Source organism: Aotus nancymaae, unplaced genomic scaffold, assembly GCF_030222135.1.
Source record: "Aotus nancymaae isolate 86718 unplaced genomic scaffold, 86718_ANA_hifiasm-v0.15.2.pri h1tg000057l, whole genome shotgun sequence".
Taxonomy (NCBI): domain Eukaryota; kingdom Metazoa; phylum Chordata; class Mammalia; order Primates; family Aotidae; genus Aotus; species Aotus nancymaae.
The window spans coordinates 18,865,177-18,937,265 of record NW_026988471.1 but is presented as its reverse complement, the minus strand read 5'-3'; positions in this window follow the sequence as shown (position 1 = coordinate 18,937,265).

Sequence of the window (72,089 nt, the reverse complement as noted above, 5' to 3'; positions counted from 1 at the left end):
ATTTTCTCGACCGCTGTCTAAAATAGGGCAACGACCTTGTCTTGGGTGGTGATTTAAAAACAGGTTCACAGTCGTGTTCATGTATCCTTTAACACTCTTCCCATGAAGAGATGGAATCTAATTGTCCTTCCTTGAATATGGGCCAGGTTTGATGAGACTCTTCTAATTAACAGGCAGAAATGGTGCTGCGTGACTTCAGAGTCTTGGTTAGAAAAGGGGATGCGGCTTTGGCCTGGCTTGCTCTTGCTCAGGACGCACGCCCCTCAAACCCTGAGCCCACATAAGAAGTCCAGCTACCCTGAAGCCACCATGCCCGAGGGTCCAGGAAGCGTGGCTTCAAGGAGGTAGCGAGAGGTGTGTGAGGCACCTCAGCTGCGCCTGCCCCTGCCATCGGCTCTTCCCACCCCAGGCGTGGGCATGCGAGCGAATGAGCGGCTTTGGATGATTATAGCCTCCAGCCTCCAAGCTGCCCCAGCTGAAGCCAAGTGGAGCAGAAACAGCTGCCCCGCCCAGCCCTGCCCACTTTGCATATTCATGAGCAAAATCAATATTGCTGTTTTTATTTGAAACCCCTAAGTGTTGGGGTGGTTTGTCATGCAGTGTTGGGTAATATCTGGGCACCCTGCCTACCTCCAAGGGATGTGGTAAGCATCACTTGGTATGTCACCTTTCACATGCCAGGTACTCGGCAACACTGCATGTATGGGACCTGCAAATTGGCCAGGTGAGGGGGTAACTGGGACCTAATGGCACTTCTGCTTAGCCCTCTAAGTGACAAGGAGCTTTCTGGAGAAGAGGGTTATTTGCCCCAGCCCCGTGGGTCCACAGGTTTCCTGGAGAGGGCGGGTATCCCCAGACCAGAAGCAGTCCCTGTCGGGGGAAGAAGAGAAGGGGAGATTTTGTTTTCCCTGTTGGCTGTTGGCCATAACCAGCATCCCAGGAAGAGGTGGGGGGTGTGAGGAGGATCTGGGAGCAGCGGACCCTGCAGCCTGACCTCCTTTCAGTCCACAGCCTCGCTCTGTGCTTCGTTATCCTTGCGCAGTCACCCCGACTATTGCCTGCTCTTGCTCCCACACAGTCCAGGCACTCCTCCAGGGAAGGGGCTGTACTGGAAGATTTTGAAGCCCCAGAACTGAACCTCACAGTCTTGGGGAGTCAGGTGTCCAATACATGTTTGTTGAAAGTCAAACTCTGTGCATCTCGCTGAGTCGCCGATGCCCAGGACCCAGGGTGGGGGTGGCCGGGAGGTGAAGTGGCCCCATCAAAAGTGGCTCTGTGGGCGTCACATCAGAGGGACCCGTGTGGGAGCCCTTCTCCCTGTGGGGAGCGGAGGCCTACAGGGCAGTACTGTCACCTCAGGCTGAGTTTGGGGGGTCCCTGTTTTGGCCCCGTATTCTATGGCCAGATCCCTGTGGCGATAACCTCCCCAGTGCTGTGGGTCCTGTGGGATGAGGGTCCCATTCCTGGGCCCTGCTCCTCAGCGCCAGATCCCTGCCCACCACCAGGGCCAGGCCCTATCCCCTGACCATCACAGCTGACTGGCTGAGGCCCCCCGCTCCTCCCTGGCTGGTCAGACGTCTCTGACTGCACATTCTACCCGCTCAGGACTTCTCACACAAGGAAGTTTGCCCGTGCCCAGAACTCAGAGCCACATGAAGAGGCTGCAGAAGAAAAGGATGAGTCGTCTGAGGCTCTTAGACCCTCAGGAAGCAGCCCGAGCTGCCCTGCGCCCACACCGCAGCCTGGATTTCCTATCAGACACAGAGCTTTACAGCAGGAAGGCCTGCCCGCCAGAGCCTCGGGGCCCGGCCGCTCCATCCGCCTGCCCTTGGCCTGGATGTCTGCCCGAGCAGATGCAATTTAACTTGCTGCAGGAGGAATATCTATAAAAAGTTAACTATCATCATAAAAGCAGCCTGTCCACCCAGGGCAGGGCTGCTGGAGGGAGGCCCAGCAGCTGGGTCAGTCCCCACTTTGGAGATCATGACTCTAATGTCCAAATGTCTCTCCCCTCGCCCCCAACTCATCTCAAAAAGATGTCTCAGCCCCTGATGTCAGTGCTCCCCTGAAGGGACACAAGTTGGCTTCGTGCTGCGTGCTACAGCCATCCCTCAGAACCGTCCACACCATGCAGGGGGGCCCTGCAGCCCTGGCCCTGGAGACAGGACCACATCATGGGAAGGCAGGTGTAGCCCAGCGCCCTGCAGCAGAGGTGCAGGCTGAGCTGCCTGAATGTGACCTCTCTCTGGGGCTTTTGAGTCTGAGATAAAGCATGAGAGCCAAGAGGGTGGTGTTCCACAGGTGTGTGGACCAGCAGACAGCTTTCCCAGGCCTTTGTTCAAGGGGGTATTGGGGGAAACAGATCCCTAGGAGGAGGCTCCATTGGCTCGCCCCAGTCCAGCACTGCCTGGCCCCACTGTTGCTAGAATTGCCACTAAGCTTTCAGGGAGGGGCGGCTCCAGGGGAGGCAGTCTTGGCTGGGAATGGTTTATCTCTCAGCAAATGCTAGTCACAGCCGCAGTGGCCCTTCAGTGCCCCTGTCCTGTGCAGTGCTCAGGGCACCCCCCACCCTACCCACCGAGTTGGAAAAGGTCAAGATGGCAAGGTGAGCTATGACTGGCTCATGGAGCCCGCTGTGCCCATCTTTAGGCATTGGGAGGGCTTTTCTCTTCCCACACTGCCCACATCCCCTTTTCTGGGCCTGGCTAAGTCTTCTATCCTTGGCACATGGCCACAGATGGGCATTGCACTCCAGGTGAAGAGACAGTCTCAGCCTCATTCCAAGCTGGCCTTGTGCTGACAGGGGCCGGCTTGGCACTGTGACGGACAGATTCCTGGGATATCTTCTGTCTGTGAAATCTGAAGCCAGACTCCCTCATTCTCTGGGCACAGTCAGAGAGGGGATGGATAGGACATAACAGCCAAGGCACTGCCTGAAGAAGAGGAGCAGAGGGCCTGAGTGGCCGCGCCTGGATGCAGAGGGAGGCTTGAGTGGGAGGCTTACTCTCCTGTGATCTCAAGAATGGGTCCCTGTGAGGACACCTGGGGACAAGGGGGTGAGAGGAATGGAGTGGAGGAGCCACAGGGGCCCTCCTTCCACTGAGGCTTCCGATGGGCTGGGAGACGTGACCCTGGAATAAAGGACTGTCTGTGGTTGCTTCAGGCCATCTGTATGTGCCTGAAGGACTGAGAGGAAAGTGTGCAGTGGTAGTAACACACTGGCCAGGTGTGGTGGCGCACGCCTGTAGTCCCAGCTGCTTGGGAAGCTGAGGGGGGCATTGCTGGAGCCCAGGAGTATGGGGCTGTAGTGAGTTATGATCCCACCACTGCACTCCAGCCTGGGTGACAGAGAAAGACCCTGTCTCAAAACAAACAAACAAAAAATTAACATCATTAACAGCAGATATGGGAGCTAGACTTCCTTGTACACACACACACACACACACACACACACACACACACACACACACAGACATACATACACACACTGGAATGTTCTGAAGTTCAAAGCAGGGCAGGCAGTAATTATTATGCACTTATTGTATCTCCATGAGGCCACTGAGGAAGGAGAGGTCTCTCTGTTGTAGAGGGATTTCATTCTATCCAGGAAGGACACACACACACACACACACACACACACACCAGACACTCACGCTATAAGGCAGTGCATGAGTAAGCATTAGACAGGGCTGTGTCACCCTGCTCTGTGGCTGTGAGTAACGGGGCTGATCAATACCATGAGGCAGGCGGGGCTCATGAATCTTTCTTCTCGGCGTGGTATGAACCACAGCCGCCCTTTTCCAGACATGAGCATCCACAGATTTTTGAGGCCTTTCTTCCATGAGATTGTGACAGCTTCCTGCTGTCTAATTTAAATGAGAGTGCATCTCATTTAAACCCTGTTTGCCCACGATGTCCCTGGCAGGCAGGGTCAGCCCCCGGAAGATGAGGAGATGTAAGTGGGTTCCAGCGTAGCGCACGGAGACACAGCGGCGATGGGGGGAGGGAAACCGAGCACACAGGCCTGCGCAGTTACGACCACGTCTTCCTGCTTGGCCTGTCAGCTCAGAGACTGGGAGCCCTGCTGGAAGTCTTGGGCTAAAGATCCCCAGCCCCTGAAAAGAGCTGAGTTAGCAAGTGGAAGGGATCAGTCACACTTTGCTGCAGCTGACAGTGTGTGTCTGTGTGTTGTGTGTATATACGTGTGGTGCGTATGTGTGGTGTGTGTGTGTATGTTGTATGTGCATGTGGTGTGTGTATACGGTGTGAGTGTGTGGGTGTAGTATATGTGTGTGGTATGGTGCATGTGTATGCTTGTGTGGTATGTGTGGTGTAAATGTAGCTACATGTGTATGTGTGCTATGTATGTGCATGGTGTGTATGTTGAGTGTGTTGTGTGTAGTGAGTGTGGGTGTGTGTAGTGTCTGTGTTGTAAGTATGTGGTTTGTTGTGAGTGGAGTGTGTGTTGTGAATCTGTGTTGTAAGGGAGGTATGTTGCAAGGGAGGTGTTGTGTGTTGTGATTGTGGTATAAATGTGGTGCGTGTGTTGAGTGTGGTGTGTGTGGCGTGAGTGTGGTATGAGTGTCTTGTGTGTTGTGTGTGAGTGTGGTATGAATGTGTGGTGTGTGTGGTGTGTGAGCTTGTGTGTGCTGAGTGTGGTGACTGTGGTATATGTATGTGGTATGTGGTGTGAGTGTGTGTGGTGTATGGTGTGTGTGGTGTGAGTGTGGATTGTGTGGTATGAGTGTGTGATGTGTGTTGTGTGTGGTGTGAGTGTGGTGTGTGTGGTGTGGTATGTATGTGGTCAGTGTGTGTTGTGAGTACAGTATGAATGTGTTGTGTGTTGTAAGTGTGTGTGGTATGTGTATATGATGCAAGTGTGTGGTGAGTGTGGTGTATATGTCGTGTCAGTGTGTTCATATGGTATGAGTGTATGAGTGTGTGTTGTGTTGTGAATGTGATGCGTATGTGGTGCAAGTGTGGTATGTGTTTGGTGAGTGTGGTGTGTATGTGGTATGTGTGTGGTGTGAGTGTGTTGTGAGTGTGGTGAGCGTGTTGTATGTGTTGTGAGTGTGGTGTGTATGTTGTGAGTGTGGTGTGTGGGTGGTGAGCGTGTTGTATGTGTTGTGAGTGTGGTGTGTATGTTGTGAGTGTGGTGTGTGGGTGGTGAGTGTGGTGTGTGGGTGGTGAGTGTGGTGTGTGTGAGTATGTGGGGACGGATCCTTGAGAAGGACCAGGACATCTGCCCACTGTGGCCTGGCAGAAGATTCCTGCTCAGCATGGCCAGAATGGGTAATGAAAGGAAAAGTGAGAAAGCCTGAGTCCCCTTTGCCAGCCAGGCTCCCGCCCTTCTATGGATTCAAAAGGTTTCCTTGGCTGGCTCAGTGCAGACAGAGAGGGAGGTAGAGAGGAGGGCCAGGTTCAGCCTGATATTTGTAAAACCTCTTCCACCAAGCATTCTCTGGGCTCAGGTCTCTGTGGAAATTCTTCAACATCACGTAGAGGACTCCTGAGTGTTCCTAGCTCCTTTCTGTCTGTAACACTTCCCTCCCGGGCCACGGTGGTCCCCCACCCCCGACCCATCACAGCCAGGTGGAAGACAGGACACAGGAAACCCTGAACCAGGGTTGTGGGGAGGGTAGGGGTTTAGTGTCCCGGCTGGAGGCTGCTCTCGGTATGCTCTGGCATCCTCAGGAACGTCCACAACCCCTGACCATCTTCTGCCCAAGTCTCTGATGCGGCACAGGCAGCCCTGGTGACATCCCAGGGTCTCTAAGCCATGTCCAATTCTCCCACATTCCAGGGAAGGCATGACAAGTAGGGTTGCCTGATAAGCACAGGTCACTCAGTTCCATTTAAATTGTAATTAAATAATAAATACTTTTTTTTTTTAGGATGAGTTTGTTCCCAATATTGCATGGAACATATTTATACTTAAAAAATCCTATTGTTTATCTGAAATTCAAATTAAACTGTGAGTGCACTGATTTTATTTGCTGAATCTGGCAAGCTTAACTTGAAGGGAAAGACAGTTACTGTCATGCATCACTGAGAGGGCCTGTTCTATGTTCCAGGTACTGGGCTGAGCCTTCGAGTGTGTTATTTCCATTGAAACCTCTCCACGAGAAATGCCAGATATAGGTGATGGGGAGGAAGACAGCAAACCACATTGCCACATATGTACCTATGCAACAATCCTGCATGTTCTTCACATGTACCCCAGAACCTAAAATGCAATAAAAATATATGTATATAAAATAAAAATAAACAAAAAAAAACCTCCCCATACCACTACCCTGTACCCCAAACTTGGATCCTTTGCTTACCACATTTAAGATTTCTGCCTTGTCTTTTGCACACCACCTGTACAATTTCTTATTTGATTCTTTTCTTTAAATTAATTTTATTTTAAATCAATTACCTTTAGAAAAGTTTAAATCAGCTTACTTTTTTTTTTTTAGACGGAGTCTTGCTCTGTCACCCAGGCTGGAGTGCAGTGGTGCAATGCTGGCTCACTGCCACCTCCTGGGTTCAAGCAATTCTTGTGCCTCAGCCTCCTGCACAGCTGGGATTACAGGCGTGCACCACCATGCCCGGCTAATTTTTGTATTTTTAGTATAGATGGGGTTTCGCCATGTTGGTCAGGCTGGTCTCCAACTCCTGACCTCAAATGATCTGCCTGCCTTAGCCTCCCAAAGGGCTGGGATTACAGGCGTAAGCCACCAAGCCCAGCCCAAATCCACTTACCTTTAAAGGAAGTTTTATATTCATTATCATTTGTCATGAATAGCTGCAAAATTCAATACAATGTTATCATTGTATTGCCTTTTGGATGCCCTTTTTGAGGCTGCGGCATTCTGAGGAGGAGACTTTCTCCTTATGTCATCAGACAAATTTGGAGGAAAAGAAAAAAGAGATGTATTTCTCACTATGTTATTTATCATTATTAATGGTGGCTCATACCTGTAATCCCAGCACTTCGTGAGGCTGCGGTGGGCAGATCACTGGAGGCCAGGAGTTTGAGACCAGCCTGGCCAACAGAGCAAAACCCTGTCTCTACAAGAAACACAAAAAATTAGTTGGGTGTGGTGGTGTGCGCCTATAATCCCAGCTACTTGGGAAGCTGAGGTACAAGAATCACTTAAACCCAGGAAGTGGAGGTTGCAGTGAGCTGAGATGGAGCCACTGCACTCCAGCCTGGGTGACAGAGCAAGACTCTGTCTCAAAACAACAATAAAACAACCCTATTAAAAAGGTAAACTGAGGCACAACAAAATGTTAATGAGCTTATCTGAACAGACAGGGATTTATGAATTGGGTTCCAAACCAGAAGTGGTTGGGAAGCTTCACTGAGGGAATATAAGAGGGAGAGGCTTTTATAGGATAAACAAACAGGGAAGTAAAGCAAAGAAAATATTTGATTGGTTGTAGTTATACACTTGCCTTATTTGGCTTATCCTGTCGGAAACTGTTCCTAGTTATATCAGTTTGTTGGCTGCTTCTGATTGGTTGAGCTTAAATTCTATTTTTCTTTAACCTAGGCATTTGGGGCCAGGCATAGTGGCTAACAACTGTAATCCCAGCACTTCAGGAGGCTGAGGGAGGATGATTGCTTGAATCCATGAGATCAAGGCTGCAGTGAGCCACGATTGCACTACTGTACTCCAGCCTGGGCAACAGAGCAAGACTCTGTCTCAAAAAAAAAAAAAAAAAAAAAAGCATTTATAAGAAATGGCTTAAATTACACTTCACTCATGTTTACAAATCAAGGAAGGTTAAGGTCACTTATCCTAACTGCATTTGTCTGTGTAGGGATTTTTCAGGTCTGGCCTCCATTTTAATTTACTTTAACAAAACATATTATGAAGTTATAGAATTAAAAACAATATAGGAATAAATAGACAAACCAAAGGAATAGGATAGGGAGTGCACAAATAGACCGTCAAATACGTAGAAATTTAGGGTATGATGCAGTTGATATTTCAGATGAGTGACAAGCCATTCAATGAAAAGTTTAGGAGAAATAACTGCAAAAAATGAAAATCAAGCTTGATTTATACTTCATACCAGTCATAATAATAAACTCCAGGTTACTTAAAGAACTAAACATATTTTTTTAAACTGCAAAAGAATAAAATGTAGGAGATTGTTTTTTGTGGTTTTGTGATAGATAAAGTATATGAAGTAAATAATATGTATATATTTTTGAAAAAGAAGAATTAAGTGTGAATTAGTCTGCCCGATTCCAAGACGTTACAAAGCTATGATAATTAGAACTGTGTGATACTGGTGGAGGGATAGAAGCATAAATCAATGGGTCAGGATGGAAAACCCAGAAATAGACCTACATAGATATGCCCAACTGAGTTTTGGAAAAGATGCAAACGCAATTAAATGGATGAAGGATCACCTTGTAAACAAATGGTGCTGGAACCATTGAACATCCACAGGCAAAAAAGTCAACCGTGACCTAGACTCCAGGCCATATGCAAAAATTAACTCAAAATGAATCACAAACATAAATGTGAAACCTAAAACTACAAAACCTTTAGGAAGAAAATACATGGGAGAAAATCTCTGTGTTTTGGGCTAGACAGAGAATTCTCAGCTTCACACCAAAAGTATGATCCATAAAAGGAAACATTGATAAATTGGGCTTCATCAAAACTAAAAAGGTTTGCGGCCAGGTGCGGTGGCTCAAGCCTGTAATCCCAGCACTTTGGGAGGCCGAGGTGGGTGGATCACGAGGTCAAGAGATCAAGACCATCCTGGTCAACATGGTGAAACCCCGTCTCTACTAAAAATACAAAAATTAGCTGGGCACGGTGGCGCGTGCCTGTAATCCCAGCTACTCAGGAGGCTGAGGCAGGAGAATTGCCTGAACCCAGGAGGCGGAGGTTGTGGTGAGCCGAGATCGCGCCATTGCACTCCAGCCTGGGTAACAAGAGCGAAACTCCGTCTCAAAAAAAAAAAAAAAAAAGTTTGCTTTGTGAAAGACCCTGTACAGAGGATGAAAAGATAATCTAAAGATTGGGAGAAGATATTTTCAAAACACAAAGGACTAGTGCCTAGGACTACATAAATTTCTCTCAAAACTGAACAATAGAAAGCAAAGAATCAAATTCAAAAATGGGCAAAAGACATGAACAGACATTTTGCCAAAGAGAGTGTACTCCTGGTTATAAGCACAGGAAAAGATGGTCAGCATCGTTAGTCATTAGGAAAGTGCCAAGAAAACCACATGAGATACCACCACACATCTATGAAAATGGCTAAAATAAAAAACAGTGACGACATCAAATGCTGACCAGGTTATGACGAAATTGGTTCACTTCTACTTTGCAGATGGGAATGTAAAATGGCATAGCCATTGGAAAATCATTTGGAAGTTTCTTAAGAAATTAAGCATGCAACTATCACAAGTCTTAATAATTGTACTTTTCAATATTTATCCCAGAGAAATGAAAACTTATGTTCACTCAAAAACCTGTACAAAAGCATCTGCAAACTGGAAACAACCAGATATCCTTCAATGAATGAACGGTTAAGCAAATGGAGTGCAACCACACCACGGATTACTTTTCACCAATAAAAGGAAACAACTGAGCGCTACACAAAACCACCTGAATGAATCTTCAGGGCATCAGGTTGGCTGAAAAAAGCCAGTCTCAAAAAGTCACATACAGTTGATTCTATTTATACAACATTCTTGAAATGACAAAATTATAGAAATGTTGCCAGAGTTAAAGAGTGGGTTGGCAGTGGGTGGGGGAGTGGAGGGAAGGGAAAGGCAACACAAGGACTCTTGTGGTGGGGAAATCATTCTGTATCTTGCCTGTATCAATGCCAGTGTTCTAGTTGTGATATTCCAAAATGTTACCATTGGGGGAAACTGAGTTAAGGGAACACAGATCTCTCTGCATTCTTGCAACTGTATATGAATCTACAATTATCTCAAAATTAAATGTTTAATTTTCAAAACTATGAAAGAATTAGAAGAAAATATGATATTATTTTTGTGAATTAGTAATAGGGAAAGCTTGTGCAATAAGGCATTTAACATAAAAGCATTAAGGAAGATATCAATATTCAACTACATCAAAGGATACTGACAACATGACCCAGCGCAGTGGTTCATACCTGTAATCCCAGCACTTTAGAAGTTGAGTGGGAAGGATTGCTCGAGCCCAGGAGTTGGAGACCATCCTGGTCAATAGAGTGAGACGCTCTCTACAAACAATGATAATTTAAAAAAAATAGCCAAAGTAGTGTGGTTCCAGCTACTTGAGAGGCTGAGGGAGGAGGATCACTTGAGCCCAGGAATTTGAGGCTACAGTGAGCTATGATTGCACCACTGCATTCCAGCCTGGGTGAGTGAGAGTGAGACCCTGTCTCTAAAAAAAAAAAAAAAAAAAAAAAAAAAAAAAAGACACCATCCACAAAATTGAAACCTAGCAACCAACTAAAAAATATTTGTAATGATTACAATATACAAATAATTAATATTCAAAATATGTTAAAAATCTGCTATAAGTCAATATGAAAAAGTAAACAATGCTCAAGAAAACAGGAAAAAAATATGAAAGGAAAAACCACAAGAGGAGAAATTCAAATGGCTAAAAACCTATGAGAAGCTGCAATATCCCTGATAATAAAGGAAATGTAAATTAAAACAATGAGAGACCATTTTTTATTATGTGCTAACATCAATTTTCCCTCACCCTGCCAACCTCCCAACCTTCCTCCTGCTCCTTTCAAAGGACAATCCCTTCATCTGCTATCACCTTGCTGAGGACTTTGCTCCTGCAATTATCCTCTCTCCTGCATCATTAGATTCCCCCTCCCTACTCCATCATTCTCATCAGTACACAAACACGCTCCAGTATTTCTCATATTCAAAAACAAATCTCCTTTTATACATACCTTTCTTACCATGTCTTTGCTCACTGGGGCAGACAGAGACAACTGTCCACCAAAAATCCATGGCCTCATTGCACAGTGTAGCAGTGCAGCTGGCAGTGGCTGCCCAGCCAGGGACCACGCTTCCTGGCTCCTTTTGAATATTCCTGGAAACTGTGACTGAAGTCTGGATAACAGAATGTGGGCAGAAGTGGTGTAAGCCACTTCCAGGTGTGGCCCATACAATTCTTCTGCGTGATCCTCCACATTCTCTTTCTTCTTCTGCCAGGTTGATGTTGACATCTAGGGCAACTAAAGGTGCCATGTGTTGAAGAAGATGTCAAGTGCTTGGATCCCTGAATGACTGTATGGAGCAGAGCTCTATCCTCACTTCTCCTACTCCTATCACTGATTGGAATTTAAAAGAGAAAGAAATAAACTTCTATTTAATTAAGCTACCTAGATTTTGGTGGTTTATTTGTTATAGCATCTGGTCTTATCTTAATGAATGCACTTTTTATTTATAACAAGACTTCTCAAAAGAGTCGTCTCGATTCCCTGGAGCCAGACCACCCAGTTTTGTCATTTCCTAATGTGTGTGATCTGGGGCAAGTTAGTTAAAGATCTATTCCTTATCTGTAAAATAGGATAATAATTGTACCTACCTCAAAGGGCTGTTGCACAGGTTAATATACGTAAAGCACTTAGATCAGTGGTAAGTTTTATAGAAATTCAGCTATTATTATCATTTTAAGCCATTCACGCCATTCCAACTCTGTTCTGTCTCCACCACTCTACCAAAACTACTCTTGTCAAGGTGGCCTCTATGCTGCAAAATGCAAATGTACATTTCTCTTGCCTCACTTAATTCAACTCTTAGCAGCAACTGACACGGGTGTCTGCTGCCTCGTTTAAAAAAGTATCATGGAAGATTGCAAACATACACATATGTATTTTGGTTTTAAAATAAATTTCTTCCTTTTCTGTTGCAGCGCTGTGCAGCAAGGAGCTCTAATGTTTGCCTGTAACCAAACATTCTTTGACTGCAAAAAAAGGGCCACAGATGTGGCACATTGCAAACGCAGTAATGGCCTCATCACAGTGAATAGGTGGCCCCTGGAGATGATCCAGGAGCAATACAAGCTGCTAGAACCAGTTCTGCTTCTGGGCAAAGAGCGATTTGCTGGTGTGAACATCTGTGTCCATGTGAAGGCTGGTAGTCACGTGGCCTAGATTTGTGCTGTCCATTAGTCCATCTTCAAAGCCCTGGTGGCCTATTACCAGAAATATATGGACGAGGCTTCCAAGAAGGATATCAAAGATGTCCTCATCCAGAATGACCAGAACCTGCTGGCAGCTGATCCCCTTCACTGTGAGTCCAAAAGTTTGGAAGCTCTGGTTCCTGTGCTCACTGCTAGAAATCCTACCAGTAGGCTGGGCATGGTGGCTCATGCCTGTAATCCCAGTACTTTGGGAGGCCAAGGTGGGCGGATCACCTGAGGTCAGGAGTTTGAGACCAGCCTGGCCAAAGTGGTGAAACCCCATCTCTACAAAAGTACAAAAATTAGCCAGGCATGATGGTGGGTGCCTGTAATCCCAGCTACTCAGGAGGCCGAGGCGGAAGAATCCCTTGAACCTGGCAGGCAGAGGTTGCAGTGAGTTGAGATTGTGCCATTGCACTCCAGCCTGGGCGAAAGAGAGAGACTGTCTAAAAATAAAAATAAAAATCCTACCAATAAGCTCATCACAAGAATCAGGAATTCACTGTATAATAAACAATGCTTAAGTTTAAAAAACATTCTTCCTGAATGTTAGGATTCTTCACTCTCTTCCCCCCACCTCACTGGCCATCTCTTCTCAAGGTCCTCTGCTGGCTCTTCCTCCTCTTCTCAACCTGTAAGTGTTGGTGTGTCCTGGGCCGTATTGAATGTCCTTCTGCCGCCGTATTTCCTTCCTGGATGATCATGAAATATCATCTATAGCATGAGGACTCCTACCGTTCATATCACATCCCACCTCTCTCTGAGACTCCAAACTTGTGTATCTCAACTCTCTGACATCATAAACCTAACAGGTCCAAGACAGAACCCTTCATTTCAGAGCTGCCCTTTCCCACTCCTCCCTTCTTTGTCATCTCTAAATTGGGCAGTGGTACCACCCCACGCAGTTGCTCTGGTCAAAAACCCAAGAATTATTATTGGTTTCTTTATTTCCTTTACCCTTTCATCACAACCATCAAAAGACCCCAAAGTTCAATTTGAAGCCGTTCACTTCCCCTCTCTTCACTCTTGTTGCCCTAATTCAAGCCGTCACCACCCTACTTTGACTATCTTCAACATTCTCCAAACTCATCTCTACATGGAAATCCTAGGAATATTCTAAAAATACAAGTCATTCACATTCACTCTCTTGCTAAAAATCCTCTAATATCTTTTTTTTTTTTTCAGAGATGGGGTCTCATTCTGTCACTCATGCTGGAGTGCAGTGGTGGGATCACGGCTCACTGCAGCCTCAACCTTCCAGGCTTCTTGCTCTGTTGCCCAGGCTGGAGTGTAGTGACGTAATCACAGCTCACTGTAACCTCAAACTTCTGGGCTCAAGTGATCCTTCTGTCTCAGTCTTCTGAGTATCTGGGGTTACAGGTTGTAGCACCATGCCTGGCTAATTTTTTAATCTTTTTGTAGAGATGGGGTCTGGCTATGTTGCCCAGGCTGTTCACAAACTCCCAGCCTCTAGCAATCCACCCACCTTGGCCTCCCAAAGTGTTGGAATTATAAGCATGAGCCACCGCATCTGGCTCTAACATCTTCTGATTGCTCTTAAAATAAAAGCCAAACACCTGTATTCATTCATTCTTGCACTGCTATAAAGAAATGTCTGAGACTGTGTAATTTACAAAGTAAAGAGGTTTAATTGTCTCCCAGGTCCACAGGGTGTACTGGAAGCATAGTGGCTTCTGCTTCTGGGGAGGCCGCAGGAACCTTACAATCACGGCAGAAGGTGAAGGGGGAGCCAGCACTTCTCCTAGCCAGAGCAGGAGGAAGAGAGATGGGGGAAGGTGCCACACACTTTTAAACAATTCAATCTCATGAGAACTCATTCACTATCTGTTTGTTGTTGTGACATAGTTCCACGGGAGGGATCCGTCCCCATGATCCAGTCACTTTCCACCAGGCCCCACCTCCAACATTGGGGATTTCAATTGAACATGAGATCTGGGTGGAGTACAGATCCAAACCATATCACTTTCCCTGGTCTCCAGCACTCTGATCTCACTCTACTTTCCTCTTGTGATCACTGCTGGCCAGGCATTCCAGGATTCTTTTTGCCCTCAAACAGGACAAGTATGTTCCCACCCCACTGTTACCTCTGTCTGGACGCTCTCCCTCCAGGTCTTCAGCGGGATGGATGGCTTCGGATCTCAGCTCAAAAATGTCTCCTCCTCGGCATGGCCTTCTCTCCCTTCCCCCACAGATCATTCTATCGTATCATCCTGTTTATTTCCTTCACAATGCTTTTTAAAATCTAGATTTTCTTATTTACTGTTGCATGCCTCCTCCCCTCCCCAACTAGAATGTAAATTCCATCAAGGTAAGGACCTTGTCTGTGTTGCTACCTCTGTGTCCCCAGGGCCTATGGCAATGGCTGGCATAGAGTAGACATTCAGTAAGTATTTGCTGAATGAATGAAATTTATGCAAATGTATGGGGAAAGATCTGGATGAATAAATACCAAACTGATAAGGCTTTATCTTATGGGATCATGCTGGGATTTGGGGATGGAGCTTAAAGTTGATTTTAGCTTAACTGTATTGCTTGAAAAAAAATTTAATTTAGCTGGGGCCTATATTCATATATTGCTTGTGACATTAAAAATAAAGCAAATACTTGTAAGCATTTTGTAAACTGGGAAGTATTATATACAAGAGCAAGGAAATTGCATCAAAGGAAACTATGAGGAGAGTGATAAAACAACCTACAGAATGAAAGAAGACATTTGCAAATCATGTATCTGATAGAAATTAATATTCAGAACATACAAAGGACTCCTACAACTCAACAACAAAAACAAACACCTTGCTGGGCGTGGTGGCTCACACCTGGAATCCCAGCACTTTGGGAGGCTGAGGTGGGTGGATTGCTAGAGGCCAGGAAATTTGAGATCAGCCTGGCCAACATGGCGAAATCCTATCTCTACTAAAAATACAAAAATTAGCCGGACATCTGCAATCTCAGCTACTCGGGAGGCTGAGGCACGAGAATCGCTTGAACCCAGGAGGCAGAGTTTGCAGTGAGCCAAGATCATGCCACTGCACTCCAGCTTGGGCAATAGAGCGAGACTATCTCAAAAACAAAAACAAAAGCAAACACCTCAATTCAAAAATGCTCAAAGGACTTAGCTAGACATTTATCCAAAGAAGATATACAGATGGAATCAGCACATGAAAAGATGCTCAACATCCTAAGTCATTAGGGAAATGCAAATCAAAACTGCAATGAGCTGTCACTTCACTTCATTAGAATAACTATTATTCTAAAATAAAGGGAAATAACTAGGGTTGATGAGCATGTATAGAAATTAGAATCCTCGTGCATTGCTGGTGGAAATTTAAAATGGTGCTGCCACTGTGGAAAACAATTGGGGAATTCCTCAGTAATTGACACATGGGATTGCCATGTGATCCAGCAATTCAGCTCCTAGTTATACACCCCAAGGAAGTGAAAGCTGTGATTCAAACAGGTGCTTGTGCATTAATGTTCGTTGCAGCATTATTCATAATAGCTAAAAGGTAGAATAACCCAAATGTTACAGATGAATAGAAAAACAAAATGTGGGGTGTGTGTGTGTGTGTGTGTGTGTGTGTGTGTGTGTGTATACACACAATAGAATACTATTCAGCCTTAGTATTGGATAAAATAAAATTCTTTCTTAAAACACAAGCTACAACTTTTAAAAAAGACGCTGAATGAAATAAACTGAACATGAAAGGACAAAGATGGTATGATTTCACTTATATGAGGTCCCGGGAATAGTCAAATTCATAGAGATGGAAAAGTAGAATAAGGTTACCAGGGGCTGGGAGGAGTTATTGTTTAATGGGCATAGAGTTTCAGTTTGGTATGATGAAAACATTCTGGAAATGGATAGGCTGATGATTGCACAACTTGTAAGTGTACTTAATGACACTGAATTGTACATTTAAAAATAATTAAAATGATACATTTTATGTAATGCATATTTTACCTCCTCCCCCTGTCACCCCAACACACACACACACACACACACACACACACACACACACACAGAGTGAGGGGATTTATTGTTACTCTTTCTCCCTGCTGTGCATCAGGACCCACTCAGCTTACTAGGGTAGATTACATAAAAAAAAAAAACCTACCTTGTTTTCAAAGACATCCCCTCTCCCAGTTAGCACCAAAATAGAGGTGAAAATGACATCTGGCTCTAAGAGTGCATGGGAGTTGGACCACTGGCTGTCTCGGTTCTCAGCAGGCATCAGCTGCCAGTCCCTGTACTCTGCCTTCTGCGTGCTCTGGGCTCCTGTGGACTTTGCCCATTTTCAGGAATTCTGGAGCATTTGGAGCCTCAGAGGACTCAGGCTACCTCTTATGCCCATCAGCCTGCCCATGCCCAAGACAGTCCATGTGTAGGCACAGATGACAAAACTTTTGCCAGCAAATAGGATGTGGCAGGGTGGTCTGTGGGGAATTCATTTGTCAGTTGGCAGCTTGTTCCAGCCCTGTCTCTGGCCTCCACATGTCCAGGTTTTAAACTTGCCCCATGCAGCTGAGGTTTGCATTGGGATCTCCCAGGCAGTCCCTGCAAACCAAGCCATGAAAACGAAACAGCCTTTGGCTCCCAAGAAGATTTTACACATCCCTCCAGACTTTCATAGCCCACATCTTCTGCCTGCCACCATATGCTTTAGGAAATGCATGAGCAGTAAATCAAATTAACCTCATGGAGTGTCCCTTCACTTAACAGAGCATGTGTATTCCATCAAAAATGGCTACAAGGCAATGGACTTTTAAGTGAATCTCATTTCCCCACTGATTTTCATTTTAAAACCAGGAATGTGTTTTTTTGGAGAAAAAGTAATTGGCCATCTAGACATGACTTTAAAAAATCATACTTGAGGATATAGAAGATCTTAACATGTTATACATGCAGAAAAGGTTAAATGTTGAATGAAATCTCAATAAGATTTGCATATTAACAATGCTACACTATCAAATAGAAGATGAATCACGAGATACCATATTTAAGTGAGTCCCACTCGTGACAAAAAGAATGGAAGTGAGACTGCAGCACAGTGGTAGGAGCCGAGGCCCAACACCAATGGTCCCTCTTTATCCCCACTGTAAACTCCGGTAGCCCTAAAGCACCAGGAATGTGGCTAAACTACCTACTAACTGTAAATGCCTTCCTGATCTGTGGATTCCTGACCCATTTTTTTTCTCATTTCCTCTAAGTACTTTATTATGAAAATAGCTCCAAAGAAATTGACCTCTCTAAGACTTGCTTGGCCATTTCTTCATTTAACTCACATTAATTGCACAACATAATAAGGCCATTCCTGCGAGCATCAAGGTGAGCACAGGTATATAGTCCTGGCCCTCATGGAGCTTATAGTCTTGGGTCTGTAGACATCAGACAAATAATCACACATACATACATGTATGTACATTTAAAATAAAGAAATAAGTAGATAAATAGTAGGAGCATTTCACAAGGAGGATGTGGCCCAGAGAAGGCTGAACTGAGGAAGCAAGGTATGAACTGAAGTCTGAAATATTCATTCATTCATTCATTCATTCATCTTCTCAACAGATGTTTATTGAGTGTTAACTCTGTTCCAGGTGATGGGGATACTATGTTGGACCAGCCAGACAAAATCCCTGTCCCCATGGAACCTCCTTCTAATGAAAGTTACTGAGTGGTGCCGGGAAGAGACGCCATGGGAAGGACGATTAAAGGGAGAGCAGTAGCCAAGGGTCTGAGACAGGGAGGAACATGGTGCCCCCGAGAGACAGTCAGGTGGTATTTGGCTGGAGCCCAGAGAGGAAGGGAAAGGCAACTACAAATTAAGCTGGGTAAACAGGGGCCCGGACCAGAGCCTTGTGACTTAGGGTGCCAATAATGCAACCACTAGAATGTGTCTGTATTAACAGTTCTATTCCCAAACATAACGCTTTGGTTTTATGCCCATTGGTGAATTGTGGCTTGCTGGGCTTCACAAAGCACTGATTACTCTCAGACGTTATCTGATGGACTGCGTTTTGCTTTCTCATGCGCTTGCCTGACAGATGGCAGCAGCCTGGGCAAGCCAGCCACCACAAGATGGACTCATAGGACACCCGAATTCTTCAATATTTTTTTTTCTGTGATGTTCCTTTGAGGAGATCTTTTACTTGGTTTGCTACTTCCTAACCTTGTGACCATGTGCAAGTTACATAACCACTCTGAGCCTCAGATTCTTTGGTATAATATGGGGGATAATAATACCTCCATTTTGGGGTGGTTGTGATGACTCGTTGAATGAAATGCAAAAATCTATGTGAAATTGCCCAGCACACTACCCAGAACTCAGTAGACATGCCTCACAAACGTTATTTCCTTTCACTGACCTCTTCTTTAATTTGAGGTTTTGTTAAGTGAATTTCTGTTAAGCAAGGGATCCCTGTTCTCAAATTACAGTAACTGCTACTTTCCGGGGCAAGAGGTTATATTAGCAAGACTTCCTCTTGTAACAGGGAACGGACAGCCAGGGGAGATAGTGGAGAGGGTCCTTTGAGCTGTTGGCGTGAGACTCCATCCTGAAACAAAGAAACAACAATAAGAAAACCCAGGCCTTTGTCTTCCTTCTTTTGTGGGGACCAAAGTCATGTGTGTGTATGTGTGTGAGAGCCCACCATGTGACCAAGCCAGCACTTTAAAGTCGGTGCCTCTGAACACTGGTCTCGAAACAAAATAATTGCATACAGACATTCCTTTTGATCACATTCTAATACCGATTTACAACTCTGCTTCCTTGTAACCCCAAAGAAAGCCCTAATCATGGAGCACATACCAAAGCTTAGAATTTTGAGTGTGTAGGAGTGGGTGTCTGTAAGTACGTATTTGTATCGGGGGGCAGCGAGTAGTGGTTAACTAATGTCTAGTTCCCCTGCCCCAAATTAAGCTCTCGATGTGGCTAGTGGGATATTTTCATCTGAATGGCTCAGTTGAACACTGGAGGCAGAAGACAACTTTTTTTTTTGTGGTTTTCTCCAGGCCAGGCAGTTTTTCCATTCTGTTCTTTTATTATGATCATGATTACTTCATTACCTACCCCTGATGGGGTTTCTCTGGGTTTCAGTCTGTTTTTAATAAGGAGCAGACTAAAAACAAAGTTTCAGTTGTGTTTGAAATCTTCAGCTTTTTTTTCTGAAATAATAGGTTAAAGAATTTTATTTGTCTTCTGAGGTTCTGAGGTTGGCTCAAATTCTCTGACCCAAGCCTTTGGGAAACAGAGAAATGGCACTTAGAATACAACAATCAAATGCAGATTCCTGGGCTCTGCCCCAATCTGCGGTAGCTGCAGCTAAAAGGTGAAGTCCAGAAACCAATGTTTTTAGCAGTGATACCAGTTGATTTCTGTGAATAAGAATAAAAGTTTAAAGTTTGAGAACAGAGTATAGAAAGATAAATCCATCAATCAATATTTCTTTTTAATTATAATTCAAATACCATAGAATTCACCACTTAAGTGTACAATCAGTGGTTTTTAGTATAGTCACAAGGTTGTACAACCATCACTACTATCGAATTTCATAACATTTCTATCCTCCCCGAAAGAAATCCTGTGTCTATTAACAGTCCTGGCAGGAAGCTGGAGTGTAATCCAGCGCTTTGGGAGACTGAGGTGGGCGGATCACTTGAGATCAGGAGTTTGAGACCAGCCTGACCAACATGGTGAAACCCTGTCTCTATTAAAAATACAAAAAAAATTAGTGAGGCATGGTGGCACACACCTGTAATCCCAGCTACTCGGCGGGGCTGAGGCAGGAGAATTGCTTGAACCTGGGAGGCAGAGGTTGCAGTGATCCGAGATCATGCCACTGAACTCCAGCTTGGGCAAGAGAGCAAGACTCCATCTCAAAAAAAAAAAAAAAGCAGGTAGTCTTAATTTCCCCCTTCTAGCTCTTGGCAATCACTAATCTACTTTTTGTCTCTATGGATTTGCCTATTCTGTACGTTGCATATAAATGATAGCATACAATTCATGGCCTTTTGTTCCTGGCTTCTTTCACTTAGCATAATGTTTTTAGGTTTATCCATATTATAGCATGTATCACTACTTCATTTCCTTTTCATGGCTGAATGATATTTCCTGTAGGGACATACCACTTTTGTTTATCCATTCATTAGTTGATTATAAATCAATACTGAGTACCATTTATATGCAAGACAGTCTGCAGAGCTGCCCGGGGTATAGGCATGAGTCAGACAAGGACAGTTCTTCAATAGTGCAGGAAATCAAGAAGAGGTGATGGAGAACACGGCATCTGGCACAAAGCAGAATGAGTGAATGAATGAATGAGTGAATGAATGAATGAAAGCCCACACACAGGAAAAGAAACTTAACTTGTAGAGGCAGCATGTGCTGGTGCCCATTGTAGGGTGGATGGCTCTTTCCAAGTTCAGGACTAGTAGTAGCAGTCACTCAGGTGTGAGAGGCTTTACTGTAAGTTGGGTCTGGGCCCTGAGGTCTCCAGAGATGAATCAGACACAACCCACCCCATGGAGCTCATAGACTATGAAGGAGGCAAAACATGGTGTGGGTTATAGATGACATACGATAGTGAAGGGAGAGGGGCAGTGGTGGGTAGAGAGGAAGACCCCTTCTGGCTCAGAGGTCAGGAAAGATGTAGGAGGAGGCAGCATTGGAGCTGGGCTTAGCAGCTTGAGTAGGACTTAAAGAATGAATGAGGCTGCGTGTGGTGGCTCACACCTGTAATCCCAGTATTTGGGGAGGCTGAGGTGGGCAGATCATGAGGTCAAGAGATCAAGACAATTCTGGCCAACCTAGTGAAACCCTGTCTCTAGTAAAACTACAAAAATTAGCCGGGCACGCTGGCACGAGCCTGTAATCCCAGTTACTCAGGAGGCTGAGACAGGAGAATTGCTTGAACCCAGGAGGTGGAGATTGCAGTGAGCTGAGATCATGCCAGTGCACTCCAGCCTGGGCGACAGCGAGACGCTGTCTCAAAAAAAAAAAAAAATGAATGAATGAAAGACCACACACATAGGAAAAGAAAACGTTAAATATCGGAGAGGCAAGTTACCAAAACCAGGGACAGAACAGTGTGAGATGGGCTCAGGGACAGAGTTCCAGGACACCTGTTTTACTGAGGTCAGTGGCTCTCCACCCTGGCTGCACATCAGAGTCACCTGGGTGCTTTAAAAAATACCAAAGCCTGGGTCCTGGCCCTAGAGATTCTGTTTTATTTGACCTGTTTTGGGGGTGAGTATAAGTGGTGATAGTGAGTAAAACCTCCCCAGGTGATTCTAATGAGCAACCAGAGTTCAGAACCACTGACTCAGAGGATTCAAAGAGACAGCTGGCCATTAGCCTGGAGCGTGTGGTTGGGAGTGGACGGTACACAGGTTTACCACATCATTTATTCTCTAAACTAGGATACATTTTTGCATGAAACAGGGTGCTATGAATCATTATGCCAGGACAGCAGGTATAAACTAGATCATCCCAGACAACGTGGGTTGTATGTCCACCCTAACTATGCAAGCACGTGAATGCAGGCTATGGGATTTGGACTTCATATCATCACACATGGGACCTACTGAAGGTTTGGAGCAGACCACTGACACCTAATAAAATGGGAGGCAGGAAGGCAGAGGAATGTGGGGAGGACTGAGCTGGGGAAATGAGGAGACAGAAAAAGTGTGTGCAAGAGAACTCCCCCAAGACCACTCCAAAGAGACCTTCAATTTAAATAAACATCATGTGCTTGCTGGGCAGTGGCAGCATTGTCTCCGTCTCCTCCTCCTCCTACGTGAAAATTGAAGCGGGGTGTTTGGGGTTTCCCCTAGCACCCCAGACACCTCCCTGGGAGATCCCCTGAGGGCTGTTCGCATGGACAATTACCTCTGCTCATTGGTGAACTGGGAACACTCCAGGCAGCCTCCCTGGAGAAGCCCAAGGGAAGGACTCCTCCAAGTTCTCTGGGGCCCTCGCCCTGTGCTGTGACCGCCCCAGCTCTGCAATGTCCAGGCCACTTCCCGGCGTTTCTACCTCTCAGAGAGGCCCCGTGTCCTCTTGCTCCTCCTCCAGCTTCCGGATCATTGGGAGGGCGGCTGTCATGGCTTTTTCCCTCCGTTTGTCAGGCTCACAGAGCTTGTCAGGTGAGATATACATCTGTCCCACCCAACCTGAGGCCAGAAAACTGGGTGTGTTTGGCTGTAAGCCCAGTGAGAGTGGGCCCGTCTCTGAGCATGGTTGCTCCTCTTCCCAGAGCCTGGCACCCGCAGGCAGCATTGGCCAGGCCTGCCCACAGTGTTGACTGGCATTTGGACTGGCACCCTCAATGTCCCCGACTCCCCAGTGCAGAAAGCACTGGCCTCTGGACTGGAGCGGAGGAAGGGAAGATGTAGCCATCCATCCTCCCGCTCCACACGCTGGGCTGTGCTCCTAGCAGAATCCAGCAAAGCACAGAGGAGCGCCCTCACGCCAAACACAGGCCCACAGTTGGGGTGGGATGGCGGGAAAGGGGAGAAGCTGGAAAGGACAGTGAACAGCTCCCACACTCAGCCCCTTCCTTTTCCTTTTCTTTCCATCTGAGAAAATATATATTTAATTCTCTCAAATGATCTCACAACATCAACACATAAGCATGGACCAGACTACCCCCCCCTTGCATTCCTGGTGTCAGTGGTCCAGGAGGGAACTGACTGCAGAGACTATTCCAGCCCAGCTCCTGCCATGCCCCTGAGTTGACAGGGACAGGTCTCCCCAGCGGCAGCAGAAGACAAAATGTGGCAGTCTCTGGCCTGAACCCAGTAAGTAGTGATCAATCCAGCCACCTCTAGGCTGCATGGCCTCAGGGCTGGGGACTGGGGACAGGGAGTCTCAGTTCCTCTTAGCAAGAAAAGAATGCCCAGTTCAGGGAGGAAATGCTTTGTGATAAAGCTTCAGTGCTAGAGGCTGGGCTCTTTCAAGAAGTGAGTAATCTCAAGGTTGTCATCTGGCCAATGGGTGTATGGCAAGTTTCCTGGTTCAGAACTTTTCTTTCTTTTTACTAAAAGTTGCCATCAGCTCCTTTATCCAGCTGGTTAAGAATAGACCTTCTTTGTTCCGGGAGGTGTCCTTTGAGTGGTCCCTCTTGGCTATTCACACATTAGGCTGGTCGGGGAAGGGGAAGCAGGTTCCTGAGTGGCCTGAGGAGTGCAGGATCCTCCAGTCCCCGCATGGAAGAGCAGGGAGATAATTTGCTTGGGGCCAAGGAACATCTGGGAAGACAGGGATGAAGACAAAGACCCTTTCCATGTTACAGCTGGAATTTTCCTGATGAAGTTTGAGATGAAGTGCCCCAGCAACAGAATCCCCACAGCCCCCAAGGGAATGGCACCAGGAAGGAAGGGGGGTCACAATTGGTGACCAGGCTCCACTCAGGGCCTCCATATGGGATACATTTTTGCATTACATTTTGGAGTGTGGCTGAGGACAGAAACCCTCCTGGACTCAGCTCTGCCGGGCTGTGAGCTGTTTGGGAGCCTGGCTAACCTTGGCAGTGTGAGCTTACCGGAGCAGTAGCCATGGAGCCTAAGGTTGGCACACCTCTGTGGACCACATAAGGGTCAGGACCAGTGAGGCAGGATCTCATCAGATTTTGCAAGACCATTTTCCATAGAGACACACAGAGCTGTGCAAGAAGAAATGGGAATCAGGACCTCCTCATTCTCCAGTTTCTCTCTGATTGCCGCTTGCAATCAGAATTACTGGTAGGACCAAATTTGCCCCCAATTTCCTTAGGGGAGTGGGTGAGGAATAAGGGGTAAGAAGGAGTAAAGAAGCATGACTTCCTGTTAATATGGGCCTATGGGAGCTCAAACAATTATTGAATAAATAAGAGGGATTTCATTTGCACCCCAAAATGGGGAACTGTGGTTGCTTAGGAAATCATCCAGAAAGTTATACAACGAAAAGTTATTAGTCATTGCCTCCAGCTGGTGAGATATCAAGGGATGCCATTCTTCTTCCTTTCTGTATATCTGTATTTTCTATTTTTTCCCCACAGTGATCATGGAATGATTTGAGTTATTAAAAACACTTTACAGTGGCTCAAAAAACTATTATTACGTAGAGGCCCCAAGAAAGGGCACATTATGTCTGCTTTCATTTATTCCAAGAGGTAGAGAAGAATATATTATGTTTTGGAAAGATTTTTCTTAATTCAAATGGTGAAGAGAGAAAAGTTTGGTGCCTACTGATGTGTGTTCAACTGTCTGGAAAGAAATCAATCACATGGTAGTTTAACCTGTAGTGATGGGAGAGACCAATCCACACATGCACTAACTCAAGTTGCTGGGAAGACAAGAAGCGGGTGGGGCAAGTCCTGGGCAGGCTTTTCAGGTCTCTGTGGGGTTGCCCTAGGGTAGAGGGAGCCCAGGGCCTGTCACGTGACCAAAGCTAGCAGGCCATAAAAGGAAGGCATTTCCAGCAGCCTGGCAGGCACGTCCCTGAATGGAATGTCTTAGGAGATGCTGTAATGAAATGACCTCAAACTTCTATCAACAAAGATGTTTTGTCTGCTGGTTATTATGTCATTATCAACATGATGGGAACATCTTTGAGGGTGAGGAATAAGGAGAGAAAAGGTGGGGCAACTGATCCAGCCAAGGGATCCCAAAGAGAGATGATGAGGGCACGGCCCACTAGAAAAGGTGGGTGTCCAGATGGCATAGACAGGAGGAGTTAGGGAGGTCTCACTGGTGTGGAAACGGGAAGGCAGGAAGAGGGTCAGCTGCGAAACAGGAACTTTGGGAAAGGGAACGTGACATTTTGAAGCACTAGCCCGTCTAATGCATACGTGCCTATTATGCCACCTGGCACTAGCAGATGTGGGTGAGTGGAAAGCGAGCTGGACTTCACTCTTCCACTTGTTTCCTTGGCCACCTGCCCTTGTTCAGTAGACAATCCACACATATGTACCTGGTGGCCCAGGGCAGTCACGGCACAGTAATAAATGTGTTGTCTGTCTGCCAATCACCTCAGCCAGCAGCTGGGGTACAGGAGCAGGATGAGACCTCGGTGAGGAGACCAGCACCATGCATGGCATGGTAACGGTGCCAGGGAAGCAGGCTGAGGTCCAGCGCAGAGTTCTAAGGCCTATGGGGTGGGTTGGAACACAAAGCAGGGAAACTGAGGCAGAATTCCTTTTGTATGGCGGAGGCAAATGGAGGGGGTGGGTGACTTTGAGGCTCTCCACGTTCCCAGAGCACATCTTGGGCCACAAGACTCATTCCAGGCCCTTTTGGAATAAGCTGCCTGCAGAAGTCCTGCCTGTTTTGGCCGGGAGGGGTCCATAACACGGGTAAGCAGAGCAGGCAGTGGAGCCTTGGTGAGCCCACGGCAGGCCAGGACCAGCGGGGCGACCAGCTGTAAGACCTGCCGACTGCTTTGGCTGTTCTTTATTGCAGTGGTGTTCAAAATTGGAGCGTGCATTAGAATCCTCTGGAGGGCCTGAGGCACCCCAACACCAAGTGTGCGATTCGGTAGGTCTCAGGTGAGGCCTGAGGATTTGCATTTTGTATTTCTCCCAAGTTCTCAGGTGCTGCTTTAGAAACCACGCTCCAGGGACACTCCTATTTCTGAAGCCCAAGGCTGCTATGAGAACCTTGACCGCCTGTTCCTCCTGGATTTTCTTGTCAGCCCCCGGGCCTTGGAGGGTTCCCGGTATCAATACCCCTCTGGGCTTTCTGAGGTTGCAGCTTGATCTCATTTTCCTGGCAGGAATTTACACCTGTCTCTTCCCTTCTACTCTGGACTTTAAAGCAATGGATCTCTTAGAGGAAGAATTAGCCATGCCCTGATTTGGGTAGTGGGAGGGGCTGGGGCCACCCTGGACCTCCTATTGCCCCCAGGGTCTCAGCACCCACAGGACAGCCCTGGATCCCGGGGAAACTGGAGATTGATTTCCAGGACCCTGCTGGGCAGGTGGAAGCGTAAGAGTTTAGTTACTGGCAGAGCAGCGATGATTTGCCCTAAGGTCCTAACTGAGCCCTAAATCCTTCCCTTAAAGTTCTAAATGAATCACAGCCTCTGAACTAGTACAAGCTCTGACAGGGCACCTCTCAGGTCTCAGTTTCCCCAGCTGTAAAGTGAGGCTGCTCCAGATGTTCCCTGAGACAGTTTTCAGCTCTAGCATTCTTGATTCCGAGGAGGACTATGGGTCAGAGGAAGGAGAGGGCTCGCTGGGAAAGGGCTGGAGGTGAAGGTGATGTCAGCTGTGGAGAGCAGGGCCTGGAAAAGCAGCGTGAGTCACTGGGCATGACGAGGGGAGGGATGGAGAGCCAGGGAAAGGCTTTAACAGGGAGTCATGTGGTCAAACCTTCGACTGGGAGGCTGAGGCTGGCAGCAAGCTGGGGTTTGGAGCCAGAGAGGTTCCCCCATGTGCCATTTAGTCTCTGACCCACGGGACTGGGGCCAATGCATCCTGTGTGGCTCCGGCCTGGATCTGTTCAGGCTCTGGGTTCTGGAGAGCCAGAGGCCCTTGTTGGGAGGAGCCACACTAGAGGGATGGCTGCCAGGGCCCTGACCTAGCACCCTCTGGGGATGGGACTTAGGCCTCTGTGTAACCCAGAGAGTGTAACCCAGCCCTGCAGCAAAGTCCTTACCTGCAAGCGCCTACCCAGCCTGGCCCCCTCGGCCTGGCTTTGGTACTGCGGCCGCCTTGCTCATGTCCCTGTACCTCTGCTTGTCTCTCAGCCCCTGCACAGCCCAGCTCAGCACCGTGCTGGACTCCCTGTGGGGATGGGAGGAACTATTCACCTCAATCCAAAAGCTACTTTGGAAAGAGACGGGGTGGAGCTGAGGTCTGACCAGCCCTTCCCACCCCTGTGCCTGCTTCTCTCTTCTCTGTCCTCTCTGGCTTTTGCCAAGACCCTTGGCGCCCTGTGCTGGTGGTCACCATGCCAAGAGGGGCGGTCCAAACCGAGGCTCACGATGCAGGGGAGACGCACCAACGCCAGCAGCCCTTTGCTGACCCCTCTTCCTGGAGGGCACCAGACTCTGGGCTGACACACCTTGGTTATGGTCTGGCTCGGCCACAACCAGCTGTGTGTGCATGAAGTCCCTCTTCTCCAGGGCCGGCTTCGTCGTCTGTAAATTAGGAGCAATTATTCCTGAGCTACCAGGTCACCCGACGCAGAGAAGAGGCTCCACTCATGTTTCCACGATCGTTGTTATTAAAAATCACAGCAGCCATGGAGGTTGGCACCTGGATGCCTGCCATCCCTGGTGTGCTGAGAGCAGCCTCAGCTGGGTCCTGGGAAGATGCTCGTGGGGGCATGGGCATGCAGGCATCTTTGGGTAACAGAGTGGGATATGGGGAGGGGGCCAGAGCCCTGGGGGACTCCCAGCCCAGCTTGGGCATGGTTGCAGGGAGGCAGTGCCCACTCTGCAGGGGCTCTGATCAGGTGGGGGCGGACTTGGAGGTGATTTGAGGGCACAGGAAATATCTGGAATCTATGGGAATGGGAATGCAGGTCAGAGGTCACCTCAAATTAAAATTGAAAAAGCCCTCTGTGTGAAGGGAATCAAAGGAGGTGAAGACGTTTGCTCTTCCGGAGTCTCCTGAACCCAGATGTTAGCGGTTAAAATTCCTGTGGGGCTAAATGGTGGGCACGGGGAGCCGTCTTGGGGCCCGGTAGGGCAGGAGTGCAGGGAACAGTGTGCATTCTCCCGTACCCTCCAGGACATTGCCCCCCGGGATTCTGAGCAGAGCAGGGCTGTCCCTGCAAAGCCGGGTGCTGTAGAGGGGACGGGCACTCTGGGGTCTAGGGCAGCCCTTGGCCCTTCACTCTGGGCTGGCTGCCCCCAGAATGAAACAGGATCTGGCATTCCCACTCTAGTCTGAGCCAGGACAGCTCATTAGCTGGAGGGTTGCGCTCCTTCAGATTTATGGTCAGGAGCCCCTCATCTGAGGGCCCAGGTCTTTTGATCTGAGCCCAGGGTTAGGCGCAGGGGATTCCTGGGTCTTAATTGGCATCAGCCAGACTGATGCTGACCAGGACTCTGTCTCAGGCCTCAGCCCGAAGCCCCAGCCCCCCAGGCTGATGCTTATTGGAGGTGGGCGGCTCTGCGAGACAGGCACATGTGGAGTTTGTTCCCACTCTGCAGGGCCTCATGGACAGAAATACCAGGAGGGAATCAGTGCTCGAAAGGATCCTCCCATCACCTGAGGTCAGGAGTTCGAAACCAGCCTGGCCAACATGGCGAAACCCTGCCTCTACTGAAAATACAAAAATTAGCCGGGTGTGGTGGTGGGCTCCTGTAATCCCAGCTACTTGGGAGGCAGAGGCAGGAGAATCACTTGAACCCAGGAGGCGGAGGTTGCAGTGAGCCTAGATGACGCCATTGCACTCCAGCCTGGGTGACACAGCCAGACTCCATCTCATAAAAGGATCCTCCCCTCAGCCCCTCCCCAGCCTTGACCCATCCCCGACCCTGATTCTTCCCCTCCCCACTCTGACCTCACCCCAATCAAGTGTTACATCCTATCTGGGGTGGGGCTGGGGGCTGTCATGTACCTGGACCTGTGTCGGGCACCTTGAGGACACAGGGCAAGTCTAGCAGAAAAGTCAGCTATATACACTGGAAAGAACAGAAAAAATAATAGGCTGTGCTTGGATGTCTTTGACTTCCTCAGTCAGGGATGTCCATTTGCATGAGGGATTTCTTATGTCTTGTTCTTTTGTTTTCAGGCTAAAGGAAGAGTGAGGAAGTGTACTCAGGGGATACTTAGAGATAGAAAGACATTAGGGAAAAGAAGGGGAAGGGAGGAGAGGGAGGGAAGAAGACATTGAGACAGAGGAGAGACAGAGAGAGAGAGACAGGAAAAGAGATTATCAATCCTGAATCCAGCTGTGTCTCAACCTAGCTGACACGTCCTGGACTTCTCAGGAATGTGGCCCAATAAATTCCCTTTGGGCTCCAGTAGATTGAGCCGTGCCTCTCTCTTGGAACAGTGTGAGTGAGCCACCGAGTGAGTGGCTGCATTCGTGAATGTATGCGTTTATCCTAAAACACCGGAAGAGGATCCCACACTGGGCTTCCAAGAGAGAGGGCAGAGGGAAGGGGAGAAAACGGGACAAGGCTTCTGCCTCCTTTGCATTGAGGAGCCAGCACTCCAAAGCAAAAGCTGCTGGGAGATGCTGTCATTCTGGAGACGGAGGAGGGACAGGGACAGAGAGGGCAGCAGCAGAGAGCAGAAGGACCAGGCCCAGAGGAATGTGAGAAAGCTTTGTCTTGGTAGCCTGCAGAAGGCTCTGGAAGCAAGCAGAGGAGAGAAGCTCCACTGCAGAAGAGCGTGGTGGCTCAAGAGGGGCTGGGCGCCTTCCGAGCTCTGGGCCAGGAAAGAGAAAATGTCATCTCATTAAAGGATAGCCTTTTTATGATTTATGAAAGATGAGTGAGCTTTTTTTCAGGTAGAGCCAGAAACAAAGAGGATATCAGATAAGGGACCAAGGTCAGGTAGTTCAGGCAGCGCACAAATACACCAAGACTTGAGTCCACTCTCTGGTCTATCTCAAGCCGGCTCTTCTATGATGCCCTGGTACCGTATTTCTTCAAATCCTCCCTCATTTTCTCTGGTCACTCAATTTCTTATTTCTTTCAAGAACTGATCATTTCTTAAAAGTTTCCTAGGGAGATAACTCTTCTCTTGTGTACATGGCCAGGCAATATCGTCACTTTCCAGATCATAATTTCCAAACGGGAAGGTCTTTACCCTGCCAGCTTCATTACAGTGTAGTTTGTGTACTGTCGAATTTGCTTATTTTAAGCATACAGTTTGATAAGCTCTGCCAAGTGGAAATAGCTACCTACCTACCTACCAGCAAACGAGACATTGATTTTTTTATCCCCCCATAAAACTCCCTCATTCCCTGTTGCAATCAATCCCTGCTCCCACTTCCCACCGCAGGCAAGCCCTGACCTGCTTTCCAGCTACAGCGTGGCCCTCCCTGGAGTTCAGGCACATGGAGCGGCAGAGTCTGCAGCCTTTTGAGTTAGTCTGCTTTCTCAGCACAGTGCTTTGCGGGTCGTCCATGTAGTTCATTGTATTATTATTTTGTTCTTCTTTATCGCTGAGGTCATTCCATCACACGGGTAACCTGCAGTTTGTCCATCCACCAGTGATCAATGTTTTGGGAGAAAATGAATCAGCCAAGAGTTTCGCTCTTGTTGCCCAGGCTGGAGTGCAATGGCGCAATCTCTGCTGACTGCAACTTCTGCTTCCCGGGTTCAATCAATTCTCCTTCCTCAGCCTCCCAACTTGGGATTACAGGCATGTGCCACCATGCCCGGCTAATTTTCTATTTTTAGTAGAGATAGGGTTTCTTCATGTTTGGTCAGGCTGGTCTCGAACTCCTGACCTCAAGTGATCCACCCACCTTGGCCTCCCAGAGTGCTGGGATTACAGGCGTGCGCCACCCTGCCCGGAAGGGGTTGGCAGGGAGGCAGGCCAGAGCCTGACCCCATACACAGGACTGTTGACAGCTACAAGGCCCAGCACTATGGGAACTGGAGGGGTGAGGGTCAGAAGGGACATCCTGGCCAGCTTTAATGGTAACAGCCACCAAGAATTGACAGCCTCATCTCCAGCCCTCACTAAAACCATACAAGGGAGAAGCTTGGGAACACTCGCTCAGGAAGACCAGGCCACTCACTCAAGGTCACAAAGCTATGAGGTGGCCAGTTAGGAGTCAGGCCCTGGTTTATGGGACTCCACAGCCTCCCCTTCCCCTGCCTTCTTCTGGAGGAGGTGGGTGAATCTTGGGATTCTGAAGGTCAAAGGCCACGAGGCAGCCCAGTTGGGCAGTCCCGGTGAAGCCCTGCGAGGGAGGCGGAGCCCTTCTCAGAGCCCCCAGGTAACCCTGACAGGCAGGCTCGCCACCTCCAGGGCCTGAGGAGGAGGGTGGAAAACTCTCCCATATCCTAGAGAAGGCAGATATCTCTCTAGTTGAATTGAAAGCGCTCTCCTCACTGCCCTGGCGCGTCTAGTGTGAGCTCCCGCTGGGAGACGGGCAGCTGGAGGAACTGAGGCACTCACTGCACCTTGGGGGAGGGCTGGGGAGGGAAGACCCCCCGGCAGCGCAGCCTGGGAGCGTCAGGAGCAGGTGTGCGTGGGCCTGGAGAGCCGCAGCCTGAGGCACTGCACCTAGTGTTCGCTCACAGCGGCCCAGAGCCGCCCGGGAGTCCTCTGCCTGTTTCTGATTCCTTCCATGCTGCTGCATAAAAGGCAGAGGGACGAGGATGGGCGCTGAGAATCCAGAAGCGGGAGTGAAGCCCCAGCTCTGTCACTGGCTGACTCGGCGACTGCTCCCTTCAATTTGGGTCTCGGTTTCCCCATCTGTAAAATGAAGCGGTGTTAGTGATGAGCGGACTCGAAGGGTCCTGCCTGCTCTGAGTCTAGATCTTCGTGGAGTAAACTCAAGGGGGTTGCGAGCAGGAGGCCCCTCGAGGTGGGTGCTGGGTGCTGGCCCCTCTCTAGGCACCTGGGCCTCTCGGCAGAGCCTCTCTCTGGAGAAGGGGCTTTTTCTGGGGCACCTCTGAGAGCACCCCTTTGCACTTTTGCTGAGGCTCTTTCAGGCTTTGGTGAAGGCCTGGCCCTCCAAAAGGGGGTGAGGAGGGGAGGGGAGCATGGAGGCAGCGGAGCCACATCTCGCCCAGAGCGGGAGCTGCTCCATCGAAACCAGGTCAGCCTCTTGCAGTTCCTGACTATTATCCTAGCGAAACTGGGAGAGCACACACCTGGGGCCATTTGCTCAGCGTCCACCGTTTTACGATCAGAGCAGGCTGAGCCTAGGAAGGAATGAGTTCATCCATCCCCACGGCCCCCGCCTCCCTGCAGGGCCAGTTTCACGGGGCCCCGCCAGGCCCTGCGGCCTCTGCAGCCTGGCCCAAGGCACCATGTCCCTGAAATGCAGGGAAGGAGTGTCTCCTCAGCCTCCAGCCTGCCTGCCTCAGCCTGCAGGGTGTGGTTAATGGGGAGAGGCTGCCAGCACCCCGGTCCTAGCCCAGGTGGGCTGGGGAAGTTGGGGCAGACAGGAGAACAGAAGCTGGTTCTCTCCTCCCCTGCTTCCCCCCAGGACCATCTGCACTGGGACCAGGAAGACGCTTTATTTCACAGGTGAGACTTAGAGCTAGAAGCGACCACAGGCAATTCCTGCCTCTCCTTGTTTTCTGGAGGTTCCTTCAAGAGTCCTTGAACATTTCTGCTTCCTGGAAGGTTGCATCTCCTTCCTCCTCCCATCTACCAAGTCTCTTTCTCTGGGCCTGATGCATCGAAGCCCCAGCCCGGTGAGATGGCGATGCCCCAGGTTCAGACAGACTTCAGTGGAGGCAGAGCCCAGTTCCTAAGAGCTGCGTGCGCATCTGGCTCTGCAATGCCTGCAATGCCCTTCAGCTGTCATTGAGAGCTGCCCCCTGCTGGAACCAGCGGCCGATGCTCCTGTGACCAGGAGCCCAACTTATCTGTGGCATAGAAAAAGCCTTTCTGGGGCCAGGTGGGTGGCTCAGGTCTGTAATCGAAGCACTTGGGGAAGCCAAGGTGAGAGAAACACTTGAGGTCAGAAGCTCAAGACCAGCCTGGCCAACGTGGTGAAACCCTGCTTCTACCAAAAAATACAAAAATTAGCCAGGCGTGTTGGCACCCACCTATAGTCCCACCTACCTGAGGGGGCTGAGGCATGAGAATCACTTGAAGCTGGGAGGCGGAGGTTGCAGTGGGCCGAGATCGAGTGACCCTATCTCAAAGAAAAAGAAAGAAAAAGAAAAGGTCTTTCTTCTGAACTGCCCCAGAGCCTCCATCAGCTGCTCCGGGTGTCACTGTCCTCCACCTGTGGTCCCTTGGCTAGGACTTGGGTGAGGCTTTCTGGGCCCTAAGGACTCAGGCAGTGAGGAAAGGGGCAACAGGTGTGACGGGGTATGTGGACCACGTGGTCCTGGTTCCTGGGGATGACGAGTGGATGATTTAGTGAAGGGGGCAGGGCTGCAGGCACATGGACTATTCAGGGTGGTCTTAGAGCTACGGCCCAGGGTGGGAGCTGGCATCCAGGCAGGACGTATGGGTGGGACAGGGGTCCAGCCCCATCCACTGCACCCTAACCCAGCCAGGCCCCCTTCAGTCCTGCTTTTCTGGCAGCCGCCTCAGGCTTGAGAATGAACTCCATCTAGTTCTTCCCCTCGATCCTCCCCATAGCAAATATCTGGCCTCCCTGCATCTTTTGCTCACAATTCCTAAAACGGGAGAATTTTCCACATTTTCAGTCTGTCCCAGTCAAAGTAGAAGCCAGAACTCACTCCCTAGCCTCAGGGGGCAGTCATTGCCACCAAGCTCTGCTGTTCAAATGTCCCTGCGTGAGGCTTGTAGGGGGTCCTCTGCAGGGACTGGGGTGGCAGAGGCCTCTGGCCCTTCAGGACAAGGGTGGCAGAGTTCTGGGGTCACACTGGAGCAGGGCTTTCTGTGGTGAGGGGTGCCACCTTGTCTTCAAGGGCACCTCCGCTGCGCGGCTTGGCTATCATTCTTAGCTCCGTGGCATCCCAGTCTGACTTGGTCTTCTGGGGAATCTATAAGCTTCAACATGTCTTTTCATAACTTGCTTTTCTGTGCAAACTACGTGGAGTGAATTGTGTTGTTTGCGATTTACCTCCCCTCCCCGCAGAGGCCCTACCGCTCTAAGAAAAACTCCCTGGGCAGAGGGGACGGGAAAAGGAATCATAGCAAAGAGTAGCAGTTCTTAACCCTTCACGCCACCCAGGCACTTACAAATGTGCCCACACCCGGCATCCTGCTCGCTCTGGGCATAACCCACATCTGAGTTGTTAGGGTGGCTTCAAATTCTGCAACGTCACGGGATTATACTTTTGTGTAATATTTGCATGAATTGCTTGGGTCCCTATCACACACGAGGTGAAGACCCCAGGATGTTTTCCTTTCCCATGTCTTCAGCAGGTCTAGGGGACAGTGATTTTTATTCAGGTCTCTTCTCTCTTCATTGCTGTGCTTCTGCTTGAAGTTTCTCTTCTCTTCTCCTCGATTTCTGTACTTGGCCGCCCTCCCCAGACACCCCCGAGGTCCTTTCTTCCCTAAGGGACACCAATGCAAGGCTGTGTGTTGAAATCTGGGAGCCAGAAAGTGGGGTGAATGATACCATAAAATAGCACAGTAGACAATCTCTTTTTTCTTTTAAAATTTTTATTGTAGAATATATCACACAGAAAAGTGCATGAAACAGAAATGTACACTTTAGCAAATCGTTATACAGTGAATACCTATGTAACAGTCACCCAACTCCAGAACTAGGCTGCTGCCAGCACTCCTGGAGCCTCCATGTGCCCCACTGTAAACAGTCTTTACAGTGACACATTTCATACATTCAGAAGAGTGTATAAAACAGGTACAACTGAGTGAATCATCTGAAAAGGAACACCATGTGCCCATTAAATATGGTAGTACTAATATCTAAGAAGCCTTTTTTTTTTTATATGGAGTCTCACTCTGTCACCCAGGCTGGAGTGCAGTGTTGCAATCTTAGCTCACTGTAGCCTCTGCCTCCAGGGTTCAAGCGATCCTCCCACCTTAGCCTCCCAAGTAGTTAGGGTTACAGGTGTGCGCCACCACGTCTGGCTAATTTTTCTGTATTTTTAGTAGAGATGAGGGTTTCACCATCTTGGCCAGGCTGGTTTCGAACTCCTGACCTCAAGTGATCTGCCCGCCTCGGCCTCCCAAAGTGCTGGGATTACAGGCGTGAGCCACTGTGCCTGGCCATAAGAAGCCTTCTTTGTGCCTCCCCCCATCCTATCGTCCTCCTTTTCCCCAACTTGCTTTCCTCTTCCTTAGCTTTTCCACCTGTCTACGCCCCCCTCAGATAGCATATCCTGCAGCATTTGTATCTGTCAGCACTCTTGCAGAAAGCAGCTCACACAAACAGAGAACTCAGTAGAGTTTGGTGAAGGAACTATTTACAAGGGTGTGAGCAGAGTTAAGGGAAACCAAAGGGAGGATGGTGAGGATGCCCAGGGCTGGTAACAGTGGGAGTCACTGCTACCCTTAGACCTGAAGGGAGAGCTGTAGCCCTAGGAGACGGCCCACACTGGCCTTGAACAGAGGGTGAGATGGGCCAGGCAGAGGCCAGCAGATGTGGGATCTCACTGCTCTCCTTCCTCTCATAGCCTGTGAGTACTTCCCATTGGTTGAGCCAATGGGTTTCAGGAGAACCCAATGCACAGGTGTCTGTAAAGTCAGCCTCCTGGGTGCAGGACAGGGTGGAGAAGGGTGAGGAGAAGCTCTGCATTTGGGTGCAGGGAAGGGGACAGTCAGAGGTAATATTGAAAAACTGAGTAGCCAGCACAGTGGCTCATGCCTGTAATCCCAGTACTTTGGAAAGCTGATAAGGGCTGATTGCTTGAGCCCAGGAATTCAAGAAGAGCCTGGGCAACATAGCAAGACCCTATCTCTCTGGCAAATACAAAAATTAGCCAGGCATGGTGGTGTGTGCCTGTAGACCTATCTACTCAGGAGGCTGAGGTGGGAGAATCGCTTGGGCCAGGAGATTGAGGTTGCAGTGAGCTGAGATTGCACTGTCACTCCAGCCTGGGCAACAGAGCAAGACCCTGTCTCAAAAAAAGAAAAGAAAAACTGAGTGGCAAACCTTTCACAAAAGGAAAAGCCTACTGCTGTCAGTTGAAGATTTAGAGAAGGTAAGCTGAGCAGAGTCCCTGGGTAGTAGTCCGGCTTTAGCCTCCATCAGTTTACAAAAGTCCTTTCTGGGGACATTCCTGGACCAGGCCATGCATGAGCCTGGGGAAACACAGGCTCCCTGTAGCTGAGGCATCGGGCAGGGCTGTGATGTGGGCCAGAGACCGGACACCTGGCAAGAGGAGAGAGCTGCTTGGCATTTTTTCCTTCTAAGCTCACTGTGGCCCACATCCAGTTCTCAGGAGCAGGGCAGATCACACTGCCGTGGGGGTGGCAGCAGGAGGCAAGGAGGTGTGGGCACCGACTGCACAGCACATGGTCGAGACAAGGCAAGGACAGATCAAAACCAGGGCCAGCTCACCGGAGCCTCCTGTCCTCGGGTTGGAAAGACTGGCCAGTGGCAGTGACCTGGTGACAGCCCTCCATGCGCCTCTTGCTGGTGTTGTGCCACCCCCACAGGGACCAGCTGCCCTCCCCGTCTGGTGCAGCCCTGTCCTCCTGCCCCACCCTCCTGGGGCCTGCCCCTTGCCTCTTGCCTGTGCTGGCTGTCCCTGTTCCTATGTCCTGTGTCTTCCCTTCCGTTAACTCTCAGTTTGGAGGAGTACATTCTTCAGGAGCTTGAGAAATGCTGCGTAGGAGGACATTTTCTTGCGATATTGCACACCTAAAAGTGTCTTTAGTCGCATATGCAATTGGTATTTGGCTGGGCAGAAGAGTCGGCTTGGAAAGCACGTCCCTCCATCATTTCGGGTTTGTCTTCCTGTGTGCCAGCACTGCGGATGAGTGATCAGAACCATTCGGAGTGCCTGTCCTTTGCCCCTGACCTGTTTTCTGCCCCATCTTAAAGCTTGTGGAATTCCGTTGTCCCCAGCTGTCTGAAATTTCACAAAGATATACTTGGCATGGGCCTGTTTGCATCCCTTGCCTGGCTCTTTCTTCTCTGTAATTTCTGTTATTTCCATATTAGATCTCCTGGGCTAATCCTCCAATATTTTAAATCTTTTCTCTCCCACTTTCCATCTGTTTTTTCTTCTTCATGATTTCTAGTTTTCTTCAACTTTATCTTGCAAACCCTCTGATATGGTTTGGGTCTGTCTCGGTCCAAATCTTATGTTGAATTGTGATGCCAGTGTTGGAGGTGGGGCCTGGTGGGAGGTGATTAGATCATGGGGGCGGATTTCTCATGAATGGCTTAGCGCCATCCTCTTGGTGCTGTCCTCGCGACAGTGAGTGAGTTCTCGCGAGATCTGGTTGTTTAAAGTGTGTGGCACCTCCCCCTTCCTGCTCTTGTTCCTGCTTTGGGCATGTGATCTGCTTGCTACCACTTTACCTTCCTCCATATTGGAAGCTTCCCGGGGTCTCCCCAGAAGCAGATCCTGGAGCTCTGCTTCCTGTACAGCCTGCAGAACCATGAGCCAATTAAACCTCTTTTCAAGTATTTCTTTTTTTTGAGACAGAGTCTTGCTCTGTCGCCAGGTGCCAGGCTGGAGTGCAGTGGTGCGATCTCGGCTCACTGCAACCTCTGCCTCCCGGATTCAAGCAATTCTCCAGCCTCAGCTTCCCGAGTAGCTGGGACTACAGGCGCGGGCCACCATGCCCAGCGGATTTTTGTATTTTTTTAGTAGAGACGGGGTTTCACCATGTTGACTGGGATGGTCTCGATCTCTTGACCTCGTGATCCACCCACCTCGGCCTCCCAGGTATTTCTTTATAGCAATGTGAGGACGGCCTAATACACCTTCTACTGTGGCTGCCACATTTTTCACTTCCAAGAGTGTTTCACTTTTACTTTCAACCCATCCTTATTTTAACTTCCTTCTTTACCCAGCTTGCAGAGGTTCCCTCTAGAGCCAGCTCCTGAGCCTTCCAAGCATCCTGCTTCTAAATGCTTTTGATTCTCAACTCTCCCCACTGCTGGCCTAGGAAATGGCTTTCTCCATCTACGCGGGGGAACGCTCGTCTGCTGGCTTCCCAAGTTTTGCTGCTGTTTTCTCCTCTTTCCCTCATTTTTGCGGTTTTATGTCTTCCTTTTAAAGCTCTCTATGTTGTTCTAGTGAGATTTGGGGAAAAATGCAATTAGATGCGTGTTTAAGCTGCCACTTTAACTTGAAAACCTCAAATATTCCTTTTCTGAAAGTCCCCCAGCCACTTCCTGAGAGTAGGAATTTCTCGCCAGCCCCCTCTTCTCAAATGCCAGCTTCCCTCCGTGTGGCTTGGATGCCTCAAACTCAACACCCTCATCGCCTTCGTTTCTGTCTTCCTCACAGAAGCCACATGGCTCCGTGTGAGGCCTGCACACGGGAGAGACGGACATGAACTGGAAGACTCCAGAGGAGGTGTCTGCCCTGGGAGCAGAGATGGTAGGGCCTGGGGCTGCTGCCTCACTGGGGAAGAGCTGGGTCCCAGGCGAAGACTTCTGGGCCCTGGCTCTGATGTGGCCCAGGCCGGCTCACAGACAGACAATATCAATGTTCTGTGGTTCAGGCCAGGATACAGAAAGCATGGGATAGAGCGGGAGCCTAGAGGACCGTGACTCACCCAGCTGGGGGTGTTCAGGGAGAACAGGGAAAGGTGAAGTGTCCTGGACTAAGCTGGGGCTTGAAGAATGAGAAGCTCTTGGCCAAGTGGAGGAAGGGAGGAAAGGGGTGTTTCAGGCAGGTAGTCCACTGGCCTACATCTGTTACCTCTGCAAATTAGACAGAGGCGCCCCCTCTGGGCAAATGTAGACAGTGACAGAGAGGCCTGCACGAGCGGAGCTTGGCGTGCTCTGTGGCAGCAGGAGAACGGTCTCGATGTCTAAGCCCTAATACCCGGACCCTGAACATCGGCTTGTGGCGGTGATGAAGGACCTTGAGACGGAGCGTGACTCCTGGATGATCTAAGCTGGCCTTGAGTGATCACCATGACCCTTCTAAGAGCGAGGCGGAGAGAGAGGTCAGTGTCAGAGAGAGATGTGATGACAGGAGCAGAGGTCAGGAAGATTTGAAGATGCTCCTTGGTGGCTTTGCAGATGCAGGGAGGGTCAGGAACCAAGGAATCAGGTGGCTTTTTGAAGCTGGGAAAGGCAGGCCAGTAGATTCTTTCTCAGAAGCTCCAGAAGGAATGCAGCCCTGCTGGCACCTTGGCTTTCATCCTTTAAGACCCATGTTTGGACTCCTGACCTCCAGAACTGTAAAGTAATAAATCTGTGTTGTTTTGAACCCCTAAGTCTGAGGTAGCTTGTTGCAGCAACAACAGGAATTAATACCCAGGCCCTGGTGCTTTCAGGGAAGGGTTGTGGCCAATGTGTCTGGGGCCTGGGGTTGGGGAGGGAAGTGGGGACAGATGAGGGTGGACAGGTAGGCAGGGGATACACAGGGCCTTCCAAGTCACAGAAAAGAATGTGCCCTAGCCCAAGGCAGCCCAGGTGAGACAGGAGTAATAGGGGAGCAGCATTTCGGAGGATCCCTGCTGTGGAAGATGGAGCTGTGGGAAATGGCTGGGGCATAGTGACATTAAGGAGCAATATCAATGTAGGTGCAGCAGAAGGTGACATGACCTGGACCTGGCTGGTGGCAGTGTGGGAAGGCACCTGACTGAGAGTCCAGACACAGCAGAGGGCAAATTCCTCTTCTACCCTGCCCTTGTTTTTCCCTTCCGGCCTCACCCAGCTATGGTGCCAAAGGCTGCAAGGGCCACCCGAGATAAGGTAATGACTTGGGAGAATAGTAAATTCTGGGGAATGTTTCCAATGGCTCAGCTAGGAAAGGGCAATTGACTTCCTATGTGTGCACAGCTATGCATGTGCATTCGCACCGACCAAACACACACACACACACACACACACACACACACACACGGGGTTCTAGCATGCCTGTGGCCTTTCTCCTCACTGGCCTTCTCCTTCCTCACGGGGCCAGGGAGAGGCTTCTCACCCTTGGCAGTCTCAGGAGCCCGAGGTGTGGCCCAGGGGCATTGCTGATGTCAGCCTCCAACAGTGACCCCACTTTGGGGCAACCAGGCGAGGGAGACAGGGGGTGTGGCTCAGAGGACTGAACCCTGGGTGGGGAGGCACAGGGCACGCTGCCAACCAACTTTTCAGTCACGCCTGTGATCACAGCCGAGGCGAAACCCTGGTCACTTCATCTGAAAGATGAAGATTGCAAATCATGGCACCTGTTGTGTGCACCCTGAACCCTTCATGCAATCTCCAGCCGCTCTGAATTCCCTCCAGCCGCTCTGAATCACCTGCAGCTCTGAATGCCACCCCTTTCACCTGCCTCTCTCTCTGTCTGGGCATCTTCTCTCCCTTCTAGTCTGCCTTGTTATCTCCTCTTGATCCTTCAGGTCTCACATCAATAAATTCCTCTTCTGCTGCACAGACCCTGGTGCCAGTCAGCCCTGCAGTGAGTGCAGCCCTGCTGCCCGCCAGCTGTGTGGGGCAGTCAGGGCTCCTCCCTAGGCAAGAGACAAAACACCCAGCCCACACTGGCTTAAGCAAAAACAGTATATATTGGCGTATGAACCTGAACAACCCCAGGGTAGACTTCAGGCAATGGTTTATCCAGGACTCAGACAAACCTGGGCCAGGTTTCCTACCCTCCATTTTTCAGCCCCATACCAGGGAGCTCACCCTCCATTCTCAGATATACTCTGTCCAAAGCCCCAGGCCACATGCTCCCCTGTCCAATTTTATATTCAAATTTAAATTTTCTAAGACAGATATAAACTATATAAATCCATAATATGTAAATATACTTTATATAAAATATGATACACAGGTTATATTAAATAAATTTAAATTTATATAAATAGTAAATATTTTATTAAATTTATATTTGTATTTAAAAGATAAAGGAGGAAAATAAAAACATTTTAAAATGAAATATTGTCTTCCTTCTTTTCTGCTGGCCTGGGTCTTTATGTCAGGGCAGAATTCTCCACTGGTAGATGAGAGAAAGCGTTCTAAAGCTGAGCTATGTGTTTTTGAGAACTAAATGTTACATGCAAGGCAGTTAAAAATTAAAATATACCTTTGGCCAGGCGCAGTAGCTCATGCATATAATAGCAGCAACTTGGGAGGCTGAGGTGGGTGGATCATTTGAAGCCAGGAATTTGAAACCAGCCTGGGCAACATAGTGAGACCCCATCTCTTCAAAGATTAAAAAAAAATTAAAATGTTTTAAAAATTAAAAAAAACGCACCTTTTCTTGACCCAGGCCTATTCTAGCAATTCTGCTTTATGCATTTATTCTATAAATATATGTCACTTGTTCAAAATAATTTATGCACAAGATTATTTACTATGGATTATTTGTATTAGTAGTGGACAGTTAGAAAAAGCATAAATACTCATTAATAGGCAATTGGTTAAACAAATTACAGGACATTCCTATAATGGAACACTGTGATACTATAAAGTCATAGTATCATTAACCAAGAATACAATCTCTCTCTCGCTCACTCTCATTTTTTTTTTTTTTTTGGAGACAGAGTCTCGCTCTGTTGCACAGGCTGAAGTACAGAGGCATGATCCTAGCCACTGTAACCTCTGCCTCCCAGGTTCAAGCAATTCTCATGTCTCAGCCTCCTGAGTAGCTGGGACTACAGGCATGCACCATCATGCTGGGCTAATTTTTATCTTTGTTTTTGTATTTTAATAGCGATGGAGTCTCACAGTGTTGCCCAGGCTGGCCTCGAACTCCTGATCTCAGACGATTTACCACTGTTGGCCTCCCGAAGTGCTAGGATTACAGGTATGAGCTACTATGCCCAGCCTAAGAATGAAATATTGTTATAGTTACGTGGTATGAACTCCATGATATATTAAATTAAAAAAATACAGAATATAATATAACCATTTATGTAAAATGTCTGGAAGGCAGAAATTTTGGAAAAGGGCGTGCTCCTCTGGAAATGCTCATAGGGTGACATTAGCACCCTCTGAAATTTGTATAATTTGTCTACATTTACCTATTCGAAAATAATTATTTTTTAAAAAGCACCTCAAAATAATGAAAATATGAATAAATGAATAATGAATAAATGCAATGCTTAGACCAGAGTCCAGCCTAGAATGGTCACTAAGGAATTTTGCCTGTTGCCCCCTCCCAGGGCTGACCTGGCACTCTCTGTGCCCTCACCACCTTGCGTACACACCTCCATCCTAGCAATGATATTACTGTGTCATCATTGCCGAGTTCCATGCCTGTCCATCTGGGCCAAATATGACGACTGCACTGCAGGGGCATTAGTTTTTAGCTTTATGTCCTCTGCCCCTAACATAGACCCTGGCATGGAGTAGGCTGTTGAGTGAATGAAGGACTGAATAAATTTATGAATGAATGTATTAGAAATGAGGCCTGAGTCTCTGCTCTCTAGAAGCTCATGGCCCAGTAGTGGGACAAGAGTCACACAGGAAACATTTCAGTGACTACAGGCTGCATATGACAATTGCCCTGAGACCCTGGGGATCTGGGAGAAAGAGAAGGGAACATTCCCCAGAGCAGAGAAGAAGTGATTACAGTTGGAGGGATGGGTTCAGGCCTGCCAACAGATGGGAGTCAGGATTGTGGGAACCTAGACTTGGCCACAATGGCAGAGCTACGCTCAGTTGACCTGCTTCTCCCATGAGCCAGGCTGGGAGATGGATGAACTATTCGGTTATAACACAGGCTTCAATCTCAGGGCCATGCAAGGACACCTGGCTGCTGCTTGGGGTCAGCACTCAGAGATGGAGCTGGGTACCCAGTCAGCCCCTCTGCCTTCGTCTCCAGCCCTGTGGGAACTGGGTTTTTGTGTCTTCTGGAATCTCAGGATTAGGATTAGACAGGAAGTATGTACCCTTCCTGTATTTGTCCTAAAAACTGGCCTGCCTATTTTCACAATGTCGATTCTTCCTAACCATGAGCATGGAATGTTTTTCCATCTGTTTGTGTCCTCTCTGATTTCGTTGAGCAGTGGTTTGTTGTTTGTCTGTTATTGGTATATAGGAATGCTTGTGATTTCTGCACATTGATTTTGTATCCTGAGACTTTGCTGAAGTTGCTTATCAGTTTGAGAAGGTTTTGGGCTGAGACGATGAGGTCTTCTAGATATGCAATCATGTCATCTGCAAATAGAGACAGTTTGACTTCCTCCTTTCCTACTTGAATACCATTTATTTCTTTTTCTTGCCTGATTGCTCTGGCTAGAACTTCCAATACTATGTTCAATAGGAGTGGTGAGAGAGGGCATCCTTGTCTAGTGCCTGATTTCAGAGGGAATACTTCCAGCCTTTGCCCATTCACTATGATATTGGCTGTAGGTTTGTCATATATAGCTTTTATCATTTTATGATACGTTCCATCAATACCTAGTTTATTGAGAGTTTTTAGCATGAAGACTGTTAAATTTTGTCGAAGGCCATCTCTGCATCTATTGAGATAATCATGTGGTTTTTGTCTTTGGTTCCGTTTATGTGATGGATTACATTTATGGATTTGCATATGTTGAACCAGCCTTGCATCTCTGGGATGAAGCCTACTTGATCGTGATGGATAAGCTTCTTGATGTGCTGTTGCAATCTGTTTGCCAGTATTTTATTGAAGATTTTTGCGTCGATGTTCATCATGGATATTGGCCTGAAGTTTTCTTTTTTAGTTGAGTCTCTGCCTGTTTTTGGTATCAGAATGATCAACCATTGTGGAAGACAGTGTGGTGATTTCTCAAGGATCTAGAAATAGAAATTCCATTTGACCCAGCAATCCCTTTACTGGGTATATACCCAAAGAACTATAAATCGTTCTACTATAAAGACACATGCACATGTATGTTCATTGCAGCCCTGTGTACAATAGCAAAGACCTGGAACCAACCCAAATGCCCATCAGTGATAGACTGGACAAAGAAAATGTGGTACATATGTACCGTGGAATACTGTGCAGCCATAAAAAACGATGAGTTCATGCCCTTTGTAGGAACTTGGATGAATCTGGAAACCATCATTCTCAGCAAACTGACACAAGAACAGAAAATCAAACACCACATGTCCTCACTCATAGGTGGGTGTCGAACAATGAGAACACGTGGACTCAGGGAGAGGAGCATCACACACTGGGGGCAGTTGGCATGGGTAGGGGAGAGACAGTGGGGAGTGGGGAGGGAGGGGAGGATGGGGAGGGATAACATGGGGAGAAATGCCAGATATAGTATGCACCTAAAGTGGTAAAACAAACAAACAAACAAAAAAACTGGCCTGCGTGTTTGGAATGGTTATTAACTTGATTATTAACTTTGTCATTAACCAAGACCTGACTTAACAGTGTCAATTCTTGGGGGCTGGGAGGAAGGTGGCACAAGGCTCAGGAATGCCAGCCAGCCTCACCATCAGGGATATTGCTTTTGTTATCTATCATTGTATTACAAACCACTCCAAAGCTCAGTGGCTTTAAAACAACCACCATTTTATTGTATCTCTCATGGTTCTGTGGGTTGCCCAGGATCAGCTGGGGGGGTTCTTCTGCTGGTCTTGCTTAGGAGCCTCTCATGTAGGTGCATCTAGATAAAGCCTGAGGCTGGAGTCCGCTGGAAGCTCAACTAAAATGCTGAATCAGTGGACCTCTCCTCCTCTGTATGTGGCCTCTCTTCAGCAGGGTGGCCAGAAAGCTTTCATAGTGACTTAGGGTTCTCCAAGTGAAAGAAAGAAGAAGTATTAATAGAAGCTCCCATTTTGCTTTTTTTGTTTGGTTTTTTTTTTTTTTTTTTTTTTTTTAGAGACGGTCTCACTCTGTCATCCAGGCTGGAGTGCAGTGGCATGATTCTGGCTCATTGCCACCTTCAACTCCTGGGCTCAAGTGATACCCCCACCTCAGCCTCCAGAGTAGCTGGGACCACAGGTATGCACCACTATGCCTGGCAAATTTTTAAATTTTTTGTAGAGATAGGGTCTCACTATGTTTCCCAGGCTGGTCTCAAATTCCTGGGCCTTGAGCAGTCCTTCTACCGCAGCCTCCCAGAGTACTGGGATTACAACAGCCCATCGCGCTCAGCCTACCATTCCTCTTAAAGGCTAAACCTGAACAGTGGGGCTTTGGCTCCACTGTTCTCTGAATGGATGCCCTTGACAGGCCACTTTAACGCACAGAGTGAAATAAGCTCTCAGCATGGTGGTGGTGGTCTGGCCATTGCGAGGGAAACTCCAGTCTACTATACAGAACTGCCTCCTGGGATGCTCCAACTTGCTCCTCCCAAAAGCACCTCATCAGTACATCCAGAGCTAATCCCCACCTCCCACCCCAGTACTCTCCAGAGGAGACTTTACCCAGGAGCTCCAAGGTCATGTGTCCTTCCTGAATAGATGGCTCAAAGACAGCCCCTATTATAGTAAAGCAGAAAAATCAAGTTTAGTATCTGGAAGTGCCCTTTCCCTATAGTGAAATGCAGGCAGTAACCATGCCTGACTCAAGATTATTTCTTGATAAGTAAGCTGGATAAATTATGTGGAAGCAGGAAAAAGTGTGGAGTGCTATAACCAGGGGAAGGACTATTATTTAAAGCAGGGGCATTTAACTTCTATTGATTATCTGTCTAGTACTCATTACTCACTTCTGATCACAGAGCCCTTTCTCTTAGGAAACATTCCGTGTGGTTTGAATGGGGCTAGCCTGCTGAGAAGTGGGTTACACTGCCTTAGGCCTAGCCAGTCAGAGACTCCCTATCTCCAACCATATGGATTGGTTCAGAAGTGGGCATGTGACCTCAGACTAGGCCAATCAGAGTCCTCCAAGACTTTTCTGCTGGAGCTCTCAGGAAAGTCCCTTTCTGTCGCTTGAATTGCTAAAGTCAGTCTGGACTCCCATCTGGTGAGAACCCACTAAATATACATACACACACACACACACACACACACACACACACACACACACACACGAGAGAGAGACAGAGAAAGAGAGAGAGAGACAGAGACAGATAGACAGGGAGAGACAGAGACAGAGAGACAGAGAGAGACAGAGAGAGAGAGACAGAGATAGACAGAGACAGAGAGGGGAAGAACCCTGTTAACATTATTCTAGCCTCTGGATCCAACACTGCCTGAAGTCAGACCAACCCTGACTTTTCAGTTCCATGAACTAGTAGGTTATCTTTTTTGTAGCCTGAGGAGCCTAACTAATTGTCTTTAAAAAATCTCAGCTAGGCATGGTGGCTCGTGCCTGTAATCCCAGCACTTTGGAAGGCTCAGGCAGGAGGATTGCTTGAGCCCAGAAGTTCAAGAACAGCATAGTAAGACCCTATCTCTACAAAAACTTAAAAAATTAGCCAGGTGTGGTGGTGTATATCTTTAGTCCCAGCTACTCAGGAGGCTGAGGTAGGAGAATCACCTGAGCCCAGGAGTTCAAGGCTGCAGTGAGCCATGCTTGTGCCACTACATTCCAGCCTGAGTGACAGAGTAAGACCCTGTCTCTAAAAAAATAATATAAGAATAAAAAATCTCTTTTCTCTTCATCTTCACTATTCTATGACTCTCTTCAAGACTCAGCTCAGGCTGGGCGCAGCAGTGGTTCGCGGCTATAATCTCAGCACTTTGGGAGATCGAAGCGGGAGGATCACTGGAGCTCAGGGGTTCAAGACCAGCCTGGGCAACATAGCAAGACCTTGTCTCTGTTACAATTAAAAACAATTAGCTGCACGTGGTGGTGTGTGCCTGTAGTCCCAGGTACTTGGAGGCTTTGGTGGGAGGATTGCTTGAGTCCAGAAACTAGAGGCTACAGTGAATTATGGTTGTACCACTGTCCTCCAGCCTGGGTGACAGAGCAAGAAAAAAAAAGATCCAGCTCAAATTCTCCTTTTGCAAGAAGCCTGTTCACATCAACCCCATCATGTAGTGTATATAGTTCAGATTACATTTTCTTGTACGGGTTTGTCTGTAATATTATAAATTGGGGGTGGGGGATGGTTTCTGGAAATTCTGTGGTCCTCTCACGTAGCTCAGGAGCTTCCTGGAGCAGGAGTGCATCGGGCTAGCTGTGAGGACCTGCACACTGGGTTCACCACCTGGGGTGGAGTGTGTGAGTGTGTGAGGATACAGGCACCTACCTGAGATCCTGAGCGTAGGTGTGGGCGTGCGCACGTGAGCAGAGCAGAGGTGATGTGCATGGCTGCGTGTGTGGTGAGTGAATGAGGGATGAGTGAGCAGAAAGACAGACCCTTCACAAGTCAGGACCAGCTCAGGGACAATTCTCTGCAGGGCTGGCAGGAGCCCCAGAGTCCAGGCTTGTATGTGGCGGAGGGACCCAGCCGTGCCTGCTGCACTGGGTGCCATGGTCTTGCAGTATGCTCTTGGGCTGGGACTTCCTTTACTTCCATGGTTCAGCTTTGTCTCTTCAACCACAGAAACCTGGGTCTTTTTGTTTCTGCCTCCCCAGCCCAGGCAAGATGGCCTGGGCAGAGTCCCCTCCGCTCTTCCAAGTGGCTCCAGAAGAAAGTGGGAAGCGCCTTCCCTGTCGGGCAGGCTGGGTGGTTTGTAAACACTGTTTTCTGAATCCCAACTGTGCTGTCACTTCCGCTGGCTCTTTGTTCATTCAAGTGTCCCTGCCTGGGACGTGACCCTCTCCTTGCCCTGCACCTACCCCCTTATCCTTTAGGTCTCAACTTGGACACAACTTCCCCAGGAACTTTCCCCTGCATAGGCTCCCAGGCATGCGAGGTAGAGTCACGTCAAGGCTCCTGCAGCCTCGTCTGTCATGTAGCAAAGTATCTCTGGAGCTGCTTATTATAGATGTCAATTTGTCTCCATCACTTCTCTAGACTGGGAGCCCCTGGGGCTGTCCCCACTACCTGTCTCGGTTTGCTCATTTTTACAACAGCACTTTATTAAGCCCCAGCTAATGTGCCAGGCACTGCCCTCAGTGCAGGAAATACTGCAGGGAACGTGACAGAGAAGGTCTCTGCTCTCATGGAGCTTCCAGCGCAGTAGGGGGAGAGGCAACAAGCAAGTAAGCAAATGCTCAGGACGCATTTCACTGATAATCAGACAAACGTGTGATGCGGCCAAGCGCGCCTGGAGGGTGAGAGAGCCTCTTCGTAAGAGTTGGTGTTTGAGCTGAGATGTGCACAAATTCGAGCAGGAATATTCTAGGCAGAAGTACAAGCTGGAGAGCTCCCCTTAAGATGGAAGTATCTCCCACTTCCCAAGTTTGAGCAAGAGGATGAAGGCGGATGAAGAGGAAGAGAGGGAGAAGTTGAAGTTAGAGAGGCAGGTACCTGGTACTGAATTGCAGGCCATGGCAAGGACTTTCGGCTTTATTCAAATAAGAGTAGAGAAGTGATCTATCTTCTTTAACATTTTAAAAGATCAGCCGGGCATGATGGCTCATGCCTGTAATCCCAGCACTTTTGGAGGCTGAGGTGGGTGGATCACCTGAAGTCAGGAGTTCGAGACCAGCCTGGCCAACATGGCGAAACCCTGTCTCTACTAAAAATACAAAAATTAGTTGGGTGTGGTGGTATGTGCCTGTAATCCCAGCTACTTGGGAGCCTGAGGCAGGACAATTGCTTGAACCCAGGAGGCAGAGGTTGCAGGGAGCCAAGATCGCTCCATTGCACTCCAGCCTGCGTGACACAGCAAGACTGTCTCAAAAACAAGTTTTTTTAAAAAGATCATCCTGGCTGTTATGGGTAGAATGGACTTCAGGGAACAAGCAGGGGACAATTGGGAGGCTCCAACAGCCCTGTGGATATGACAGGTGATGGCTCAAACTAACATGGCATTGATAGAGATGGAGAAGAAAGAAGGGGTTTGGGACATACTGAATTGAGTTTGCAGGACTTGGTGATGAATCTCAGGTGGCTAAGAAGAGAAGGGGAACTCCAGGAGGCCTTCTAGTCTTGAGAAACGGAGTGTGTGCTGGTGTCAGTTACCAAGGCAGGAAAGGTTGAGGTGGAGACAGAAATGGAAAGTTCTGTCTTATCTATGTTCATTTGGAAATATCTGGTAGACATCCAAATGGAGATTACAAGTAGGTGTGAGCCTGTAGCTCAGTGGAAAGGTCAGAGTCGAAGATGCATGCACAGGAGGCCTGAGCAGGTGGATGCTTTTCAAAGCCTCCATGAGCTCATCTAGGTCAAAAGGGTCTAGAAAATAGTAAAAGGACCGTAACCAAGCTGGGCACACACAAGGACATATAAAGGTTGATGGAAACCAACAGAGGAGCCTGAGATGGGCAGAGAGAGAGAAGAAAAGTAAGGAGGTTGTTTTCTCTGAAACCAGGAGATCATTTGAATGAAGAGACATGGCCAACGATTCAAATGCTGCTGACGGATCCAGCACATTGACACAAAAGTGACCACTGGCTCCAACAACACCAACGCTGTTGGAGACCTTGACCAGAGCAGAGTTTTTCTTTCTTTCCCCTTCCTCTTCCCCTTCTGCTTCCCCTTCCTCTACTTCTTCCCCTTCCCCTTCCTCTTCCCCTTCCCCTTCCTCTTCCCCTTCCTCTAATTCTTCCCTTTCCCCTACTTCTTCCCTTTCCCCTTCCCCTTCTTCTTCCCCTTCCTCTACCCTTCCCCTTCCTCTTCCTCTTCCCCTTTACCTTCCCCATCCTTTTCCTTCCCTTCCCTTCTCCTTCCTTCCTTCCTTCCTTTCTCTTCTCTCCTGTGTCCCTCTCTCTCTCTCTTTCTCTGAAAGGATCTTGTGCTGTCACCCAGGCTGGAATATAGTGGCACAACCATAGCTCACTGCAGGCTCAAACTCCTGGGCTTAAGTGCTCCTCTTGCCTCAGCCTCCCGAGTAGCTGGGACTACAGGTGTGTGCCACCATGCCTGACTGATTTTCTTAAAATTTTTTGTAGAGTTGGGGTCTTGCAATGTTGCCCAGGCTGGTCTTGAACTCCTGGGCTCAAGCGACCCTCCTGCCTCAACCTCCCAAAGCACTGGGGACCTGGGCAGTTTTAGTGGAGTGGAAGCAAGGGGAGCCCAGTGGGGTGATTATGGAGAGTGGGAGTGAGTTTGTGAGTGTGGCGAGTGTAGAGTACGTGGGAAGTCATCGCACTGTGGAGGAGTGCAGAGAATGGAACAGCAGCTGCTGAGGCAAGGGGGCCTCAGAGGGAAGATTTCCATTGTGTGTGTGTGTGTGTGTGTGTGTGTGTGTGTGTATTTTGAGATGGAGTTTCACTCTTGTCACCCAGACTGGAGTGCAAGGGCACAATTTTGGCTCACTGCAACCTTTGCCTCCCAGGTTTAAGCGATTTTCATGCCTCAGCCTCCCAAGTAGCTGGGATTACAGGCACCTGTCACCACGCCCGGCTAATTTTGTATTTCACCACGTTGGTCAAGCCGGTCTCAAACTCCTGACCTCAAGTGACCCACCCACCTTGGCCTCCCAAAGTGCTGGGATTACAGGCATGAGCCACCGCACCTGGCCTCTGTTTTGTTTTGTTTTTTAGTTTTGGGATATGGGCGCTCCTAGAGCATGGGTTCGTGCTGACGGGAAAGGCCCTGGAGAGACGGGGAAATATATAAGAAGATAATGAGGTAATTTGGAGGGAATGACCTTTCCAAGGCAGAGGGATGCAGAGCACAAAGACAGTATAGGAGAGAGAAGAAGGCAGAGAGAAAATGTCAGGGACGTGAGGGAGGGTGCCGTGAAGTGAGGAAGTCGGCACAGCGTGTTTCTCCCCACACATAGGTGTGGGCACAGAGGAGGTGGACAGTTCAGATGAGTCTGTCCTGTGGAAATGGGGGACTCAGGCCTTGGGCCAGGGTGTCCCTGTTTCTGGGCCGGGAGCATCAACCCATCTGCTGGTCTCTGCTGATCTAGGACTCACCCACAGAGACATCTGTGCCACCCCTGCTGGCCCCTGGTGTGTTCAGCGTTCAAGAAACCCTTTCAGTGGCCGAGGAGCTAGCTACCTGGGGCGGGATACCTGAGCGCGGGATAATTGCGTGGGAGGCTCGGTCCTCGCTGGCTCAGCTGTCTTCACATCCCTCCCACCCCAGCATGATGTAGAGGAACCACACGGTGGACCCGGGAACAAAGATAACACAGTGTGGGGCTGGGCCTGGCCCCCGATGTGCTTGGAAGACAAATAGGCTGTCCTGGGACCCAGCGCAGGCACAAAGAGCTGCTCAGATGGAGTTTTATTGGGGTGCATGAGTGTCTCCCTCCCACATCATCTGACACCCACTTGCCTCCAGAGAAAGGGCTTCTTCAGCTCCCAGGTTAGTCATCCGTCCCTGCACGAACAACAGTGTCCTCACCCCTCCCGGGGCAAAGCCAGCACGGTGCCTGGCACAGAAAGCTGCTCCATGCCTTCCTATTGAATCAACAGATGAGCGCACACCTTGATCAAGCACCCAGCCAAAGGTGAAAATGCGCGCTTCCTCTGCAGCCCGGCGGTGACCCTCAGAGACCTGAGCAGCCCCCGTGGCCCGGTTCTCACTCCCACCACCGTGGCGAGGCTCTGGACCTTGGGCTGAGCTATCTTCCCCCAGTGGAAAGGCCGCTTTGGGGACTTCTGGGCCAGGAGGTCAGCCCATCAGTGGCCACGCTGAGCAGGGACAGCTGTTTCTAGCAGGGCTCCCAGTTCTGGGATTGGGCTGAAGGGGTGTGGCCCGGGTCCAGGCCCGAGGAGAGATGAGCCACTAGCCCTCCTCCCGCTCCTCCAGCTGCTCCTGATGGCCACCTCCAGGCTCGTCCTCAGTGCCTGATCAGCTGGACCAGGAAGGGAAACCCCAGTGGTATTTCTAGAAGCCAGCCTCGGGAGCACTTGCTGGCCCCACTGAAGTTGTTCTCCAGCTGGTCATGAGCCGGGAGGAAGGCCAAGGCCAAGGCCAAGTGACGCAGGGCCCAGAAGCGACATCAATGAGGGGAGCCCCCGCTGGCCCCAGCCCTGGTGGGCAGGAGAAGGCAGCTGCTGTGCCCTACAGAGCATAGTGAGGCTGGGGTGCCAGGGAAACGAGAGGGCATGTGGCCTGGCTGGGGCTAGAGATGGTGAGGGTGACCCCACCCCAGAAGTCAGGGCTAGGAGAGGAGCACGACCCTGCCCTGCAGAGCAAGGGTCCAAGGAAGGCCTGCCTGTGGGGATACCTTGGGGAAAAGCCAGGACAAGCAGGGACACCCTGGGGGCTGAGCTGGACTCCTATCTCATTTTAACTTCATCCCCTGTCTAAAAACGCCATCTCCAAATACACATTCTGAGGTCCGAGGAGGTTAGGGCTATAACATACAATTTTAGGGGGACACAATTCAGTAAATAACAGTGGCTATGGAAATGTTATGTTGATAGTGACTGTGTGTGTTCTAGAACAGTTGACTGCTGGGCCCAAATAATATACCAACAATAGGGTGAGAGTTCCTCCCGTGTGTGTCTGTGTGTATGTGTGTGTGTGCACGTGTCTCTGCATGTAGGTATATGTGCATGAAGGTGTGTGTATATGCATGTATATGTGCATGCATGCTTATGTGTATATAAGTGTATGTGTGCATATGTGCATGCATGCATGTGTGTGTATGTGTATATAAGTGTATATGTGCATGTGTATATAAGTGTATGTGTGTGCATGCCGGTGTGTATGCATGTCTATGTGCATGTGTATACACGTATGTGTGTATGCATCCATGGATATGCATATGTATTTTGTGTGTGTGCGTGCATGCATGGGTATGTGTATGTATTTTGTGTGTGTGTGCGCGCGCATGCATGGATATGTGTATGTATTTTGTGTGTGTGTGTGCATGCATGGATATGTGTATGTATTTTGTGTGTGTGTGTGCATGCATGGATATGTGTATGTATTTTGTGTGTGTGTGTGTGCACATGCATGGGTATGTGTATGTATTTTGTGTGTGTGTATGCACGCATGCATGGGTATGTGTATGTATTGTGTGTGTGTGTGTGTGTGTGTGTGTGCATGCACACACATGTACACTGCAGCTTGCTGTTCACCACTAGGTCTACTTCCCTTGGCCTAGCTGATTTCTCCTGAGCCTGGGAGAGGATGGGTATCATGGGCCCATTTTATGGATAAGCTGGAGGAACTTGCCCAGGTCACACAGCAGGCAAAGGGCAGCCCTGGAACCACCACCCAGCTGCCTCGGTGTCCTGGACGCTCGCCGCCCACTGCCACATGCTTTCTAACAAGGTCACTCTGCGAGGACCTCACACCCCCAGCTGAAGAGCCCCCAGCAGTCACCCAGCCTTCTCTGCCTCTGTGGTGCAGGAGGAAACTGGGGTGACAGCCTGCTCCCTGGAGGGGAAGTGAGTCATGAGGCACTTAGGTGTGCAGCTTCATGCTCTTATCTGCCTGTGGCTTATCTCTCAGACTCTTGATACTCAGGTTCTGTGCTGGCTCATTGCAGGTCCCTTAGGAAGGGCACACCCGGCCTTGGCCCCTCCCTGACAGCCTCAGCCCTCCTTTTGGGGGCCTTTGCCTCTCCCATGCCTGAGAAACCTGTGGCCATTCCCATTCCTCACCCTGGTCCCTCTGCTTGTGTGCAGAGGAGCTGAGCTCCCCAGAAGCCTCCTGTGAAGGGATGAGGATGTGGCAGGCAGGGTGGGTGCAGAGGGCAGCCAGGAGACCAGAGCCCAGTCTCCAGGACACCCGAGATTCTCGTGGGGGCCGCGGAAGCAACACTGTACATTGGCCCTGCCTGGTCCCCCCTAGAAGGATGGCCTGACCAGCGGCCCTTGCCCCCACCGATTAAGGCCTTGCCTGAATTTCCGGCTGGAAGGCTTCATCCAGATGCTTCTAAGGTGCTGAAATCTCAAGTCCCCGGCTCCATGGCAATGGCAGGATAGGAGGCCTGAGGGCAAGTCCTTCCTTATTCTGGCCACTCTGAGTGAGGGATCCCTGGGGCAGGGCTGTGGTCTGGAGGTTTCACCTTAGGCTGTTGGGGTCTCCCAGCCAAGCAATTTCTTAAGCGTCATAAAGCAGGGGCCCTAGAGTGTCACCATCTGCCAATATGAGTTTAATCATGACACTGTGACCTCTCCTCCCTGACCACATTGCCCTGTGAGTGGATTGATGACCATATTGTCACTGACCCCATGACAGCCAGGTGGCTTGGGTTATCTGGGGTCTCTTCTAAGTAGCCCCAACATTCAGGCCTACCCTAATCCAGCCTCCAGCAGAGGCCAGAAAATGACCAAAAGCCACATCCTGCCAGACAAGGCCCCTCCCTCCAGCCCTCTCCCTTACTGTGTAGACCACGGAGCCCACAGCTCGCTTGCTCACGTCAGTTCTAGGCGGTGTTCGATTGCCGCCAGACCATGGGCCAACCGTGTACCCAGAAGCTGGTAGACAATTGGACATGCTTGTATTTGTGACTGAATAGCCAGGCGGCCCCTGGTTCATATCTCTTTGTCTGGTCCCCACTCCCAGCTGGGGTTATGGTCTGGAGGTCTTGAGAGCAAGCTCCTCAGTGTGGGTGGTGGGGGACACCAGGAGCCCACAGGGGTTGCCTGCTTGGAAAGGGACTGCAGGTCTGTCTCTCCCTGGCCGTTGCTGTGGCCGAGGCTTCCTAGGAGAGAAAGAGGCATTGACTGCTGGAGCCCTCCCAGCAGGTAACTGAACCTGACTGATTCCCCTCAGACCAGACCCTGAGGCGCTCTGGGCTGGGCTGTGAAAGGCGCTGGCGGGGCCTGGCCAGCCTCCAGGAGCAGCGTGGGAACATGGCCTTTAGCCCTGCCAGTCTGCACTGGGGAGCTGGGGCGGAGGGGGCTGCTGAGGACCAGACACCAGGGCAGCCTCTGATGGACACTCCTGGATGAACCCCAGCGGCCCCACAGTGGCCACTGTCCTGTGTTCTCCCTCACTACATGGGTTTCCAGACTTCTGTCTTTTGATGGCTGAGGGGGCTCTCGGGAACCCCTTATTTCCATAAGCAGACATGCAGGGCTCCCCACCTGTGCCCTGCCTCCACTCCTCAGAACAACCTTGCCCCTCTGGACAAGGATGATGGTGAGTGGAGGAAGCCCCTCGGAGGAGGGTGTCAGAACCCGCACCCAACGATCCCATCCGTTCCTTCCACCACATCTTTGGGAGAAGGTGGTTTCTATGTGTTGACCCATCAGTGACTCTGAGTGTGGGAAACCAAGGGTCACGGGGGTGGGTGCTCCTGCCTAGGGGGCCAGTGAAGCTGCAGCTCTGAGAACGAGCCCCCTGTGCCGGAAAGACTCAGTCTGGCCTGGCTGATCTGGAGCCTGAGGCAGCAGGAAACCTGCCTTTCCTGCCTGGCACTCCCGCCCCATCAGGGCCCTGGGAGAGGGCAGGGCACGCTTACCAGTTCTCACACAAAGGTCTCTTGGGTTGGGTTCCAGAAAAACAAGACCTGGCTCCAGCCAGCCCACTCACTCTTCTCTGCTTGGTGCAATGGAACATGGTAGACAGTCCTGGGTTCAGTGAGGCCTGGGGCCAAGCCGGGGGCCCTCTCCAGCCTGATGTCCTGGTCTGGAAAACTCTGTAAAGCAGGACCACAGTACCTGCTGTGGTGGATTTGTCGTGAGAGTTACCTGAAGAGATGGAGGCAAAAACCCTCTGCCTCTTGTGGCCATTCCCATTAGTAGTTCCTGTCCCCGCTCTGGTTCCCAGAGTCCTGAGCCCTGGGGCTGTCTGTGCCCCTGGCCCAACCCTGCCAGACACTGGCCATGCCCAAGGTCAAGCCTGGGCTTCCCAGCTCTTTCTCTTGTCTCTCTGTGTCCACAGCCAGCTGCTCGGGTGCTCTCCTTGGAGCCTGCTGGGCTAAGTCCCACCTCCGAACTCTGCGCCACTGGAATGGGGCTGCCCTCTGTCCCTCCCTTTCCCTGGACCCATGTTTCCTGCTCCTTCAAGGCCCCTTCCAGGCAGATAAAGGTCACTTCCTCACTGAGCCTCATCAGAGCACCCCTAGCCCCCTGGCGGTCATCGTCTGCTGGCTGTGGAGTGTTGGTCCTGTCTACCAGCCATCTGTGGCCCTATTAGCAAGCCCCATCCATGCCTCACTGGGACATCCATGACCTTGCAGGGTCCTCACAGAGCAGCGTGTGTACACTCTGACTCGGGCCAATCCCGTCCGTTCTTTCCACCACATCTTTGGGAGAAGGTGGTTTCTATGTGTTGACCCGTCAGTGACTCTGAGTGTGGGAAACCAAGGGTCACGGGGGTGGGGGCTCCTGTCTAGGGGGCCAGTGAAGCTGCTGCTCTGAGAACAAGAATTTGACACACTTATGGGGTCCTGCCCTTCAAGGGAGTCAGGACGGTGGCACCAGTGTCATTGTGCCTTCTGGGCACTGTGCTTCATATCCAAGATCCTCAGTCTTCACAACAACCACAATAGGATGACAACATGCCACCTTGACAGATGGGTATTATCCCCAGTCACAGAGGAGGAAACTGAGGCTCAGAGAGGTTAAGTGACTTTCCTGAGGTCACACAGCTAGTAAGTGGTAGATCAGGGACTTGACCTTAAAGTCCATGCACTTTTTGCTGTATGAAGAAAGGTACTTCTGGTGGGGGTTGGGAGAGGACGAAGAGATGTCTCAGATCTCTTGGGCAGCACAGGGCAGCAGCACCCCTAGCCTGGTGGAGTCATCTTTGGAAATCCCATTTCATCTTTGACCCTTTAGTGTGTGAGGCCTGACTCCTGTCCGCTGTAGATGGCCATCAGGGAAACACTCAGCTTCAGCCGGGCCTCTGTGGTGGAGACACCCTCTTCCCAGCCAGTCGAAGCCTGTCTGCCCGCTGCTCTCACTGTCCTCCCCCTCGCCCAGCCCCACGGTTCTAGTTCTGCCCCGTGAAGGAGACTGGGGATGAAATGGGAAGCTCCCGGGTTAGGTGGCTTCATGGACTCAGGGGCTGTCTGCCATGCCCACAAAACATCAGAAACACTTCATAGCTTCTAGTCCGGAGTGTGCAAAGAGACAGATTTGGATTCATATGGTGGTGGCAACATTTACTGGCATGACACAATGGAACATTTATTTAACTTCTCCGAGCCTCAGTTTTCTCAACTGTAGAATGGGTTCTTATAAGGATTAAATACTGAGAATACCAGCTGGGTGCGGTGGCTCATACCGGTATTCCTAGCACTTTGGGAGGCTGAGGCAGGTGGATCACTTGAGGTCAGGAGTTCGAGACCAGCCTACCTGACATGGTGAAACCCCATCTCTACTAAAAATATAAAAATTAGCCAGGCGTGGTGGCATGTCCCTGTAATCCCAGCTATTCAGGAAGCTGAGACAGGAGAATCATATGAACCCAGGAGGCGAGGTTGCAGTGAGCCGAAATCACACCATTTTACCCCAGCCTGGGCAACAAGAGCAAAACTCTGTCTCAAAAAACCCAAAAAAATCCCAAAAAACTAAGAATAAAGCTTTTGGTATTATATGTGGCATATAGTAAATCCTCCATAAATGGTGACAGTTGTCAGCGTTTCTGTAGGTCTAGATGTTCTGGGTAGAGTCACCTGCCCAGGAGTTGGGGAAATGTCTGGATTTCATTACTGCTCTGTACTGGGAGTTCACAGGGATGAGTCACTTGGTAGAGAAACACTCTGTGGATCAGGAGGGCCCACAGTGGGATGAGCTTCTGCAGGGCCAGGAGAGGCACCCAGAGGGAGTGAACTCACCTGGAGGGCAGCCACAGCAGTCCCTGACTCAAGGGCCCGAGTGCTGCCCCTCCTCGAGTCCTCTGCTCACTTGCAGCCTCACCCCACAGCCCCAGTGAACAGAAAGCGCACCAGAGAGTGTGAGCGTCACGGATGTGATGAAGCGGGGCTCTGCGCTGTGGCTTTTGTGGAAGGCCAGCTCTGTCCCTGACTGCACGGGCAAGGAGGGCCCACAGTGGCACCAGGTTGGCCTGCACAGGAGGGTCCTGGATACAGGGTTGAGGAGGCTGCGCTTTCTGCGGTAAGACAGGAGCTGGAGGTGACAGAAACCAGAAGAAGCTAGCAGCTGTCTGGCTCGGGGAGCCAGGGAGAGACGGACGGGACCAGCTGCACAGGAGGGCTTCCCACCATCTCAGGGCCGGTGCTCCACATCTTAGCAGGGCCTGCTAGACCGAGCCAGCACCATACTGAGTCTAGCACAGAGCATCAGCCTGCCTCGAGGCTGGGCCCAGGCCCCCTGGGAGCCAGGCCCCAGCACACTTGTGCTGTCTGGTAGGAAAGCTCTCAACTGGTTTAACTGGATTTCCAGAGCTCTCAGGCTTGGGACCAGGAGGTAAGGGAGAGAGGCTGGGGGAAGAAGCATGACCTTTCCTGGGGCTTCGGCTGACTCAGGAGCTTCAAGAGCAAAATCGCCTCCAGATTTTGTTTGCATAAAAGAAGCAGTGAGAGGAGGAAGTAAGATCTGTCTGTTTGTGAACAAGGTCAAAGACCTGTAAGATTTCCAGCAGATGGGACCGTTTCTCAGGTGACCAGGCATTCCCACTACATGCCCTGGCAGCTTTGCTGGTCACAGCATGGTGGCAAATTACATGTTATTAGAACAGTCCGGATGATGAAGTCACTGCAGACCTAATCCCATTTATTTCAATGACAGCTTTGGCAGAGCAGTAAATCTTGCTGCCAACCATGTCTCTTGTGGCCGGTTCCCTGAAGGAACTACCATCGGACGTGACTACAGGGAGGGTCCTTGCTAGAGCCTTAATTTGTCACCTTTTCCCTCCAAATGGCAAGTTCTCCCAGGAAAGCCTGCCCATGTGGCAGATTGTACTTTCAAAGTATATCCCATCTCACGTGCTCTTCCTGACGCTCCTCCCATTGAGTCCAGGAGAGGTCTATGTCACTTCTTGTACCTTAGTGGAAGAAATTTTATGACTACTTTGATGAGTAGAAGTCATTGCAAAAGTGACACTAGGTGAATTCCACAGCTAGGTCAGAAAAATGCCATGCACTTCTACCCTATGATCTTGTAACCCTTGCTCTTGGAATCCAGCCACCATGCTGTGAGGAAGCCCAAGCAACACCGAGAGGCTGCGGGCAGTTGTTCTAGGGGAATCAGCCTCAGCCACCAGACATATAAATGAGGAGACTGTCCATATGTCTCCAACCCCAGAATGCAACTGCATGAAAGACCCTGCGTGAGAAGCACTCGGCTGAGGCCAGCCAGACCCCAGAGCTGTGAGAGGTAATAAAATGATTATAGCTGTTTTAAGCCACTGAGATTTGGGGTAATTGTTTAGGTAGCAATAGATCACCAGAATACCCATGAACAGTGATAATGACAACCTTTGCCTCTCTGGCACCTCTTATTGAAAAATGGAAGTCCAATCCTTCCTTCCAAACTTGCCTTCTCGGGTTCTGAAACTTCCTACTATTGGGTGGTTCAATCTTTCAAAGCGAGATTTGAAAGTGGGACTTGCAGTCGTCAGAAGCCGTCACTCACGCCTCCTACTCACTTTCCCAAGTAAGTTAATCTCTTTCACATTTCTACTAAGAAAGACAGTTATGACGTAATGGAGAGCTTATGACTCGAACGCCAGGTAGACCCAGGTACGAGTCCCAATTCTGCCGGTTCCTGGTGCTCTTTCCTGGGATCAGTCACTTTGCTTCTCTGTGCTTCGAGTCTCAGCTATGAAATGGGAAAACTCACGCTGATCTTTTAGGATTGCTGTGATAATTAGAGATTTTTACAAACAGTATTATTCTAAAAAGAAGAGAGATTTGAGACAGCTTATGATGATGATACATATAAACTGCTTTGTATTAGCAATAATAACTTACATTTGTCAAATGCCTACTAAGTGCCAGGCACTGTTTTAAGCACTTTGCACATATTAACTTTTTTTGATGGTTATGACAACCTTGTGAATTAGATATTACTACTATCTGCATTTTATAGATGGGGAAACCAAGGCACAGACAGGTTAAGTAGCCTTCCCAAGGCTATACAGTAAGTAGAAAAGCTGGAATTTGAACCCAGGAAGTTTGGTCTTAGAGCCCGCTGTGGCATACTGCCTCTTGGTAAATGTTTAACTCTGGGTTCTGGGTGTGGTGTTGTAAGTGCTCAGCCGTCTCATTCCTGAAGAACCAATCTGGAGGGATCTGGTGCTCGAACCAAAGTGCTATGAAGGGTAAGATCCCTAGCGCTGGTGTGCGCTAATGGGGGAGATACGGCAGGGATGGTCACACGCAGCAGCCCCAGGATGCTATGGGGAGTGACAGACCGGAGAGAAGGAGACATCTGAGGAAGAGGACATTTTGCAACATCAGGACAGTGGCCAGCACCTGGAGCATTCAGGGGCCTGAGTTGCTCTGGAGACAGGCAGCGTGGGGAGTGCAGCTTGTTGCAGAACCCTTGATACTGAGACTTGCCCTTTTACTTGCCAGCCACGGGACCCTTGCTGAATCACCTGCCCTCATCTCTGAAATTGCAGTAACTTACACAACCCCCAGATGAGAACATGTAAATAAAGTGCTTGGAAAGCCAGAAATGGAAGCTACCACTAAGTTTTGGAGGAAATTTCACTTAAAATGAATACGGCGCTTCCTTATCTTCTTTTTAAAAAATTCCTTTTAGATAAGGTCTTGCTCTGTCGCCCAAGCTAGAGTGCAGTGGCACAATCACTGCCCACTGCAACCTTGACCTCCCAGGCTCAAGAGATCCTCCTGCCTCAGCCTCCCAAGTAGCTGGGACTACAGGCACGTGCCACTACACTGGCTAATTTTCTTTAATTTTTTTTGAGAGACTGGATCTTGCTATGCTGCCCAGGTCTCAAACTCCTGGGCTCAAGCGGTCCTCCTGCCTCAGCCTCCCAAAGCGCTGGGATTTTAGGCATGAGCCACTGCGTCTGGCACTTATCTTCTTAAACAAAGAGTCTTGAACATCATTTAGCTTTTCTTCATGGTTCAGTGTTCATCACTGTTAGCATCCATTCCTATACTGAGCTACAGAATGAGGAGGGGCTTAGAGGACACTGCCTCATTGGGTGTGGCTCTGCCCTGCACTGGATGGCCCAGGCTGCTGGGCTCCTGGAGTCCTCAGGCTAGCCCTCTAAAGCTGAACAGTCTTATCCCTTACTGAGGCTATCACCTGTCACCTCTCAGCGCTGTCAGAACGTTGGCCGAAAGCAGTTTAATGAGACTTTGATTTGTTGCTTCTAATCTTTCGTGCATTTACAAACCAGATGCCTGCATTTGTTAGAAGTGTTCGTAAAAGCAGGAATTCCTGAGCACAGAGAATGGAGGGGTTCAGCTCGGGGGAAAGTGCATGAGCTTTCATGCGTGGAGCTTGTGACATCCACCTTGGCTGCTCAGGACCCTTTTTGCTCCCTTCATGGGTTTCAACCACTCCAGATGGGGAAGATGTCACTGTAGCTGGTGACCTGTCAGGGACTCTATTCAGTTCTTCTTTTTTTTTGAGACAGAGTCTTGCTCTGTCGCCCAGGCTGGAGTACAGTGGCATGATCTCGGCTCACTGCAACCTCCACCTCCTGAGTTCAAGCGATTCTGCTGCCTCAGCCTCCTGAGTAGCTGGGATTGCAGGCACATGCATCACACTTGGTTAATTTTTGTATTTTTAGTAGAGACAGGGTTTCACCATGTTGGCCAGGCTGATCTTGAACTCCTGACCTCAAGTGATCCACCCGCCTCAGCCTCCCAAAGTGCTGGGATTACAGACGAGACTCACTGCGCCAGGCCTAGATCGTTATTTTTACATTGATCTGTTTTTCTTCCTTCTTGATGTTTATTGTCACAGTAACTTCAGGGCAAACTCAGTGTCCTTCCCAGGACACCACCACCTCTGTCCCTTCAGTCCCACGGCCTCTGTCCATGCCCTTGTCCCAGCTTCTGACACAGCCTCCTTAGATTATCCCTGGCCAGCATTTTCTCAGTGCTTCTATGTGCTCAGCATGAGGCCATGCACTCAGTGGGGACTGCTAGGGCGGGCTCAGCCACAGCCCTGCCTTCCAGGAGCTCAGATCCTGGTTGAGGAGGTAAAGTCAATGCCCAGGAACAGTTAGGGTACAAATAGGATGGTGAGAAGTTGAGGCTGGCCAAATTGATCCCAGTGTGATGTGTGAGTGCAGTGGCTGGTCAGGAGCAGCAGCTACGGCCATATCAGGAAAGCAGTTAAGAAGGACACTTGCAGTCGCACAGGCTGGAGGGACAGCTAATACTTAGCAATGCTCCAGCTCCAAAGAATGCTGGCGGGTATGTGACAAGGGCAAAGCCAGCCCTAGACCCCCTGAGAGCAATGAGGAGAGGGCAGCTTATGGAGCATGGCTGGAGCTCCTTGGGCCTGGCTGATGGAAAGCCTGTGGGCCTCCCTCCAGGGGGCTTGGGCTTGGGGATGCCTGGAGAGAAGAACACCAGGAAATAGACAGCGAGCAGAAGGCATCTGAGCGGAGGAGGGCAGGATGCTTGGGATGTATGAGTCCCAGCTACGGAGGGTGAGGGCAGGGGCTGAGACAAGTCATGGAATGGGTGTCCAAACCCCCACAGCATCCCTGGAGTCTGCCCGGGCTGAGCTCAGCCATAGCTACTCTGGCCAAGCTGCAGACACCCAGGTTCTCCAAGGCTCTGGCTGCAAGTGACCTCTTACTCTGGCAGTTAGCAAAGTGAAATTGTAATGGGCCATTAGCAAGGTGAAATGTAAACAGAAAACAGGAAGCCTCTCATTCAATCACCTTGAAACTGGTTTCAAGCCATGTTAACTGAGAACACACACACTCCCTTGCTGTTACACCTCATGCACACACATCACAACAAAAGGAAGTTCTTGTCATTGTAAATTTGCAAGTGGCAGGGAGCATGCATGCTCAGGGAATGCCTGGGCATCCATTCCTTGCCCCACTCCCCCAATAAAGCAAGCTGCTTTGAGCATAGAGGTAGATGTTCCAGGAAATAGGGCCCTGGAAGAGCTTCAGGAGCTTCTTTGGGCTTCCCCCAACTTCGTTGGAGCTCAGAGAATCAGCACATCATCCATACCCATCCTGCCCCGATATGCCTGGCTCCCAGTGCTCTGAGGACTGAGCAGAGGGGCAGCACGTTGCACGGCAAGGTTGGGGTCCTGATAAGAATTCTGGCAAGGGCAGGGTCAGTGGAATCCTGGCTTTTGGTCCAGAGGCCCCGGGAGTAGAGCAGGGTAACTGCCTACCAACGTTGCTTTGCACACACCCTTCACCTTCCATTCCATCCTCTTAGTAGACACACGTGGCATCTCCACTTTGTTCACACGAAGCAAGCAGGGCCCAGAAGGGTGCAGCCACTGGTCACAGAGCTGTTGGTGGCAGAACGCAGACTCTTTACAGCTTTCAGGGTCCAACATGACATAGAGGGGCCACCGGGGTGGAGGTGTGAGGATGTCAATGGCAATTCTCACTCTTTCAAAATATGACTGGGTGCAGTGGCTCATGCCTGTAATCCCAGCACTTTGGGAGGTTGAGGCGGGCAGATCACCTGAGGTCAGGAGTTCAAGACCAGCCTAGGCAACATGATGAAACCCCACCTCTACTAAAAATACAAGAATTAGCTGGGTGTGGTGGCACCCCTGTAATCCCAGATACTGGTGAGGCTGAGGTAGGAGAATCGCTTGAACTCAGGAGGTAGAGGTTGCAGTGAGCCGAGATTGTGCCACTGCACTCCAGCCTGGGAGACAGAGCGGGACTCCATCTCAAACAAAGCAAAACAAAACAAAAAAACAAACAAAAACAAAAACAAAACAAAACAAAACAGAGACCCCTGTGTTTCAGAAACCATCAACAAGATGAGGGCCTCTGGCCATCCCGGATGTCCTTGGTTCTATAGACTGGACTTCCCCAGCTACATCCCGGGGAATACCCCCATCTCAGAGCTTCTGTCTCCTCCTCACATCCTGCTTGCCCAGGCTGGTCCCTTCCCAGAGAGAGGCACCCAGTGCCCCCCAGGCTCGACTGCACTGAGAGGTGGGTGTCCCAGCATTCAGCTGTAGACAGCTTTTCCCAAGATGTTGGAACCAGGCGCCATATCCTAACGAGACGCTTACCCCTTGAATGCCTCTATTTTTCACTTGGCAGCATAATGGTATCACTGAAATTTCATAATCAGTAGCTTGTGCTTGTAACCTGACAGAACCTGACCTAAGAGATCCTTTAGTCCACCTAGTGGGTGACCCTGGCAACATCCCTAATACAACTTGCTCACTCTGCTTTAATTCAACCCAGTCATAGGATAGCAGATGGCACAATTGCTCTATATTCTTTACTGATGTAATAAATGTCTGTACTATTGCTAATACTACATACTATACTTGCATAAATTCCTCTGGGAAAAGCCGAGACTCACATACACAAAATTTAAAAGGAAAACAAGCCACGTGGTTATGTCTCACCTAATTCCCCATGATCATTTCATTTATTCATTGGTTGCCTTAAAGTCTAGTTCATGACTCAAACTACTACACAAACTGAGATTATTATTTTACTTGATATTTTCCTTTTAAATTTTTATTTGTTACTTGTTAAATTTTTCCAGAAATACAACTCCTAACAAATAATGCTGGCCTATACTTTAGATGGTAAGAAATGCCTACAGAACAGACAAAATGGAAATTAACAATAGATTCTAGGTGGACTTAGCCTGAGAGTCACTCCCTCCAGACCTTAATTGCTCCAGTGTGGCTAAAAGGGTTTTGACACTGACTTCTAGTTGCTAATCACGTCCCTCTAATGTGGAACCAGACCAAATCAAACTGGGACAGGTCCCAGCACTGAGGGATGATCAAAATCCAACTACAGGAAAATTGACAGCAGTGTTTTTGGAGAAAGATCTTGATCAAAAGCGGAAAATGTGGAAGTTGTCAGAATCAAGATGGAGTTACTTGTGTTAAAAGCTCTGAAAATAGACCTGGGGAAGCCCATGAAGGGAGGGTTCTTATGCACAAATACCTTATAACAAGAACTATCACAAAAGACTCACCAACTTCACAATCTTGCATAAAGGCCAAAACAAACTTACAAAAAAAAAAAAAATACTTCTGTATGAAAATCTAGCCAGCAACTGCCTGTCCAACCTCAGACTGGTACCATGCCCCACATCTTTTTTTTTTTTTTTTGAGACAAGCTCTTGCTCTATTGCCCAGACTGAAGTGTAGTGGTGCAATCATAGCTCACTGCAGCCTTGACCTCCTGGGTTCAAGCAGTCCTCCTATCAGCCTCCTAAGTAGCTGGGACCATCATGCCAGACTAATTTTTAAACATTTGTTTGTGGAGATGAGGTCTCATTATGTTGCCCAGGCTGGTCTTGAACTCCTGGGCTCAAGCATTCCTCCCACCTTGGCCTCCCAAAATGCTGGGATTATTGGTGTGAGCCACCACATTTGGCTCACCATCCTCGTTACTAGTTCTTGTAGCTAAGGACAATTATCTCAAAACAATTACATAATCCCACTTCTGACACCATTATGTCAAACTAAAAAACAAATAGGAAGAATCTGTAAAAGAAAATCATGTCTGGTGAGGAATGGGCATTGCAATGGGAATATGAGTATCATAGTAAACTATGTTCATATGTCCATTGCAATGTCTATTCCCAAATAAACATCATTTTCTTTAAAGTCTTCCTCTCTGTTATTTAGTTTGACAAGGGACACCTTTCTTTCTGCCATGTCCTGAGTGTATGTCCACACACACAGAAGAGATGAACCAATGTATGGCCTCTGTTTTGACTTTAGGACTTCCTAAAAGAGTCTTGGGGACCCCCAAGGGGCACCAGACCACTTTGAATTAAGAATATGGTCATATGAGCTACAGGTCTGGGTACAGATCTAGAATCTAAATTTTTTTTTTTAAACAAAGGCTATTTTGGCATTCAGGTTCTCTTTCTTTGTTCATCCAAATAATCTACATTGAGGTTTCATGCTCCTGTGATGTTCAGCTGAATCAGGAGACAGTAAGAGGACCCTTACTAATTGTGTTAAATAATTCATTAAATGTAGGCAGAGAAACACAATTACAGACACTATTTTGTTTTCATTTATAAGTCACTTTCCAGCACAGGGACATAAGCAGTATAATGGGACTTTGGAGCTAGCAGGGCTCTACGAATTTCAGTCCAACTCTCTCATTTTAAAGATGGAGAAGCTATAGCCCAGGTAACCCCATGCAACCCAATTTAATAAGCCTTGAGCACCTATGATGTGGCAAGCAAAATCAAGCAAAGTAAGATGCCAGTAACTGATGGATGGGATGTTGTTTTAGATAAGGTGTCCAAGGAAAGTCTCTCTGCAAGATGACTTTTGAGCAAAGGTCTGAAGGAAATGAGGAAGCAAGTCATGTAACATTCAGGGGAGGGTTCCAGGCAGAGGAACAATAAGTGCACAGGTCATGAGGTCAGAGGATGCCTGGCGTGTTGAAAAACAGAAGGGGACCAGTGTGGCTGGGATACGGGGCATGCAGGGCAGTGGTGGGAGTAGAAAGTGAAGTGAGAGAGGGGACAGGACAGATTTTTGTAGAGTCTATAAGGCCACTCACGATAAGGACTTGAATTTTGTTCTGAGTAAGCTGAGATATATTAGAGGGTTTTAAGCAGAGACATCCCATGATCTGACTTAGAATTAATTTTGGTCACTACATGGAGAGGAGTCAGGGCTGGAGGGCTAGTACAGAAGCCAGGAGATGAATTACAAGGTTCCTGTAGTAATTAAGACAACAGATGATGATGGCTGGGCAAGGGCGATAGGAGAACAGAGATGATATGTAACTAGACAGAGTGCAGAGACACATCGAAGGCAGTGTCTTGATGAAAGGGACTTTTCCTCTTCACACATAATTAGGACATGAAAGAGCTGGGGTTAGGCCTCAGGTCTCTGGAGTCCCTGGCTAGTGCCTCAGTGCCTTGCACATGTGATCTCTAAGTGTCACCACAACTGGGAAGGTAAGTTCTATTAGTCCAGTTTTACTGATGAAGAAACTGAAGTTAAGAAAGGACAAAGAGACCGTCCCAAGGTCACACAGCTGGTTGTGGCTGTCTCAGGACCACACCAGTTGGACCCCAAAACCCTATTTGCCAGGATATCACGACCGACCACCTCCTTGGCATATACCTCAACCGACACTGTCGCAGGATGCAGATGGCTCTGAACATGCCTCAAAGTCTCCTGCCCTAAAATGTACCCATTGGTGGCTCTTCCACTGGTCTGAGGTGTCAAGGCATTGAACTGTTGACAACACAAAATGAGGGATTCCTCAAATCCCAGTGAGCCACACAAGGGCCAGGGGAGCCCAGGAGGGTAAAGTGCAGGGGTCCAGGCCAAGCCCTCACAGCAGTGGTTTTGGATGGCAAGAGTTGGATCAGGGTTAGATTTGTTTCTTGGAACAATGAAGACATTTTTCTCAGCTTTCTTCTTTTAGAGGAAAGAGTGGCTGTCCCCAGGCTTTGCTCAGGAGGCGGAGAGGAACCTGAAATGACAGTGTTAGAGCTACCAAGAGCAGTCTCCAGACATGGCTGAGCAGGAAGGCGAGTGAGCAATGTGAAATGTGCTAGGCCAGCGAGAGGTGCTGGAATGCCCGCCTGGAACAGCTCGCCCTCCCGCCTGTGATAGGCCTGCAGGTCAGGACCTCACCTGACAGAGTGAGGAGCGGGTGTTTGCTCCCTTCTCCTGTGCACAGAGCATTGCAGGAGTGTGAGCCCTGCCTGTCTCAGGCAATTTAGTTTCTTTGGATAAGCAAAAACAAAAGAGAACTTGGATGCTGAAGACAGACATTTAAACTTTTTTTTTGGTTCTAGATGTCCACCCAGACTTGAGGCTCACATGACCATATTCTTTTTGTTTTGTTTTGTTTTATTTTGAGATGGAGTTTCGCTCCTCTTGCCCAGGGTGGAGTGCAATGGCACAATTTTAGCTTACTGCAACCTCCAGCTTCCGGGTTCAAGTGATTCTCTTGCCTCAGCCTCCAGAGTTGCTGGGATTACAGGCACCCGCCACCATGTCCAGCTAATTTTTTTTTTTTTTTTTTTGTATTTTTAGTAGAGATGGGGTTTCACCATGTTGGCCAGGTTGGTCTCGAACTCCTGACCTCAGGTGATTCACCCACTTTGGCCTCCCAATGTGCTGGGATTACAGGCATGAGCCACCTCGCCCGGCATCACATGACCATATTCTTAATTCAGCAGTGCTCAAAGTGGCCCAGGCCGCGTGGGCATTCCCAAGACTTTCAAGACAGAGTGTCCCGTGTCCCAAGATCAAAATTGTTTTCATAACAATACAAATTGATTGCCCCTCAGATTAGAAAAAATAAAAATATGTAACAATACAAACACGTTATTTGCCCTTTCCATGTTCATTCTCTCTCAGCTGTACAGTGGAGTTTTCCAGAGGCTACGTGGTGTGATATGGCAGGAGACTGGATTTAGAAGCAAATGTGAAAATCAGTTGTCTTCTACTAATCCAGGTCTTAAAGGGAGGGTTGCAAAAGGATAAAATAATGTCACTTTCTTTACATTAAAAAAAAACTAGTTATTTTTATTAAAATGTTATACTGGCAGGGCGCAGTGGCTCACGTCTGTAATCCCAGCACTTTGGGAGGCTGAGGTGAGTGGATCACCTGAGGTCAGGAGTTTGATATCAGTCTGGCCGACATGGTGAAACCCTGTCTCCACTAAAAGTGCAAACAAATCAGCCAGGTGTGGTGGCACCTGTAGTGCCAGCTGAGGCGGCCCAAGAGGGAGGCCGAGGCACAAGAGCCGCTTGCACCCATGGGGCAGAGGTCGCAGTGAGCCAAAATTGCGCCACTGCACTCCAGCCCGAGAGACAGAGCAAGACTGGTTCAAAAAAAGAGAAAAGGTTATATTAATGTAAAATGTTATTTTAAAATAAATTGAATATTAAAATTCTCAGTGTTAGTTGCCAGTATAGATATTAGCCACATAAATATATTGGGATCCTCAATAATTTTTGAGAGTGTAAAAAGTCTCAAGGAACAAAATGTTTGGTTCGGGTAGAGTAGCTGGATAGTATCCCGACTGAGGTGGCTGCTGTCCCTGCCCCGAGGGGCCAACCGAAGCCTCGGGTTTCCCTGGGCGAGTACTGGGTGCTGACCGGCACGAGGGGCGAAGATTGCTGGAGGGTCATCCAGCCGCGGCTAAGACGAGTTGACATTACAAAGGCAGCGACGCAAGAGGGCGCCCTTGCCCACGGGCAGGTTTCTTGTAATGATGGCTACAAGATGACTCATGCAAATGTCAGTTTTACTCACCTCATTAACAAAAAGTAACTTTGGTTTCTTGTTTACGATGGTACAATTTTTTCCTCTCTTGTGTTTCTCTGCTCAATATGCGCTCCAATAAACACATGCTGCCTGCTCATTTAAGGACTCCACTAGGATATCCTATGTTATCCTGTACGTTGCCAGGTCACATCCCTCTGGCCCCTCAGCTTGGCATCACAGAAAGACACATCAGCCACTTGACCCTGTGTCTCCTGAAGTGGCTGCTGGAACACTGGCCTCCTACGGTCCTGGTGAGGGTGTGAGGACACTTACTCCGGGGACCTCCATGGTGGCAACTGTCCAGGCCGGCCACTCCCGATTCCGGCTGACATCTCATACTTTGCTTTGTGATATCACAAAGGTGTTTTCCTGGTTTGTGTCTCTGTCTCATCCCTGTGGTTCCCAATGCCTGAGACTGGTTCATCACATAACTAGGCCAGATCTTTGAGGTAGGATTAGGGGAGGGGTGGGGCACTGGCTGGGGTCAGGGACCTGGTTTCCACGCAGCCTCCTGAGTGCCCTTAGGCCAGTCATGTGTCCCATGGGGCTACAGCTTCTCATCTTTCAAAGGGGACTTCTACCTTGGTCAGAGAGCCATTATGGGATTCAGGTGGCACAGCCACGTGGTGGGCATCGTCTGCCATGATACTAAAGTATGAAGTGCAGGTGTGTTTATGGAATTCTCTTCTCTCTCCTATTGGTGGGGGCAGTGGAAGTTTTTAATAGGGAAAGGGCACAGTCTGTTTTGTGCCTTAGAAGGGTTTATGTGGTGGCTGGTGAGGAGAATATTTAATTGATTGATTGATAGATACATTGATTGATTGAGACAAAGTTTCTCTCTCTTGCCCAGGCTGGAGTGCAGTGGCAAAATCATGGCTCACTGCAGCCTCAAACCCCTGGGCTCAAGCCATCCTCCCACCTCAGCCTCCTGAGTAGCTGGAACTGTTGGGACGTGCCACCACACCTGGCTAATTTTTTTTAACATCTCATAGAGATGGGGTCTTACTATATTGCCTAGGTTAGTCTCAAACTCCTGGACTCAAGTGATCCTCCCACCTTGGACTCCCAAAGTGCTAGAATTACAGGTATGAGCCACCAGGCCTAGCCAGGAGAATGTTTTAGAGCACAAACTAAGTGGAGGGACAGGAGTTAGGAGGCAGTTGACAGAGGCCAGACAAAAGATGACGAAAGCCATGCGAGGTAGGCGACAGGAATGGAGGACAGAGGACGGGTGGGTGAGAAAGCCTGGGAGCAGATGGAGGAGGCTTGGTCATTGGTCAAAGTGGGAAGGGGCCAGGGTAAGAATAGCCTAGGACAACTCCCAAGGCCTCGAGAGCGGGGAAGGAGCAACTTGTTCTTCTGGACTGAGGGCGTTTTCCTCACTGCTCCAGCCTCACTGAGTTTGCTCAGATCCTGAAGGTGGTCCAGGCTTTGTGTCTGGCAGTCTGTGGTCCCAGTTGGCTCTTCAGCCGCCAAGACCCCCACCCCACCAGTGACCCAGTAGGATGGACACAGGCTCCCACAAATAGGACTTCCCCTCATTGTGGCAGCCAATTCGTTAAATATAGGCAGGCAAACATATTTACAGAGACGATTTCATTCCCTTTTATAAGTCAGTTTCCAACACGCTGACATGAGCAGAGTTGTTGGACACTGGAGCTACTAGGACCTTTAGAATTCTGGCCCAACACTTTCATCTTGCAGATGGAAAAGTTGTATCCCAGATAATTCAATTTGATTGACAATGAGCATTGAGCACCTACGATGTGGCGAGTAAAATGAAGCAGAGTAAGAGACTATGAACTGATGCATGGGGTGACATCTTAGGCTGTTCAGGGACAGCTTCTCCAGTAAGATGAGACTTATGACCGCCCAGGCACCTCATTGACATGAAGGCCCTCAGCAGAGGGCAGAAAGCGGACCACAGAACTCCCTTTCCAAAGTAAGCGTACGCTCTGACTCCTACTGTAGGCAGACTTAGCTGGATGCCTTTGCTTCCCTGGCTACATTCTAGGACCATGAGATCTGGTTACATTCTGGGAAAAATGTTATTTCCATCTATATTCAAAGGGTGGAAAAAAAATACCTACAGTCAGAGAAATTGTCAAGGAAAAATTTCAAGAAAATGTCCCAGACTGGAGGGACAAGTTTCCACATTAAAGGGCCCATTCCAGCACAATGGATGAAAAGAGACCTACAGCAAGGTCGGTTATTGTGAAGTTTCACAACACTGGGGACAAGGAGAAGATTTAAAAGCTCCCAGAAGAGAAAAAAAAATCTCGTCACATACAAAGGAAACAAACCAAGCCGGCTTCATGTTTCTCAATTGCAACATTTTTAAAGCAATGGAGCAGTGTTTTCAAAATTCTAAAGGGAAATGATTTCTAACCTAAAACCTATACCCAGCCAACCTATCAATCAATCAACTGCAAGGGTAGAAAACACTTTTCCAGATATTCAAGTATCAAAAAATTGGCCCCAAATGCATCTTTTCTCAGAAAGCTACTGGGGGATGTGTTCCATCAAAACGTGGGGGTGAAAGGAGGAAGAAGTCAAGGGGACCTTAACCCGGGAGAGAGATGAAGGGATTTTCCCGTGATGGTTGTGCACAGGCCTCCGGGGTTCAGAAGAGCTTCCCAGGAGCTTGAAGTTGGTAGGACACCACAGGCTTTCTAAACAGCCTGAAAGGAGATTTATACACTTGACAAAAACTTTGGGGTTTCATTGGTAATAAGTACTTAGAAACCTAAACAAACTAAAACAAAGAAGGAAACAAAAAGGTAATGATTAATTTCAAGAAAAGTACAAAAGTAAGTAAGCAAAAAGTTAGCCTGGTCTACTACATGATGCAGCTTGAGAGTATTGTTGATGTGGTAATAATCATGTAAATGCAAACTATTAATCAATTAAAATTATGATGTAACGCTATCTGAAGGGATAGGAAGTATGTTTAGGTATAGTGCTTCCACCATACATGAACATCTCATCTTCTACAGCAGAAACTCAATGAATGGCATTAAAAGTAGAAAAATCAAATAGTAACATAAGCGTAATATTCAGAGCTATGAA